Below are 72089 nucleotides of genomic sequence, written 5' to 3'. Positions count from 1 at the left end.
GATAAGCTGGTTGAGTGGTGTCACAAGAACAATCTTACACTCACTGTCAGTAGGACCAAGGAATAGATTGAGGATTTCAGGAAGGGGAAGTCAAGGGAACATGCACCAGTCCTTATCGAGGGATCAGCTGAGGAAAGATACAAAGTATATTTATTATCAAAGTACATATACAAAATACAACTCTGAGATTTGTCCTCCCACAGGCAACCACAAAACAAAAAGCACCGTGGAACCCGTTCAAGAAAACATCAAACACCCAACACCCAAAAAAAGGAACAAATTGCGCAAATGGCAAAGACTGGGTGAACAGCATGCAGAATGTCAATCATCAAACTAGGAATCCAGTGGCATGCAGTTTAGCTCAGTTCAGTGCTGCACCGCTACTCAATGCAGGCTATGGGCCCATTCTTCACCAGAGAGCCCCAGTCTGCATCGAACCATTCAAAAGCAGCGTTTTTTAAAAAAAAGAGTAACCAGCATCGGGGAACACATGCAATATGGACCTCAAAGTCCAGCAAGGGCCACTGGATCTTTTAAGCCCACTTAAGAGAAGAGAATGGGCTTCAAATGAATATCTCATTCTAAAGAAGATGTTTCTAATGGTACAGCTTTCCCTCAGCATTGTACTAAACTGGCAGAGTATTTGTGTTCAAGTGGCTGGACTTGGACCCGCATTGATGGGGAAGTCAGTTCAGCCATAGATGTTACTGACTCCCTGTAATTTTGTTTAAAAATAATCATCCCTGCAGGTTTTGTGTAGATTTCATTTTTATTGTTTTTAATGTTTTAATCGGTTAACATTGATTTAATTTGAGCTTGCTTGTTTTTGCTATGCACTTAACCTACTTGCTCAGTATTGTGTTTTTAATGATGTTTCACATCTACTACTAAAAGAGTGTTGAAAATCAATGTTTTTACTTTTTTTTTTCTTCAGTTCATCGTCTTGGTGTTTCTAGATTTTTATACTTTCTCTTCATTTGGTATTTATCTTCCACATGCTCCATGGCTTCCATTATTCATCTTTTTTTTTGGGTCATTTACAAATTACAGATCAAAAGGAGCTCATACAGCTATGCTTCTTTGATGTAGATTATAACCTAGTCCAAAATTGTTAATTATACTAACAAATTCTGTTAAATTAATTTAAAAAGTTTTTCTTGCAAATCAGTTAACCTTGCTATTTCTTCATTGGGCCAGCTATCCATCTTGAAACGCTGAACTGATGCTTTGTATTCTAATTAGTAAGTGTTCAAACCGCCTCTGGAGTTAAATTTAACATGACAATTAAATTATTCCGTTCAGTGGAACCGTGGTTACTGGCATATTGCTTGACCGAATATATCTAATTAAGAGTTCGTGCCAGAAAAGTAACAGAGATCTTGGAAGTTATTTTAAAATTGTGGCAGGCTTAATCCCATGACTCTGCTAGTATAGTGGTATCAGAAAGCCAATCAAGCTAATAAATGGGCTGGGAACAGCAGAAGTACAGTTTAATTATCGCATTAATAAGTTTAAACACAGTCCAAGCCCCACCAATCCTAAACTGACCCAAACCTGAAGTCTTACAAAATTGGCAAAATCTAAACCAGGCACATGCAGTTGGGTCCTGTCAGCTGAGGTCAAATAGCCAGGATCTATCATGCAAGTTGTTTCTAATTAGACATTTCCTGTTAATATTAATCTGGTTGAATTTGATTATGAATGATATTTTTCATCTCGACTCTGTCCTTTAACAGCAATAATTTATTTTTTATTCAGAATTGCAGCAAGGTAACAGGGCCTTCTGGTCCGATGAGCTGCGCTGCCCAATTACACTTGATTGGGATGTGCGAGGAAACAGGACGACCTGGGGGGATACATGCAAGCTTCCAGCAGACAGCTGTGGAATTGAACCCGGGTCACTGGTGCTGTTGTAGTGCGATGCTATTTGCTTTGCTACCTTGCTGAGCCATTCTTTTTCCTATTTGTAGTAAATTTTAGGTTTGGCTTTCTCTTTGGACCTTGAGACCAAACAGTAAGTAGCAGGAACAGGAGCAGGCATTCAGCTCCCTGAACCATACAGTAGGATCATGGCTGATACAACATTCTTCCAATGACTGAACCCTGAGAGAGAAAATTCTTCCTCATCACCATCTTAATTGGATATCTCAGACTCTGCCCTTTCTTTCTGGATTATTCCTAAAAGGAAATATCATCTCAGTGTTTATTGTGCTCAGTTCCCTAAGAATCTTAAAACTTTAAATAAAATTGTCTCTCATTCTTCCAAGCACCAATGTGTAGGGTACAACCTTTCCAAGCTTCATCTTTCCAAAGTTCAAAGTTCAGAAAGCTCAAAGTATATTTATTGTCAAAGTTTGTATACCGTGTATGATCTTGAGATTCATCTGCTTGCAGGCAGTCACAAAACAGAAACACAATAGAATACATGAAAGACCCCACATAACAAAGACCGTCAAACATTCAATGTGCAAAGAAAGAACAATTCATGAAAACAGTGAGAAAAGTAGACAAGTGATACACAGAACATGAACCTCAGAGTCCACAGCCATGGAGTCAGCTCAGCCCTGAGGAGCCTGGTGGCTGCAGGCCACAGCTGCAAACTCAGTTCAGCACTGAGGCAAGTAAAGCCTCAAGGAGTCCTTTCTCTTCAGCCTCGACACCTTAATTTTTTAACTCTAGCTCAGTGCTTAAATCAGCTAAGCATCAGTTTGTTTTTCAATCCACCACTTCAATCCAACCCGAAGTCTGCTGCAGCAATGGCCGCCACTGCCATACCCCCATTCTCAAGAGCCCGGTTCACTGTACCCTTCAGGATACTGCAAAAATGTCAGATTGCCCTGACGTTTCAAAAGTACAACTCCCAAAGGGAAACTACAGTCTGCAGAATGTAGTGATTGTAGACTAGAGAAAGTATATTTAGTGAAAGGGCTTTTAGTTCTGCTAGCTGCCTGCAGAACGCCACCATATATCACCAGCACCATCTGCCTGCTATCATCCTGGTGAACCTCATCTGGACTACCTACAATGAAATAAGGGACAACAGAGATTCTGCAGATCCTGGAAATCACGAGCAACACACTCATAATGCTGAAGTCCTGATGAATGATCTTGGTCTGAAACATTGACTGTTTATTTCCCTGAATAGAGGCTGCCTGACTTGCTGAGTTCCTCCAGCGTTTTGTGTGTGTTATCTAAAATAAAATATCTTTTCTGAAATCATTGATCTTGTGCAGTTGCCGTAAGATTTCTCTGCCTTTATACTCCAACCCGCTTATAAAAAGGAACATTTTCCTGTAGCAATTGTACGCCAGTTTTCTGAGTTTCATGCACGAGAACTTCTAAATCTTTTTATTCTGCATATTTCTGCATTTTTTATCCAATCAAATGGCAATAAAACTCCAATAATTTGGCATCCGTTATCTCACTTATTTCAGGATTTGAGGATGCAGGCCACCTGGGCAAGGAAACCTTTTGGCCTTTCAGCCTCCTTAGTTGGTTGAATTCCAATTTTCTTGTTATAATGATGGTACTTAGTTCCTGCCCAGCATTATTCAGTACTAATGACATGATCATGGTATCTTTTACTGATAAGGCTAATGTAAAATATCAGTGTAACTTCTGCTATTTCCTTGTTCCTAATAGTTATTTCCCGAAATTAATTCTCCAGCAGACCAATATTCAGTTGGACCTCTTTCTTCCTTTTTAAATGCCTGAAGAAACTTTTATGATCAGTTTTTATATTTCCCTCTTGGTTGCTCTTAAAAGTTTACTTTTTATCCCTTCAACTGATTTTTCTTAGGCTAGATTCTGAAATTATCCCACTCTTTGGAACTTCTGCTTATTTTTTTAAGATTAAAGATTGCTTAATGTCATTTTCTGTACACTGTAAAGGAGAAAAACATTATTGTTATTCCAGATCCAATGCAACGCAAAAGATAAAGAACACAATAAATATAAATATATATGATAGCTTATACGTTGATTGTATATCCATAAAATGACACTAGGCTGTACATAAGGTGACTTCTAGGAACTAATGATGTAGTGGTGGAGTTAGTGGGTGGAGGTGTTGATCATCCCTACTGCTTGGGGAAAGTACATGTTTTTGGGTCTAGTGGTCCTGGTGTGGATGCAGCATAGCCTCCTCCCTGATGGAAGTGGGACAAACAGTCTATGAGAGGGTGTGTGGGGTTGTTTATGATGTTTCTGACCCCTTGTGATATTGCCTTAGATTCACAGCTTTAGATTATCCCTTATTACTTGCTGTTGGTTTGTCCTTTCTATAGAACGAGGAGATGGATGAACAAACAATGGCTAATCAATTAGGGAGATTTCCTTCTAACTGACCTGTATTTTTGCTGAGTACCATGAATTTCTTCTTTAAATGTCTGCCACAGCTTATCTACTGATCTTTCAACCCAGTCCATTTAAGCCTAAGCTGTCTCATTCCAATGTAATTCCCTTTATTTAACATAAGCACGGATGATTTGTTAAACAAACTTTTTCCTCTCAAACTGGTTATGAAATTCTGGCATAATATGACTGCAACTTTCAAGTTCAAGTTCAGGTTTATTGACATCTGACTGAACATATACCCAACCAAACGAAACAATTTTTTTCTGTACCACGGTGCACCCACAACACATAGTGCACCCAACACCACAGTGCACCTAAGGGGAACTGTTAGTCTAAGGTCATTTAACAAACCTGCTTCGTTACCCTGAAAGATGTTTCATGCTTGGTGATTCTGGTTTTGACTATCTTAACCTTCCACATATTTTTGTACATTAAAGCAATCTTTTCTTCTGAAACCCTACCTTGTAAGTTATAAACTCACTTCATCATCCAAACTGTTGTTTATGATACATTTTAGGATTGCAATCACTAAATTCTGCTAGTTCACTGAAGTACATTTTACGCATGGATGGTAGAAATACTAAAAATACTGATTGTTTTCTCGTTGATCACATCTGCCCCAGCCTTCCCTTTATTGTCAAGGAGAGAGGGGCCGGGACCAGGACTAACTCAGAGCCAGTCTCCCTGTACAGTGGGTGGTATTCCTACCTGCCACCTTGTATATGGCCTATTACTCACCCATTAGCTCCAGATCTGGAGGTGAAGCCATGATGGATTTCAGAATCAGGCTGTAAGGCTGGAGTCATGACGAAGCCACAGAGAAGCCTGTTCATAAACTTCTCATTAAAGGGATTGACCATTAAATGCTCCTGTGCAGACTTTAATATGCCAACAGATAAATCCCCACTCTAACACTGAACAGTGCTGTAATTTTTAAGAAGTAATGAAGAGTTCATGCAATGGTTCCCTCATGGAAGGAAGTTGCTAACCTATTTGGCCCATATTGGATATATGTTAGATCTGACCAGTTGGGAACATTCACCCTCTGCCCTACAAGTTCTTTCCTTTCAAAAACCTGTCCCGTTCCCAACTGAATGCGAGAATTGAATCTTCCTCGACTACTGCCCTTGCAGCTCATTCTGGACCTAACCACTCTTTGTTTTTTTTTAAAAAAAGCATCCTATTAATTTTGGTTCTTTTTGTCAATTACCTTCATCCTCTGACCCCTGCTTTTTGGCATTTTTGCTGAAGAGAAGAGTTTCTCTCTATTTATTCTGTTTGTATTATAATTTTAATACTTCTATCTGACCCAGTATAATTCTACATACACCTGAGAAATTTTATTTGATACCCTGAGCTTGTCATATATAGTTGGGTTGTTTTGGGCTCATGTCAGATATCCAGTCTGTAATTTGTACCAAATAAATTGTACTGATTTTAATATACCATTTTACGATGATATTGAATACTATGATGTTAATATAATATTGTAAGACAGACGTCAGTATAATTGCTTGTGTGCATATGCATAAGAAATTCTCATTTAGAGGATTTGTATTGAACATTCGATTCTATTTTATTTATTCTGGTGCTACACTGAATATCAATGACTGAAATATGTTTTGCCATCTATATAGGAGATGAATTAATCTATCTGGACCCCCATACAACTCAACCTGCAGTAGACACAGAGGATGATGGAAGTCTGGATGACTATAGCTATCATTGCCACCGAACGCCACGTCGTATGAAAATTACACATCTTGACCCTTCAGTAGCTTTAGTGAGTGATGCAATCTCATCCTTTCTTTGCTCTTTCAACCACAAATATCCATATATGAGGAGATTCATGAGAATGATTCCAGGATTGAATGGCTTGTCATATGAAGAGTGTCTGATAGGTCTGAACCTTCTGAATTCATTGGAATTCAGAAGAATGAGGGGTGACTTCATTGAAACCTATTGAATGCTGAAAGCCCTTGATAGAGTGGATGTGGAAGGGATGTTTCCTGTGGTGGGAGAGTCCAAGACCAGATGACACAGCCTCAGAATTGAGGGGAGTCCTTTCAGAATGGAGAGGAGGAGAGGTTTCTTTAGCCAGAGAGTGGTTAATCTGTGGAGTTCTTTGCCACAGGCAGCTTTATCTATATTTAAGTCAAAGGTTAATATGTTCTTGATTGGTCAGGGCATGAAGAGATATGGGGAGAATGCAGAAGATTGGGGCTAAGAGGAAAATTGGGTCAGCCATAATGAAATGGCAGAGAAGACTCGATGAGCCAAGTTCTGCTCCTATATCTTATGGTCTTGGAGTGACCAGACTCACAATGTGTGCTTGTTTAGTTTGTGTGTTACACATTTAATGCAAACAGTTGGTGTCAATGAGTTGGGACATAGGTTTCTCTCCCACTCACATAAGAAGTACTTGGATGGCTCAAATGAAGCAAGACCTTTAGCTCAACCATTGTAATGTTTCTGCAACAAAATGAAAATCTGAGCTGTGTTAAAATTTCTTCTGACAAAGGCAGTGAACCTCTGGGATTCTCTGCCCCGAAGTGGTGGAAGCAAGATGATCAGATCTAAGGTGAAGATATCTAAATATTTGAAAGATTAAGAAATTAAGGGTTTTTTTGGGAACTGGCACAAAAGAGAATCAGAGGAAGGCATATATCGTCCATTATCATATTGAATAGCAGGGCAGGCCTGAGAGACCTATTGGCCTACTCCTGCTCCTATTTTCTTTCTCAACCTGAAACATCAACTGATCATTTTCCTCCAATGATGCTGTCTGAACCTACTAACTTCCTCCAGCAGTTTGTTTGTTGTACCAGACTCCAGCAATTGCAGTCTCTTGTGTCTCCTTTTCCTTGTATTCTCCAGCTTCAGATCCTTTGTAGCTCTGAAAGTAAAGCAGAAACACAGTGTTAAAGAGGAAGAGACAAATGATTACAATTCCTTGTGAGGTACTGGACAGTGCTCCAATCTTTGAATAAATTTGAAATAAAATTTCTGAATTTATTTCAGAAAGTACAATAGCACCATCTACTGACAAAATTATAACCTATTACAGTATTAAATGGCAAATTGATGTCAATGAAATGGAGTCATAGAAAACTTCAGCGCAGAAGCAGGTCCTTCAGCCCATCTAGTCAATGCTGAACTATTTAAGCTGCCTGTCCCATTGACTTGCACCTGGTCCATATCCCTCCAAACCCCTTCCATCCATGTACCTATCCAAACTTCTCAACTTAAATGTGGAAATCAAAACCACCTCCACTAGCAGTGCACTCCCCACTCTCACCAACCTCTGAGTGAAGAAGCTGCCCCAAATGTTCCCCTTAAACATTTCACTTTTCAGCCTTAACCCATGACTTCTAGTCGTAGTTTCACTCAGCCTCGGTGGAAACAGCCTGCTTGCCTGGGCCCCTCATAATTTTATATACCTCTGTCAAATCTCCCCCCAATCTTCTATGTTCTGAAGGGATAAAAGTTCTAACCTATTCAATCTTTCCTTATATTCTAGAATCATTGAATTTTTATAGTACATCTTAAAGATTGCCAGTAGCATAGAGCCTACATAGATGCACCATGCATGAAGACAGATTTTTCACAATGTGTCACTCAGAGTTTCAGAGAGTATTGTTGGGCAAAAATTTTACAAGCTACGGTTGAAGAGGGGTTTCATTTCTGGGCAGAGTTTTATTTTCCCTGTAAACCTTTGAATTTTTATTTATCTTATTTAGAGCTGCAGCATGGTATCAACAAGCCACTCACTTACCTACTAACCCACACATCTTTGGAATGTGGGAGGGAACTGGAGCACCCAGAGGAAACCCACATGGTCAGACAGCAGCAGAATTGAACCCGTGTCACTAGCACTGTAATAGTATCACGCTAACCACTAGGCCACTGTACCAGCCACGGATCGTTGTAACAGATTGACCAGAATCCTGACCTACACGGGTAATTGATATTGAATTACAGGAATTGTATTGCAGGGCATCATAGAATATGGTACAGAGGGTTGTTATTTGATATCATGTGACTGGACACGCTCACTAGATACGTAGTCCAGTTCTCTTCCATTTCCTTATAAACTCTGGAGAAAAATAATTTATTTCCTTATTATTCCCGAGATGGGATAAAGCATTCTAACAGTTTTCCATGTCAAAATATTTTTAATCTCAGTATATTTCTCTTACAATCATCTTAAATATAAGCACCCTAGTTATCAATATGCTTACCAGTGGAAATGATTTATCCCGAATCACCTTATCAAGATCCTCATTGTGTTTCTTGTTACTGTGGAGTTTGTAAAATTTGATTTAGTATCTCATTTTCATCAGATTGATATATTTTATAAATTAACATAGAGTTTGCCACTGTTTTACATCCTACTAAATTCATGGCACACCATCTGCTAAGAAGTGTAAATCAGCACTCACCCACTGATTTTTATCTTGCATTAAAATATCTTGCACCAAATTTTGTTTCCTCCTTTCTTTCTCTGCACATTTGCCAAATAACCCAACACAGAATAATAATATCTGTCTAGACAAAACTTTTGAATATTTGCTTCATGTTGTTCTGATTTTTAGATATAAATTTTATCTTTTTTTCACTAGGTCATACATCAATGTCATCTGACTGAATAGTTTTTGCAGCTACGTACAGTACTGTGCAAAAGCCTTAAGATTTTTGCACTGTACTATAGTAATTTTCATGTATTACGCTGTACTGTTGCCGCAAAAAAAGTCTTGATGTTCGTGAGTGATAACAAACCTGATTCTGTTATGGGTCTCTATTGTGGACTGAGAGTGGGAAGGGGGCAGGGAGAGAGGAATCATGTTTGGGAAAAGTGGAAAGGAGAGGCGAGGGAGTGGGAAGCACCAGAGAGACATCCTGTAATGATCAATAAACCAACTGTTTGGAATCAAATGATCTTGCCTGGTGTTTCAGGGCTGGATGTGTCTGCACCCGTGCCAGCCCCTACCCCTGGCACTCCTTCTCTGCCACCTGTCCCACAGCACTTCCACAATACTCCTCCCTCACCATTTCTAACATATTCTGCTCCCGCTTTGTTTACAAACTCACTCTCTGCTCCACATACAGTGCAAAAGTCTTGGGCTTTTGTGTCTAAGAGTTTTGCACAGAGCAAGTGAGAAAGCAATTAAAGTAAATTCTATTTATTGAAAATGGGTGATCTCTTCCCAAACAGACACTCCCCATTAACCATGTCTAGGGGCAGAACAGTAGTGTGGTGGTTGGCACAACACTTTACAGTACCAGGGACACGGGTTCAATTCCCACTATAGCCTGTAAGGAGTTTGTATGTTCTCCCCATGACCTTGTGGGTTTCCTCCCACAGTCCAAAGACGAACCAGTTGGTAGGTTAATCGGTCATTTAAAGTTAGCCCACGATTAGGCTAGCATTAAATCCAGGGAATCGCTTGGTGGCATGACTGGAAGGGTCTATTCTACGCTGTATCAATAAATAAGCAACATAAGTGCAAATTTTGTGATAATCAAGGGTCATTATCCCCAGATGTAGACTAATGTATTACTTCACTTTGTCCAGTGAAATTGTAGAATTTATTCAGAAGGATTGCTTAACCTCTCATTATGTATCTGACAAGTACCTGGACTGTCTGTTTGTGTGAATGGGTGGGTGGGTGTGTGAGTGGGGGTGGTGGGGGTGAAGGAAAAAGGCTTGTCTTGCTATTGTTTTGTTGCTGCTTGTATTGTTCTGTTGAGCATTGCGGGACGCTGTATTGGCGCCAGAATATGTGGCAACTTGTGGGCTGCCCCCAGCATGTCTTTAGATTTAGAAAGCCTAGCATGGCTTTGTGAAGGGAAGATCGTGCCTCACAAGCCTGATTGAATTTTTTGAAGAGGTAACAAAAGAAATTGATGAGGGTAGGGCAGTGGATGTGATCTACATTGACTTCAGCAAGATATTTGACAAGATCCCTAACGAGAGACTCATCCAGAAAGTCACGAGGCATGGGATAAGTGGAACCTTGGCTGTTTGGATAAAAAATTGGCTTAAAGGTTGAAAGCAGAGGGTAGTTGTGGAAGGAAAGTATTCTGCCTGGAGGACGGTGACTAGTGGAGTGGCGCAGGGATCTGTCCTGGGACCCCTGCTATTTGTGATTTTTATAAATGACCTGGATGTAGAGGTGGAAGGATGGGTGAGTAAGTTTGCGGATGACACGAAGATTGGAAGAGTTGTGTATGGCGCTGCAGGTTGTCGAAGGTTACAAGAGGATATAGACAGGCTGCAGAGTTGGGCAGAAAAATGGCAGATGGGGTTCAATCCAGATAAGTGTGAGGTGATGCATTTTGGAAGGACAAACCAGAAGACTGAGTACAGGATTAATGGTCAGTTACTTAAGAGTGTGGATGAACAAAGGGACCTTGAGGTTCAAATCCATACATCCCTCAAGGTCGCTGCTCAGGTTGATAGGGTAGTTAAGAAGGCCTATGGGATGCTAGGCTTCATTAACAGGGGGATTGATTTCAAGAGTAGAGAGGTCATGTTGCAACTCTACAAATCTCTGGTGAGACCGCACTTAGAGTATTGTATTCAATTCTGGTCGCCTCACCTCATTATAGGAAGGATGTGGAAGCTATGGAGAGGGTGCAGAGACGATTTACCAGGATGTTGCCTGGTTTGGAGAACAAGTCATATGAAGCAAGGTTAGCAGAGCTGGGACTTTTCTCTTTGGAGTGTGGAAGAATGAGAGGGGACTTGATAGAGGTCTACAAGGTTGTGAGAGGCATAGATAGGGTGGATAGTCAGTACCTGTTTCTCAGGGCACCAATAGCAAACGCCAGAGGGCATATGTACAAAATTAAGGGAGGGAAGTTTAGGGGAGACATCAGGGGTAAGTTTTTTACACAGAGGGTTGTGAGTGCCTGGAATGACTTGCTAGGGATGGTGGTGGAGGCTAAAACATTAGGGATATTTAGGAGCCTCTTGGACAGGCACATGGATGAAAGAAAAATATAGGGTTATGGGGTAGTGTGGGTTTAGTACTTTTTTTTAAGGATTATATGGGTTGGCACAACATGGAGGGCTGAAGGGCCTGTACTGTGCTGTAATGTTCTATCGTTCTTTGGTTCTTTTGTGTTGGTTGTTAACGTAAACAACACAGTGACCTGTATGTTTTGATGTATGTGGGATAAATGGATCTGATTTTAAATCTAAAATCAAATGGGAGGAGTTTCAGTTTTATGACGGCTATTATTGGCGTAGCACAAACAGGAGAAAATCTGCAGATACTGGAAATCCAAAGCAACTCTTAGAAAATGCTGGAAGAACTCAGCAGGCCAGGGAGCATCTATGGAAAAGAGTAAACAGTCAACATTTTGGGCGAAGACTTTCTTCAGGACTGATGAAGGATCTGAAATGTCAACTGTTTACTTTTTTCCATAGATGCTGCTTGACCTGCTGAGTTCCTCCATCATTTTGTGTGTGTATTATTGGTACAGGTTCTGGCCAAAGACAGAGTAGTTATTTCATCTTCTTTCAAGCAGTGCAAATTTGACTACTTACAGTATCTTCCACAGAGTGCAGTAAACATTCTCATTTATATCTCTAGGGATGTCTTCTCAGAAATTTATTACTTCATGACTCTCCTTATCCCATTTCTACTAAGGGTGAGAGTCAGGCATTGTAATCAGGCATACAGATGTGGAGTTTTGTATTATTTTCAGACTAACAGAGGTACAAGGGCTTCTTCACAAGCAGTGTGACTCATCTTTAAGGCTTAGTATACCATCACCTATAGGGTTGAAGGAAGTTGTGCGTTAGGGGTTCTGAGCTTTGAGGGGATTAGGATGGTGATGTGATGCCACAGATTTCATCTGTTTGGGGAAAGCAGGGAGCAGAAATTGCCTCAATTGCCTCTTCAAAATAAAAGACTCTCCTCACACCTCCTGAGGCAAATACTAGGAGCATCAGCTTAGGGTTTCTTCGTCATTTTATTTGCTTTTCTTTCCCAACTTGCAGTAGAGGATGAGTTTGTTAACAACACCAAGTGAGCTTAAGGAAAACTGCTTTAAGTGTAAAATGTGTCAGGAGGGGACATTGGCAATAATACTGAAAATGAAGATTAAACTGTCAGCTTCTTGTATCTGTCAGTATGATAGGCTGCACTTCCATACACGCCATTCAGTCTGCTAACTTTTAATTGCATATTTTAAATCTACAGCTGTTGAAGTACACTATTTAAAATATATAATTTAGGTGTTTAGACCATGATGTCTTGTACAGTATATGATTGTGTATACACGTATGTATGTGTATATACAGTATGATGCTATTTTCCTTGACATATGCTTCTTATTACAGGGATTTTTTTGCAACACTGAAAGGGATTTTGAAAACTGGTGTAATTCCGTACAGAAGGTATGAAATTATTGTTTTTCAGTTAGACATATTTTAAATTATTTATTCTCTTTTTAGAACGAGGCTAGTATTTATTTTTCATCTCTAAGACTATAGAAAGTGGTGGTAAGCAGCCACCTTTAACTCCTGCTGTCCATTTTCAGTTATTGGTATTGTTTGAGATCGGTTTCTTTTCGACTTCTCATTTTCTAAGCTCATTTTGCTTTCTTGAAAAATATATGCCTGACATTAAAGGTAGCACAATCTTTTTGGTGATTGAAAACCATTGCTCTTCTTCCACAAATATGACATGCACTTGTAGGTATTTATTTTGTTCTTTGCTCAGACCAAAACAAATTATCTTTTGCAGAAGGAGGTCTGGCACTTAAGAAAGGATTCTTAGGAAAGAGTCACAAATAGTACTTGTTGGTGTCATCAACAGTGGCATTTCAGAGACTGGCCTCACAGCCGGATAAATTGTGTGTACACTGTGGACTCTTCGTCCCTAGAACCCTGAACAGACAAGAGAAGGATTTTACTGTTACCAGTTTTCCCTGGTTTGGATTCAGAACCAAGAGACAAAATCTGCATGCAGAGCTGCAGTTGTGGATTATCTATCTAGTCTATATTATAAAATGAAGACTTTGTTTAATTTGTGCCTAATGATGTGAATGTCAAATTGATAGGAAATCCTGAAGACACAAAGTTCCCGGATGTTTGAACTGGTCGAGAAGCATCCAGCTCATTGGCCCCCATTCATTCCTGCAACCAAACCTGAAGTACAGACCACAGGCGCAGGTGAGGCCTCTGTTAGGACATTTATTATTTAATTTACCCCATTCATGAGCAAATTGTGGAGCAAACTCGATGGGCTGAGTGGCCTAATTCTGTTTCTATGTCTTATGATCTAATAAGCCAGTAGTCATATAAAAACATCATATCTGTTATATATTTTCTACTGAACTCCCTAGCAACATTCTGTGCCAAAGCTGTGTCCTGTCCTACATTCTGCCCAATATGACTTTCTTTCTTTCTAAATCTTTTTATTAATATTAGTAATATGGACAGAATACAAATGATATATTGATAAAGAAATTACCAACATACAAATTCCATTACATATGAAAAAAACATACATAATAGTTACAATATAAATGAGTTTACCAAGACATAAGCCATAAAATATATGTATGAACATAGTAAATCTAAATATTTCATAATGTATGATATAAAGAGAACAGAAAAAAGAAAGAAAAAAAACAAAAAAAATTATATAATGCAAAACTAGCTAATCTAATCTAATAACTATAACTAATAAGTGATATAGAAGAAAAAAGAAGCAAAAAAAAAGAGAGAAAAAAAAAGGGGGCTGTTTATAATATCTCACAAAAATAAGTATTCATCAATGCCGTCACTTCCGGTCCTCTCAAAATACATAAGCTAAAAGCTGGGAAATCAAATGAACTTGGCACAGGGTCATATTACATCATATGAAAATGTTGAATAAATGGTCTCCATAACTTTTCAAATTTAATAGAAGTCTCAAAAGTACCACTTCTAATTTTTTCTAAATTTAAACATAAAGTTTGAGAGAACCAATTAAATACAGCGGGAGGATTAATTTCTTTCCAATTCAACAATATAGATCTTCTAGCCATCAGAGTTAGAAATGCAATCATTCGACGAGCAGAAGAAGATAAATGCAGTGAGTCTAACATTGGTAAACCAAAAATTGCGGTAATAGGATGAGGTTGTAAATCGATATTCAAAACCGCAGAAATAATATCAAAAATATCTTTCCAATATTTCTCCAAAAATGAACACGACCAAAACATATGAGTTAAAGATGCAATTTCAGAATGACATCTATCACAAATAGGACTAATATGAGAGTAAAAATTAGCTAATTTATCCTTGGACATGTGGGCCCTATGTACAACCTTAAATTGTATTAATGAATGTTTGGCACATAACGATGATGTATTAACTAATTGAAGAATTCTATCTCAATTCTCACTAGAAATACTAAGACTAAGCTCTCTTTCCCAATCCTTTTTAGTCTTATAAAGAGGCTCTGAACGTATCTTCATAATTATGTTATAAAGTTTTGAAATAAGCCCTTTTTGAAAAGGGTCTAATTCAAATAAACGCTCCAAAATATCTGAAGGCACAAAATTTGGAAACGTAGAGAGTACAGAACTTAAAAAATGCCTAATCTGTAAATATCTAAAAAAATGAAATCTAGGCAAGTTATATTTGTTGGATAATTGCTCAAAAGACATGAAACTATTGTCTAAAAATAAATCAGAAAATCTTAATAATCCCTTAGTTTTCCAAGCCGAATAAGCTTGATCTATAATGGAAGGGTGAAAAAAACAATTAGATACAATAGGACTATTTAAAACGAATTGAGTCAACCCAAAAAATCTCCGAAATTGAAACCATATACGCAAAGTATGTTTAACTATCGGGTTGTCAATTCGTTTCGGCAATTTCGAAAGAGCAAAAGGGAGAGAAGTCCCTAAAATAGACCACAGAGCATAAGCTGATACCGATTTAGTTTCTAAACTCACCCAACAAGGGCCAAAAGATCCACCCCCATCTTTCAACCAACATAACAGATATCTAATATTAACTGCCCAATAGTAAAATCTGAAATTAGGTAATGCTAACCCGCCTTCCTTTTTTGTCTTCTGTAAATATGTTTTACCTAACCTGGGATTTTTATTCTGCCATATATATGGAGAAATTTTAGAGTCAACATTAGTAAAAAAAGATTTCGGGATAAAAATTGGTATCGCTTGAAAAATATATAAAAACTTAGGTAAAATAACCATCTTAATAGCATTAATCCTACCTATTAGGGATAAAGATAAAGGTGACCACTTAGTAAACAAACCTTTAATCTGATCAATTAAGGGTAAAAAATTAAATCTAAATAAATCTTTATAGTTTTTTGTGATTTTGATCCCTAAGTAAGTAAAAGAGTCATTAACTAATTTAAGAGGTAAATTTCCATAAATTGGGACCTGTTTATTCAACGGAAACAATTCACTTTTATTAAGATTTAACTTATACCCAGAAAACTCACTAAATTGAGCCAATAATGATAAAACTACTGGAATGGATTTCTCCGGGTTAGAAATGAATAGTAATAAATCATCTGCATACAAAGATAACTTATGAATATCTGTCCCACGATTAATACCCAAAATATCCGGTGATTGTCTGATGGCAATTGCCAAAGGTTCTAAGGCAATGTTAAATAGTAATGGACTAAGAGGACATCCTTGTCTAGTGCCCCGAAATAGGTGAAAAAAGGGAGATCTTTGATTATTGGTAAACACTGAGGCTACTGGAGTATGATAAATCAATTTGATCCATGATATAAATATCGGACTAAAATTAAACTTCTCCAACACATTAAATAAGTAAGGCCATTCAACTCTATCAAATGCTTTCTCCGCATCTAATGAAATCACGCATTCTGAAGTGTCATGTGAGGGAGTATAAACAATATTCAACAATCTCCTAATGTTAAAAAAAGAATAACGATTTTTAATAAAACCAGTTTGATCATCTGAAATAATTTTGGGTAATACTTTCTCCAATCTAGATGCCAGTAACTTGGAAAAAATCTTGGAGTCTACATTCAATAAAGATATAGGTCTATAAGAAGCACAGTTAGTAGGGTCTTTATTTGTCTTCAATATTAGAGAAATGGAAGCTCTATAAAAAGATTGTGGCAAATTCCCCAATCTAATGGCTTCCTCAAAAACCTTACCTAACCAAGGGGAAAGAGTAGTGGAAAAAAAATTTAAAAATTCAACTGTATAACCATCTGGACCCGGTGCTTGAGGAAATGGCCCCCTTAATTTCTACATCCAATATCAAAAGATCATCAGATGATAATCTTGGAAAATTTAATTTCCCAAGAAAATCAGACATGGTATTATGATCTTGAGGAAATTCAGATTGATACAGGGAGGTATAGAAATCTTGAAATGCCTTATTTATCTCATCATGATTAACTGTCAGATTCCCATTCTGCTGACCAATCTTAGTGATTTGATGTTTAACCAAAGCATTCTTCAATTGACTAGCTAACAGTTTACCAGATTTATCACTATGTATATAAAAATCAGATTTAGTTTTCATTAATTGATTTTCAATCGAGGATGTAAGTAATAAACTATGTTTCATTTGAAGTTCAACCCTTTGTTTGTAAAGCTCCTTACTAGGAGCAATCGAATATTTCTTATCAATCTCTTTAATTTTATCAACCAATAAAAGAGTTTCCATCTTAGTACGTTTCCTCAAACCAACAGAATAAGAAATAATCTGTCCACGTATATACGCTTTAAAAGTGTCCCAAAGTGTTCCGCAGGAAATATCATCTGTAGAATTAGTTGAAAAGAAGAAGTCGATCTGCTCCTCCATAAATTTTATAAAGTCAGAGTCTTGCAACAAGGTAGAGTCAAATCGCCATTGTCTGGCATTAGAAGCTGTATCCGTAAATTTCATAGAAAGTAATAATGGAGCATGATCAGAGATAGCTATAATATCATAGTTACAACCGATTACCAATGGAATAAAACAAGAGTCTACAAAAAAATAATCAATTCTCGAATAAGAGTGATAAACATGTGAGAAAAAATAAAACTCTTTGTCATTAGGATGCCGGAATCTCCAAATATCAAAAACTCCATTGTCAGTCAAAAAAGAGTTAATACAAGTGGCCGACTTATTAGGTAAAGTCTGAATAGATAAAGATTTATCCATCAGAGGATTTAAACAACAATTAAAGTCACCACCCATTATTAACTTATATTCGTTTAGATTGGGTAAAGAAGTAAATAAAGACTTAAAAAAGTCAGGACAATCCACATTTGGAGCATAAACATTAACCAAAGCAACCTTTTTATTACAAAGTAAACCCGTAATTAACAAAAATCTGCCATTCGGATCCGAAAAAATATCACGTTGAACAAATGAAATAGAGGAGTCAATAAAAATTGAAACTCCTTTTACTTTAGCATTCGAATTTGCGTGATACTGTTGACCCCGCCAAATTCTAAAAAAATGAAATTTGTCCTCCTTCCCCACATGAGTTTCTTGTACAAAAATGATATGAGCATTAAGTCTTTGGAATACTTTGAAAATCTTCTTTCGTTTAATTGGATGATTTAAACCATTAGTATTCCAAGACACAAAATTAATGGTCTGAGCCATAATTCTATAATCAACCCTTTGGTATAGAAAGGGTTAACCAACTTATAAACTCATGCACCTGGAAGAGGAACAAAAGTAATGAGAAGACCCGGAAGTGACGACAACAGACATATTTGAAGTTCAAAAACAGCCCAACTAAAAAAACTGACACAAACTGGTACAAAAAAAATAGAATTAGAAAACAGACCATCCCCCCACCCCCCAAGAAAAAGAGAAAAAGCCAAAATATGACTTAAAAAGGGAAAAAGTAAGACTAATCCTACCCCCATGTCAGCTGAAGAACACTCCATATATAAAGGATATATATATAAAAGAATCACCCCAACTTTAAAAATTAAAATTGCTATAATAAAAACCATATTTCTAAGTATAGTTAGTTGTAAAAAGAATAAAAATATAATCACTAAAAAAATTATAAATCGGGCTCTAACCCAGACAAAACAAAAAATATTTAAGCTATGATAAGCAATGCATTGTACGGAAGAGATGAAAAAAATAAAAACATAACGCCATCTTAAGCAAAACCAAAAATCTTTTTCAAAAAACCACCATCTTAATCAAAGAAAAATTCACCTTTAAAGAATTAAAAATATACCTTCGAAGGAACAAAGTTAATGGACAAGTATGTAGTTAAATGATTAAAGTGTATAAGGCAAAACAATTAATATGACGCAAACACACTTTAACTTAAGTATAAAGTATAGGATGAACCTGCACCAATAACCAGATTTTAATTCTGGTTTAAGAGATCGAGAACCATCTTACACGATCAGAATCGTTCATTTATTAGAGACTGGTGTCTGTAGCAGTAGGGAAGTTCTCCTCCAGATATTTTCTCACTTCTGAAGTTGAAATGAAAACCTGTCGTGGAGCATTCGATGGAGAAATTCGGAGCTTCGCAGGGTATAGAAGCGCAGGTTTCAGATTTTTCTCATAACATTCAGCCATCAACGGTTTAAAAAGAAGCCTTTTTAAAAGGTCAGGACTAAAGTCTTTGACCAGGCGGAAGCAAAATTCTTTGAATTTAATCATTCCTGCTCGACGAGCTGCTCTTATAAGTTGTTCTTTATCATGTACATAATGGAACCGGACAATTACCACCGAAGGTTTGTCTGTAACACTCGGTGATCGACGCCGAATTCTATGTGCCTGATCCAATAAAGGGGGGTTATTTGGGAAAATCGTCGGAAACGCTTCTTTTAAAAGTTGAGCAAAATATTTCGAAGGGTTATCTTTTTCTATGCCATCTGGAAGACCAAGTATACGTAAGTTCTGTCTTCTGGACCGATTCTCAAAATCGTCACTCTTGACTTTAAGGGCTTCCATCAGCTTAATGGTCGAAATTAAATCCTGTTGCAGTTTTTCAATAGTCAAATCTCGCTTCCGAGCATCTTCTTGCAGAGACGCAATAAGATCTTGTTGCTGTTTAATTACTAAATCCGTCTTAACCATGTACTCTTGAAAAGCCTTTATATCTTCTTTAAAAAATTGTTGTAGTTCAGCAAATTTTTTATCCAAAACCTCCATAAACAATTCAAAAGTTAATTGAGTTTGTTGTGGCGGAGCCTGCTTTTTTCCGTTACCGTTCGGATTGCGTCCGGGATCCCGTCCCTTAGACCTGAGAGATATTTTCTGTTTGCATATCTTCAAAAGTTCACAACAAACTCTTGGCAGTAAATCAAAAAAAAATTAACAAAGAAACTTTCGGTATAGGTAAAAATAAGCTGAATAAGGGTGATCAAAGGTTAAAAAAAGTAAAGGTTACGGAGCGAATCCAAAACAGTACTCACTCCATGAGCGTCTCCAGCTGACTCACCAATATGACTTTCACCCAGTTCCTGTTCAGTCATTCGCTCTTGTCAACAGCAACCTCCCTTCTCACAATGGACTAATTCCACACCAGCTCAGGCTTCTTCCCAGGATTTCTCTCAAAGCAAACGCACTGCACTCTTTCCTTCCTGTCTGTTATTATTTCTAGTGCATAAAATCATGATGCAGTGAATACATACAATATTTTTGCCAGGGATTGAGAATCAAGAACTAGAGGGAATCATTTTAAGATGAAAATTAAATAGGTACCAGAGGGGCAACTTTTTCAAACAGAGAGTGGTCCGTATATGGAATGAGCTACCAGATGAAGTGATCGAGGCAGGTACATTAATGACATTGAAAAGCACTTAGTCAGCTGCAAGGATAGGAAAGCTTGAGACAGATACAGGCCAAACATGGGAAAGTGGGACTAGCTTAGATGGATAGTTAAAGGTTATGGGGAAAAGGGCAGAAGAATGAGGTTGAGAAGGAAAATAAATCAGCTATGATCGAGTGGCAGAGTGGACTTGATGGACCAGTGGACCGAAAGCAACTTGAAAGAGAAAATGGCCTAACTCTGCTCCTATGTTTAACAGTCTTATACCTTGCTTGGCACAGTCCAGTTGGATCAAGGTGCCTGTTTCATGCTATATGACTCTATTCCATCATGGATTGGAAGAGAAGTTCCTCAACACTGCACTCCTTCAGAATCTTCTTCACGTTTTGCTTCTTTATCCATGTCTCTTCTCTCTCGACTTTCCTCTTACAAATTGTTTTACCCATGCTGCATCCTTCAAACACCTTGAACCATTTTACGTTCGGGTTTTTGTGGTCCTTTCAACAGATAATAGCAAATTGTTTCTTATTTTGTTGTATCAAAAACTTGCTTAAAAAAGTAGGTACTGATAAAGTACATTGGGTTAATTCAAGTTCCTTTCTCCAGTGCACTTAAGAAGACCAAAATGCTGGAGGAGCTAGACAGATCAGGCTGTAGAGAAGAATAGACAGTCGATGTTTCAGGCTGAGGCCCTTTGTCATCCTTGTTTACTGTCCCTTACCATTTTTAACTGCTATTGAGTAATCCCATGTTTTTGCATTGCCTGGTACTATGAATCAAATAGTTTTTGATTATTAGCCTGAGTTTTCAGGGCCTTCTCTTCATTCTTTATATATTGTGAAGTAAAACACATGTTCACTTTATAACATTAATCACTTCTATTTTGCTTTTGTATTTTATGTCATTCCCAGAGTTTGTGGAGCCAGCTGATAAAATGTTTGAATCAGAGGAAGAATTTGAAATCCTGAATGTCTGAAGCAGATGGTCAGACTCCCTCCATGCATCAAACTTTGTTGCCGAGTGGCAGTCAGCAGCAGAGACTCTCCACTGTTTCTACCAATCGAGCAGCCTTTTTAACAAGTGCCTGATTTCATATGGATAGAAAAAACTTTGCAACATGAACGAAGATAATGAAATAACTTTCGTTTAATGAGCAGGTTCCCTGCTTAGTAGTTTACTTCCAAACTATTGTCTTTAACTTTCCTTTGAGCAAAACAAGGAAAGTCCAACTTTTCCAAAGAATGGATCCACTTCATTTTCAGGGATCTAATAGAAACACGCGTTAATTAAACAAAGTTCTTGAGAGGATTTGATGTTATGGGGCAGGACGATATTGAGAAAAAGATCAATGCATCTCAGTTGCAGAGGACTTCTGATACAGAAAGATTATAATACAATGCAGTTCTTGCTGCATATTTATGATATCAGCATCATGTAGATATCCGGAGGCCATCGCACTCTTCAACAGATGAGATTTTTCCCCTTCTTTACGCAACTGTATGCTGGACTGCATGCTTCATATTGTAACAAGGACTCTCTTTAATACTGTATCCTCATTGAAGTCTTCTGAATTTTTAAATCTAAGTTGAAGAACCTAAGAAGAGTAATTCTGTTAATTAATTTTCAGTATTACTGTATGTAACTCTGTATATAATATAATCCACTTTTGGTCAGATATGTACTTATTCTGCATTTACAATGTATTTATAGCACCCCATCCAATATTTTACACACTCCATTATTGTTCATTTGTTTGATAGTCCCAAAATACTCAATACAATTTTTAATGTAATACACAGTCATGCAATGTTCTTATGTACTGTATCAGTGTTAATTTTGAACTCCCCAAAAAAAGTTTGTTTGGTTATTGTTAACTTTGAAATATAAAAAGGACAGTAAAGCACTGTACAGTACGAAAATGTATTTAAGATAAAATTAATGCATGTATAAAATATGACATCCAAGAGCTGTATGCCAGCTTGAAAATTGTGATTTTCTTTTAAAAAGATACTCCTCATTTAGCTGTTGAGAATTTTAGATAACAATATCAACTTCTTCTCACGTTAGCATAGCGTGTCCTGCCCCACAAGACTAGCTCTTTTGTTGCGGCTAGTGCACAGCTGGACTAGTGAGAAAACACTGAGCTTGTATGGATAATGCTGGACTTAAAACACTACCCTTTAGGACCTCAACCTCTGTGCTTAGTAGCTTCTTAAGTTCTCAATCAACCTTACTAGAAAAATTCTGAGTGTAATATAAATTATACTAATTTTTAATAAAATAGAGCTTGAAATCTTGCTGATTTTATCTCCTTGAGAGTATAGTAAAGTCACAGAGATAATAAAGTCATATCCATCCTGCTCCCTACCAGAAACTCATTTCACCCTTTTCTTTATTTGCCCTATCTTTTGCTATTTAGTTCATTTTATCTATGAGATATAATTCTCGGCAAATTTGATTGACTCTGAAAATCCCCAGGGCTGCAACACACATATTCATTCCTAGTTTGATCCAGTAGCCTTAAATTTCAAATAAGCAGTGAACCATATTTGTAGCGGCAAAAAACATAACCAAAATCAAAAGGAGTGCTGCTAGCTGCAACGTCAGATGGAGTTGTTATTCTTGCGTGACACACCCTGAACTCCATTGAAATGATTGTTCCAAACATTCAATCTTGAAGTGGAAAGCAAAGTTATGATCTCCACAGTTCCAAGCTGCAAACTGCTGCAAAATAAACATAGATATGAAACTTATTCCCTTTGCTTTTACCACATCCCCACGAATGTGACTAGTTACCATGTAAACAGAACATGTGGCTCCTACAATATTTTAAAGCAATATCCAACGTGTTGACACCATGTGATTGATTTTTCCCTTCCCACTCAGCATTCTGAAGGTATCATTTATTTTCTTATGTTTTGCTTATTCTTCCTTTTCCTCCAATACCATAAGACAAAGGAGCAGAATTAGGCCATTCTCCCCTTCAATTCTCCTCTGCAATTTGATTAACATCATTATGTACTGCGTCATATGACATGGGGATCGTGGTTTTTAATCTAAGAAGTTCTAATAAGCTCAACAACTTTTGCTCCCCATCCCTTGATATAACTCATGAATGTTGCGCTGCTGACAGCAACATTTTCCTCTATCAATTTTTCCTGTCACTGCAAGATGTTCCAGCTTCTCTTTCCTCAGTACATGTCCCAGTAATTCCAGCCGCCATTTCCTGATGATATCAGCTCTCTTCTTACTCTGGCTTGTTGCAACACTTCTTCATTTGTTACTCTGTCCTTCCATGATATTTTCATCATTCTTCCTTTTTTTCCAATATCATAATTTAATTTATTTTCCCTTGCTACCCCATTTATCTGTCTTCTCATAACCTTTGACTCCTTTATTAAGTAAATAGCTATCAACCTCTGCTTTAAAAGTACTCAATGTCTTGGCCTCCACAGCCATCAGTGGCAATGAATTCCATGCATTCACCATCCACTGGCTAAAGAAATTCTCCTCATCTCTTCTAAATGGATGCCTTTCTATTCTGAGGCTGTGCCCTCTGGTCCTAGATTCTCCGGCTACTGGAAACATTTTCTGCATGTCCACTCTGGGTCCTTACATATTAGGTAAGTTTCAGTAGGTTTCACAGTTGTTCTTATAAACTCCCATATGTCCAAGCCCAGAGCCTTCAAACCCTTTCCTTCTCATACTCTTTAACATCCTGTTTGCCATCATCCAGCAGCCCAAAATATTCATTGCAGGTGAAGCAAAGATTTCATTTTAGAGCATTTCATTCATGGGTATGGAACAGGATAGAATGCTTTGTGGTTTCTATATTAAAAACCTGGTGCGGATTGGGTGACAGCTCTGCAAAATAATCTCCATTCATTCCACAAAGTTGACTGAAGATGAACTGTCTATCACTATAATTCTCACTCTGAACTGTCTCTCATTGAGCTCCAGCATTTTGCCAGAGAAAAAAGATGATCAATTATCAAAGGTAATTGTTCCAAATAATTTAAATCTGTACTAAAGTGACAGCTTTTTACTTAAGCCATTTACTCATGATTTGAATAGTTGAAAAGGAGGACAATGAGTTAATGCAAAACTTGGCTGAGATATTCCTGGGCAGCGGAGATTGAGAACTTCCAATTTCCCTTATCTTTGGCATTGAACTTGAGAAGTAAGCAACTGGCCATATGAGTGACGGGAAGATGAAGATTACCGCAGAAAGACACTCACAGATGGTTTCATTTCCTCAGTCAGAAAATATTTAGAAATGAAATGTACTTGGTAGCTGTCTCTTATTCAACACTACTATTATTGACTATTAACATCACAGACTTATCAGCTACCAATTAATAATTGTCATTTATGTGACTATCCTATTCAATAGCTATATGACTGAGAGATTGTTAATACTCGGGTGGATTTTAACTTTTGAGTAGAGTGCAGAATATGTGAGGTGCTCATACTAACAGCAACTGAACAACCTCATTTTAAGGTCCAGGCTGCACTTCAGTGTGAAATTGGACAACACCCCAAATTCCAACTCATGTAAAATCTGATGTCCTTGGTTGTAATAAATTAGTTCCTGGGCTGAGGAGGCAGATCCACAAAGATGATGATGATAAGAGGCACGGGAGAACTGTGATGGACAGCGGCCCTTCACAGCTTTAGTATTCTACTGTTACTGTAACCTGTGAAACTTACTGGAAATCCAAGGAAGAGACAAAAATAAAGTTTGAAACAGTAGAATAGTCTCTGGGTGATGAAGGTGCCTCTTAATTCTCTAAATCTTTTTCCCTCTGCTCTAAGTCTACGTTTTCTAGTTTTATCTACCTCCAATATGGGGTATGTGTTCTGCAACTTACTCTATGTATACCCCATAGAATTTTATATACTTCAAACATTCTCATTCTCTCTCTCTCTCTCTCTCTCTCTCTCCCTCCCTCTCCCCCTCCCTCCAGGGAGAACAGATTCCTCTGTATCTCCTTATAAGAAAACTGCTCCATCCCAGGCATCCCAGGGAACATCCTAGTGAATCTTCTCAGCACCCTCTCCAAATGCTATCAAATCTTTCCATAGCACAGCATTAGGTCTGACCAAGGTTTTATAACCATCCTACCTTCGTATTTGATGACCTGATTAATGAGAGCAACTCTACCTTATACCATCCTAACCACATTACCACATTCAATGATCTATGTTTTGTATTACAAGGTTCCTCAGTACTCACAAAGACCCTACCACTAGCGAGGGGATTTCATTGGACTTTACAAGTTCTCAAATGTCTCAACAGTGAGATACATGGAGGAAGTTCTCCTGTTTGAGGAGTCTAGGACTTGGGCAAGTTTTCAGAATAAATGTTCAGCCACTTGGGACCAAAACAGAGAGAAATTTCTTGACTTAGTGAGGAGCAAATTTTTGAAATTCTCTAGGGCAGGGATGAACTGACCATAATCTTTTACAAAGTTATATCACGCTCCATGGCAATTTTGAATTAGTAACAATAATTATGGATTTTTAAAGGAAAATGTCTGTCCTAAGCTTATTCACGTGTATTTACTGCTTTATTGTTTTACTACCAATAAAAGTACAGTAATGTGCAAAAGTCTTGAGCACATTATATATATTACAAGAATGCCTAAGGCTTTTGCACATTACTATACTTTTATTGGTAGTAAAACAATAAAACAGTAAATACACGTAAATAAGCTTAGGACTCAGACATTTTCCTTTAAAACCCCATAATTATTGTTACTAATTCAAAATTGCCATGGAACATGATATAACTACTGTATATTGGTTAAAGTAGGAAGGTGGTTATGAAACAGGACTTAACTTTGTATTAGCTCAGTAGTATTCAGTGTTATTTGGAAACTAGAAAGACATAAGGTACAGTACTATGTAAAAATCTGAGGCTCCCTAGCTCTATGTATGTGTAAAACAGACACACATTGAAATAAATAAATAATTTTAGAAAACCAGTTCAAAAATTATTGATACTAATCTTTCAAAAAGGCCAATTGGAAAATAATGTAATTTCTGAATAGTATTGCCATTGTGCCTCATATATAACAAAAGAAATGTGTGTGAAATTGTAAGCTTTATAAAAATATCAAAGAAAGAAAAACAGAGACTTTAATCTCAGTGAGACTTTTGTTGCTGCACCAACAATGACAAATATTTTATATCCTGCTTACATTTGGTTCATTTTGTAGCTGTAATAAGTAGCCAGAGTTTCATAAGTCTACTCCAAATACTAGTTTGTACACCAGATCTGTAAAGATTTTAAAATGTATCATCCAACATTATGTATTCTCATAACCATCTAGCTGATGCCAAGCCAACGTAAGCCACTTCCTGTGAAAATATCTCACTGCTCTTATTGCTCTCTGGTTGTAAAACATCAATGAACTTTGAATGTTGTGTATCTTTTTAAAGAATTGAGGGGCGGCTCTGAATAATATGCACCAACAAATGTTTTGCATGCCACCTCGTGCACACACATCATAGGTTCTCAGTTATGGTCAATAGCTGTGTTCACTGAGAATGGAGATCAAAGAAGTTTTGAATGGTGGTGTAGTACAGGAAAGTTGTGCTGAAGTAGAGGATCAAGTAATTGTATTGTTGAGTGACAAAACAGGTTCAAAGTATCATGTTTCTGATGCACCATCAATAACTCACTCTGAGACGTAAAGGCGAGATATCGGCTTTTATTGACTGGAAGAAGGAACCAGCAGTGAGTGACCACCATACTACATCCTGGAGACTGAGAGGCCGGGCTCAGGCCTCGATCGCCTTTATACAGGGGTCTGTGGGAGGAGCCACAGGAGCAGTCAGCAGGAGGCATGTCCAGACAGGCACATGTAGTTCACCACAGTTTCCTACTCCTGATTCATATATACTGTACTTTATATGTTTGTGCAGAGTACAGCAAATTTAAGGAAGGCAGATGCGATGTTGGAATTCATTACAAAGGAAACAAGGGAAATGCTGAGGCTTCATAAGGCATTGGTCAGACTGTATTTGGAGTATTGTGAGCAGTTTTGGGGCACCTATCTAAGAAACAAAGTGTTAGTTTTGGAAAGAGTTCAGAGGAGATTCATGAGAATGATCCCAGGAAAGAAAGGGTTAATGTTTGAGGAGTGTTTGGTGGCTTTAAGCCTATAATTGTTGGAGTTGATAAGAATTAGGGAGAGCTTATAGAAACCTATCTATTGAAAAGCCTAGATAGAGTGCAGACGGAAAGGATGTTTCCTGTGAGGGAGTGGGGGAATGTCTAGGATGAGAGGGCACAGATTCAGAATAGAAGGAATTCCTTTTAAAATAGGGATGAAGGGGAATTTGTTTGGTCGGCCAGAGGATGGTGAATCTTTGGAATTCATTGCCATGGGCGGCTGTGGAGGTCAAGTGTTTGGGTATATTATATTCAAAGTGGAGGTTGAAAGGATCTTGACTAGTAAGGGCATTAAAAGAAGGCAGGAGAAAGGGGTTGAGAGGAATAATAAATCAGCCATGCTGGAATAAGTGAAGTAGACTCAATGAGCTGAACAGCCTAATTCTATACCCTCATGAGTTTAGAAAACATGAAGGGTGATCTTGTTGAAATGTGTAAGATTCTTACAGGGTTTAACAAGGTAGATAACATACTTATTTTATTTTAGAGATACAGAATGGAACAGGCCCTTCTGACCCAGCAACCCCGCCAAACCCCTGGTTTAATGCTAATCTAATCATGGGACAATTTACAATAACCTATTTACCTACTAACCTGTACATCTTTGGACTGTGGGAGGAACCCAAAACACCCAGAGGGAACCCAAGCATTCTACAGGGAAAATATACAGACTCCTTGCAGAGGATGCTGGGATTGAACTCTGAAGTCCGATGCTCCAAGCTACAATAGTGCTATGCCAACAGATATGCTACCATGGCAACCAGGACAGGGATATCTCTCCAGTTTGAGGCATATGGGTCAAGGTAATGAGACAAAATGAAGAGGAAAGTGAAATCATTGGGTATTTGTGGAGCTCCTGAGTATATTCAAGACAGATCGAATTGACTTTGAAGTATTAGGTGATCAAACATGTTCTGTTCATGGAAGAAAGCTGCCCCGAGATTCAGGAATGAGCCATAATCCTATGGACAGCTGAGCTGACAGGAGTTGTTGAAAGTCCTATTCCTCCTCCTCATTCCCATGTTTTGAATTGGCAAACAACATTCAGGGTTGTGCTAAGCTCGAAGTTCTAAGTTTAAAGTCAATTTATTATCAAAGTACATATATATCACCGTACACAACCCTGAGATTCATTGTCTTGAAGCCACACCCAATAAATCCATAGACTAAAAATATAACAGAATCAGTGAAAGACCACACCAACTTGGGCATTCAACCAGTGTGCAAAAGACAACAAACTGTGCCAATACAAAAAGAAATTAATAATAATAAATGAACAATTAAACAATAATTATTGAGAAGATGAGAAGAAGAGTCCTTGAATGTGAGTCCATTGGTTGCGGGAACATTTCAATGATTGGGCAAATGAAGTTGAGTGAGGTTATCCCCTTTGGTTCAAGACCCTGATGCTGATGGATAATAAGTGTTCCTGAACCTGGTGGTGTGAGTTGTGAGGCTCCTGTACCTTCTTCCTGATGGCAGCAGTGAGAAGAGAGCATGTCCAGGGTGGAGGGGGTTCCTGATGATGAACACAGTGTTTCGTGTCGATGTGCTCCATGGTGGGGAGGGCTTTACCCCTGATAGATTGGACCATATCCACTACGTTTTGTAGGATTTTCCATTCAAAAGCATTGGTGTTTCCATACCAGGCTGTAATAATCCCCACTACACATCTATAGAAGTTTGTTAAAGTTTTTGATGTCATGTTGAATCTTTGCAAACTCCTAAGGAAGTAGAGGTGCTGCTGTACTTTTTTCATAATTGCACTTTCGTGCTGGGCCCAGGACAGGTCCTCTGAAATAATAACACTGAGGAATTTAAAGTTGCTGATCCTCTCCACTTATGATCCTCTCATGGACCTTCAGTTTCCACCTCCTGAAGTCAATAATCAACTCCTTGGTCTTGCTGACACTGTAGCTGGTTGTTGTTATGACACCACTCAGCCTGATTTTCAAGTAACAAACAGAAAGAGAAAAACATTGAAAAATAGGAGCAGAATGAGCCAATTAGCCTTTTGCACCTGCTCTGTATTCAAAGAAATGAGCAATCTGCTGGATGAATGCAGCAGGTTGTGCAGCACTCTGTGGGTGAAAGACATTGTCCATGTTTGGAGCTGAAACCGTGAGGTAGTCTTTTCCTCCACTGCTCTGCCTCTTAGTACCTCCAGCAATATGTTTGTTGATCCATATTCTATAGATACACAGTGGTTGCATCATGGCCTGGTATGGAAACAGCAGTACCCATGAGTGGTTGCATCATGGCCTGGTATGGAAACAGCAGTACCCATGAATGGAAAAGCCTACAAAAGGTAGTGGATATAGCCCAGTGCATCACAGACAATGCCCTCCTCACCACTGAGCACATCCACACAAAGCTCTGCCAAAAGAAAGCAGCACCAGGGAATCCCACCTTCCAAGCTGTGCTCTCTTCTCACTGCTGTCATTGAGAGGAAGGTACAGGAGCCCTAGGTCCCAAATCACCAGGTCCAGGAACAGTTATTACCCTTCACCCATCAAGCTGTTGAACCAACATGGATAACTTCATTCACAGCTACGCTCTGATTCCACAACCTATGGACCTACGTTGATGGACTCTGCAGTTCATGTTCTCAATATTATTTGTTAGTTACCTATTTAGTGGTTTTTGTATTTGCGCAGTTCGTCTTTTGCACATTGGTTGTTTGAAATCATTTTTTGTGCGTAGCTTTTCATTGATTCTATTGCATTTCTCTGTACTACTGTGAATGTCTGCAAGAAAATGAATCTTAGGGTAGTGTATGATGATATACACACAGTGGCCATTTTAATAGATACAGGAAAGGAACCTGGTGTGGTCTTCTGCAGCTGTAGCACATCCACTTCAAGGATCGATGCTTTTTTTGCACACCACTGTTGTAGTGCCTGGCTATTTGAGTTACTGTTGCCTTCCTGTTGGCTTGAACCAGTCTGGCCATTCTCCTCTGTTCTCTCTCATTAACAAGGCATGTTTGACCACAGAACCGCCACTCACTGGATTTTTTTTCTGTTTTTCACAGCATTCTCTGGAAACTCTAGAGTAGCGGTCACCAACCTTTTTAAGCCCAAGATCCCCTACCTGCACCTTAGTGAAAGGCAAGATCGACCTACTAAATCGTTTAGGGAAAAAACAGCTCAGATTGTACTTCCAGCTTGAGGCCCTTTATTTGGGCTAATTGTATTTTAATTACATAAAATGCTTTTGTCAAACTTTCAAATTAATTTAACCAAGAAAACATTGTAACTAGCAAATCGAACAGGCCACGGTGGCATTGAGCTCATCCAATAACGCCTTGAATAAGCGGTGCTGAAGCGCTTTTGCTCGTATCAAGCTTATCAGTTTGACCACCAGTGTCATTACATGAGAAAAGTCCACGACCTTCCCAGCCAAGGCCTGCTGATGATAATCAGCACAGTGATAATCCAGGAAGTCGGGGAAATCTGGGTCATTATGGCACAGTGCTATAAAAACCAATGCACACACTGCGCATTGCTGGGGCCCCATCTGTAGTAATTGTCACCAGTTTATGAATGGGGATGTCATTTTCACGGACATTTTTAAAAAATTCATTGTAAATATCCTCACCTCTCGTTCTCTCCTTTAAGTGCAAACGAGTGAGCGAGTCCGCCTTTGTTGTAAAATCCGGGAAAGCCATTCTGACAAATACAACAAGCTGAGCTGTCTGCATTACATCCAGGGATTCATCAAATTGTCGTGAAAGATATTCACAGAGTGACAAGTGCTTTAACACTTGTAGATCCACGTCCTCTGAGCAGCATGTTTGCTTGGCCTTCAACCCTGAATTGAGCTCCTCAACTTTCCTGGTGTTGGTAAACTTACAGAGACACTGGTATAAGTTTCAGGGGTATGCAAGCTAATGACACCACAGTTTTTCTTTCCCATTTCTTGTACATTTGGGGAATGTTGGAATTTAAAGGGGGAGAAGGGTTGTAATGTGAGCATTATAAAGATAAGTTAATACCAATTAGGATCATGGTAATATAGCAATAATCCCTCTACAGAAACTGTTTGTAAAGAGAGATTGTTTCTGGGGTTGCAGGGTTTTCCTTCCAGTCTTTTCTGCCCAGTGAGCATTAGTGATAACCCCTGTGTGCGAATATTGCTTTACAGTCCTCGATAAAGTTGTTCCATTTGGGCATGAAGTTGTCAAGTAGTCTTTTTTCAAAGTAGAAGTTACTACATATTTGCATCAGAAGGTTTATCAGGCATAATGTATTTGTGTATTTATTTTTCATTTCTTTTTCGGGATCTACTGGGAAAGTCTCAAAGATTGACCGATCGATCGCGATCGACTGGTTGGGGACCACTACTCTAGAGACTGTTATATATGAAAATACCAGGAGATCAGCAGTTTCTCAGATTTTCAAACCATCCCATCTGACACCAACATGCATTCTATGATCAAAGTCACTTAGATCACATTTCTTCCCCATTCTGATGTTTAGTCTGAACAACAACTGAACCTCTTGACCATGTCTGCATGCTTTTATGCAGTGAGTCACTGCCACACAATTGGCTGATTAGATATTTGCATTATCGAACAACTGTACCTTATGAGGTAGCCAGTGAGTATACATGTACTTTGATAATAAATTTACTTTGAACTTTGAATACGATGAGGAATGAAACCAGAACTCCAATCCTAACCCTAACCTCACAGTCACGGTGAGAGCATGCAGACTCCACATAGATTGTGCAAGAGGTCCGGCTTGAACTGAGCAGCTACTCCACAGGCTGTAACACCATGCTGTCCCTTAAGTATGAGTCCTAGGACTTTCTACGCTGTATGATGGCTTGATCATAATGCCTAAATCTTCCTTCTCCCACCTTTCCAAAGAATAAGAATACATATTCTGCCCTCTTCCTCTTTCATATGATTGAAACCAACCTGGAAGATAAACTTTCTTCTGTGTGAAACAGCTTCTCTCCTAATATGGATACATAGCTGCCCCAGAATACAGAGTCAGCAACATCGTGGCTGCAGTATAAACATTCCAGAGACTCGTTACTCTCTGGGTTAAGAAGAACAGTGTAATCTAAACAGTTACTTCACAAGAGTTTACATCCATGCCCTGTGGTCCTTCTCAATCTCTGTTACATTGATGGTATCGAGTGACAGAATTTGTAATAATTCAAGACTTCTAGTAGTCGCCAATAAGTCTCTGCTGTCCCAAAGCCCTCAGAAACTGAGTATTGTTTAAATTGGAATTACTTTTGTCATTCTCAGAGTTTTTTCCAAGGCTGCCTAACTCTGGGAGCTGCAAGGATTTAGTGATTCAAGAAGAGCATTCCCAATCAGATTCAGAGGGACACATACAGCTGGCAAACAGCAGCCTTCCCAGAAACATCTAACTTTCAAGAATAAATATTTCAAAATGTTGGGCACTACTTCTCAAAGCTTGGTATAACTTTCCAAAAGTTGTGGCTCAATCTATCAACCAGTTTATGAACAAACATAAGTCATTATGTTAATGACCATGAAGATAAAACTTATGGGCTTTTTAATGCATACAGCTACATAGAAAGCAAATGTAGGAACCATACATTACATTTAGTGCATTTAATCATGAATATGTACTTTTGAGCAAATTCATATCTGTTTCATTTTGCAGTTTCAGAATAACAGATAAGGCCCTTTTAAACAATTCAATTATGCAAATATTCCCGTGAAATACAATTTCCTGTTCTCATTGCAAAATAACGCCTTCTATCATACGAACTTCCTCTGTTGAGTGAAAGAATTGTATCAGAGTGACTGGGATACTAAGTAAGAAAAACTATTTAAGAAACGATGCAACCCAAATACTGGAATAATTTACCGGAATCAAGGACCAGATCTATAATGAGAGGGTTTGTTTTAACTGTTGTTATCCTCTTCCTGGCCGTGTTATGTTGTTTAACCCTGCTGGTAATACTGATGCAGCAAATAAGTGATCTACGAAATGAACTGGCAAATGTCCATAAACAGCTTCATGTTTTTAACAAGAGGACCAGAGTTAATGTTGAGGATAGCTCAATGCTTCATGAAAAGAAAATGGTAAGAAAATATTTCCACAAAATCTCTTGGATTTTTTTTCCATTTACTGGAGTAAATTCTATATGTGATCCTCTGTCATAGTGAATTGAAGTATAATAATATCGAGCAAGTGACAGCTGACAATAAGACAACAATTTTATGATGATAAATGCAACAGGATTATCACATTAGTACGGCTTCAGGGCAGATAGAGAATACTTAAAGCATCAGTTTTTTCCTGGCATCTCTCCCCTTCCTCCTCTGTCCTGAAGAATGATCTCGGCCTGAAACATCGACTACTGTATTTATTCATTTCCATAGATTCTGCCTGACGTGCTGAGTTCCTCTAGCTCTTTGTGTGTGTAACTTCTTCCTACTACCCTATATATGTATTTATTCTATTTGCTTTAACTATAGAGTATGACACAAATCCCAACTGTATGTTTCTGTACAATTTTCCAAATATTTGCTTCCTGTACTTTGTAACCCATTAACAGTGCTTCTCTAACTGACTAGATAGTGTTATAGAACATTAGAAAGTGTTTCTCAATGACCACGGATTTCTCCCTTGTTAATTCTCCAGGCTCCTCCATAAATATAAACTGCAAATACAGACAGATCACTTTTCCCCTCAACCTTTCAGCAGACAGCTGAAGAAGAGCATTGTAAAGTCTGCACGAGTAAGGATCATAAGCAATCATAGGAAATAGAAATCTACAGCACATTACAGGCCGTTCAGCCCACAATGATGAGCAGACCATGTAACCTACTCTAGAAACTGCCCAGAGTTTCCCTACTGCTTAGCCCTCTATTTTCCTAAGCTCCACGTACCTATCTAAGAGTCTCTTAAAAGACCCTATTGTATCCGCCTCTACCATTGTTGCTGGCAGTGGATTCCACACACCCATCACTCTGCGTGAAAAACTTACCACTGACATTCCTCTGTACCTACTTCCAAGCACCTTAAAACTATGCCCCCTTGTGTTAGCCATTTCAGCCCTGGGAAGAAGCCTCTGGCTATCCCTTTCTGAACAAATCAGATTCTTTCTGACAGATAGTTGAGTGGAACTGAGGTGATGTGAGCCAGACAGTGTGGATGTCAGGCTAATCTTGCCAGGGGAAGCCACAAGCTGACTAGCTGCAGTACTCAAGTCAGCATATTCTATTCTTTGTCATGTTCACTGCAGGACGTAATGATGGAATGCGACAAAGTTAGGATCAGGGCACAACTAACTTTGCACTCAGCCTCAGATTTCATATTTGTTCCATAACTCACCCAGATGGATACCCTTTGTATCCCATCCCTCAGCTTCATGCTAGTCAAAACTGGTGCATCTAGCATGGCCTCAACCATCTGAATGGGATAACTGACACTCATTTAAAAGACAAGTAAAGGTAAATGTTTTTGGTATTTTAGAGTCATAGTGTCATCGTATTTTAATATTAATACTTTAATTGCTTCACATCAGCAAAGCATGTTTTAAAGTGAATTTTGACTTTAATTTGTATTGATAATTTCTAATGTTTAAGATATTAATATTCTGACTGTTTCTAAATATCTCTGATCTTCAGAGGCAAGTGGAAACAGAGACCAGGTCCTCCTGATTATCTGAGATTTCCGGCGGCCTTTAGATTGGTTGTGGGCAGAAACTTACTTTCTTTCTATTGCTTGTCACCAAACCACTGCTCACACCCCTGAGGGAACTGCCAAGGAAGAGATGCCAGCAGCACTGAGGAGCCTTGTAGCCTTAAAGAGTTTGGGTGTATCTGGGATTAATGTATTGATGGGAGGGGAGGAAGAGTGATGCTTAACAGTGAGCTCATGGACACACCATAACTTACTGAGTCAAAGGACTCAATAAACTTCACACTTGACCCTTCAACCTAATGGAAGCTGATAGAAAAATTGGGTAACAGTTGGTAAGCACCAATTTATATCAGCTATTGTAAATATAGAGATGGTAGAGTTCTTGCCCAACTTTCCTGGCAATGACTGGAGTGGACTTTCAGTCCAGAAGTGTTGATCAGACTTTCATGTCTCCCACAGTAAAATCTCATGTCAATAATCAATGTATATTTTCATGGATGAAGAATGACGATGGGTGACTGTTTTCCAATCTATGTTCTCAGGAGAGAGGAAAAGCAACCACTGAAATTTTTCTATTTATGTTTTGTTCACAATTCTCCTCAGGAAGATCTGCCTGAGAATCTAAAAAATGACAATAATGCCCAATTCCAAATAAGAGAACAGTTAACCACACTGAATGACGACAACCATGAAATCACAAGTCTTAGAAGAAAAAGAAGAGAAACCAGAGCTTGTGAAAGTAAGCAAATGACTTTACAATTATAATCAAGGTAAAGACTAGATATTTTGTAGCTTGCTTTCCATGTAGTGTTTCCTCGCAACCTCCTACAATGCATTCAACTTCAATTTCCCATGGTGGAAACGTCAAAATATAGAGGATAGAGGTTTAAGGTGAATGAGGGAAACTTCAAAGGAGATTTATGTGGTAAGTTTTTTGTTAGAGTTAGAGGTGTCAGGAATACACTGTCAAGGTAGATGGTGGAAGCATTGTACATGATAGCAAAGTTTAAAGGATATTTAGATAGGCACGCGCAAAGGCAGGGAGTAGAAGGATATAGACCTCAATGCAGGCAGATATGCAGATTGAACTGACACCATGGTCAGAACAAACATTGTGGGCTGAAAGGCCTGGTCCTATTCTACATTCTATAATCTTCTCTCACATAGAATGTGCTTCCTCCAGGCACCGTTCTTCATTAGTCTCCCCAGATCCTATGATCTCCAGGAGCTTCCATTGTACCTGAAAGAATACATCTTATATTACTGCATGCCCATTAAAGACCTGGCTGCAGAGATCATACCAGCTCTAATAATTCCTAAGAACCTGCAATTAATCAACGGGTATTGTCACATTAAAACCGACATGCTGATATCAGCATGTCATAATGCCCAAAAATCTGACAATGTTGTTCTGTGAATTTGCATGTGAATACCTTTATCATAGTGTAAATCATGCAAACTGCATTAGAGTGATGTTGCTTTAAGAGCATTAAAATATATTTCTAAACCAAAAAGTCTATTAAAAAGTTATTCACTTCATGTGACAGGAGGGGAGGTGGCAGATGGAGTACATTGAGGGAAAAATGTGAGCTTGTGTGTCTGGGTGCAAAAATAGAAAGGAATTTTTTTACTGTATATGCATTGCGAGGAACTAGCAAATATTAATGTACAGAGAATCAAGTGTGTTAGTTCTGGCAAAAAGTGAAAATGCGGGTATATAAATTAATTAAAGCAACTAATTGAAGAGTTATTCTTTGTTACAAGAGATTGGAGTATAGAATTAAGAATGTTCTGTTGTGCCTACGCAAGTTAAGAAATTACTGTGGGCATTCTGAGTCTATGGACTCAAGGTCAGAGTTGGAAACAATGCAAGGCAAATTTATGGGACTGATTCTTGGAAAAGGGGATATTTTTCCTTGGAAAGGAAATTAGGAAATTTGACCTATTTTCACTGCAGTATAGTGTAATGAGTTCTTCGGGCCTGTGTGGGGTGCCAGAGAGCGTTGCTCCAAGGTTTTTAGAGCAGCTGAACTGATTAATTGTTGTTTAATGAGAGTCATTAATCATTTAGAGTTCCCTGGGTTTTTCTCAAGTGACTCACTCTTTGTAATGCAGTCTTCTGGTGCCTTCAGTCTAAGCTTGCTAAGCTTATTTTGATAGGCTCAGCGATTCCATGTTACTTGCATTAATTAAGCGGACGCCTGATTAGTGCTAATCATGGGGTCCTAGTTTTAAGAATGGTACTTCTGGTGGTGTCACTCAGCCAAGCCACCAACATTCTTTTGGAATTATGACGAATAAGCTCTTGTTGCTGTCTTTACATCACAGTCTAACTTTCCTTTGCACTTGGATTCCAATATTGGTAGCGCACATCATAACATATAGACCAATCAAGAGTGATTTCAGCAAGGCTGAGCAGTTTCTGATAAGACTAGATAACTAAACTTAGAGATATAGTCTTGAGATAGTTGAAATAATAATTGATAATAATATTGACAACATAGTCTTGAGATAATAATTGTAAGTTTACAACTGAGATGGGGAGAACTTTTCTTTAGACAAGAGTTGTAAATTTTTGAAATGTTCTGCTTTAAATGTCTATAAATGCTCAGTTTTGGATACAGTATATTTGAGGCATAGATCAAGGTTGTTAATCATAAGGGTGGCACATAAGTTAGCACAATACCTTACAGTTCCAGTGACCAAGGTTCAATTCCTGCTGCTGCCTGTAAGGTGTTTGTACGTTCTCCTCATGATCGTGCGGGTTTCTTCTGGGTGCTCCAGTTTCCTCCCACAGTCCAAAGATGTGCCACCTTTGGTTAATTGGTCTTCGTAAAATTGTCCTGTGACTCGGCGAGGGTTAAATTGGGGGATTGCTGGGTGGCACAGCTCGAAGGGCCAGAAGGGCCTGTTCGCATTGTATCTCAATAAGTAAAGTATGTCGATCAGGCAAAAAAACTGATTTCAAATTCAGGATCATATATTATCTTATTCAACGGTGGTTATATATTCAAATTCATTAATGATTTATGGATATTGATGTTCAGTCAAGCACATAACGTTTGCCCCTAATGATTCTTGGAGAGATGGTGGTAATTTGATGTCTTGAACTACAGTGGTCCTTCTGGTACTCCCTGAAGGTTGTTGGCTAGTGTGTTCCTGGAACTGGACCCTGTAGCAAATAAGGACCAGTGATATACTGGATTTCCCAGTGGGAGTATCTGTTGGAGTGAGTGTTCCCTGAACCCACTATCCTTGTCTGTGTAATTGGTCAAATCTCTACGTCTGGGATGGGATGTAAGAGTGGTCAAGGCAGGTAAATGTTGTGCATTTTGCAGAAGACATGCACGGTAGCCATTGTGCCACGGTAGAGGTGAGAGGGAGAGGTCAGGGTGATTAAACCATTACCTGATCCTGGATTGTGCTGAGCTTTGTGTTATTGGAGCTGTATTCATCTCGGTAAATGAAGAGCATTCCGTTTACCTAGATGAAGACAAATGTGCCTTGTAGATGATGGAAATCCTTTGCGGGTATTGGGAGTGAGCTATAGGCCACAGAATACCCACTTGCTGACCTACTTCACATGATTGGTCAAGTTGTGCCCAGGATACTAATAATGAATGTCAAGGGTATATGGTTAGACCCTCTCTCAGCAGAGATGGTCATGGCCCCACATTTCTTAAAAATGCCCATTTGGGATGAGCTGGGTAAGTGTCACTGGTCAGTAGTATCTTTCATCACATTGGGAGAAACTGATTGAGCTGCAATTTCCTGAACTGTGGAGTTTTTTTTGGTGGGGGGCATTTTTTCACGTTTTTGGGTAGACATCAGGGTTGCGCCTGCACTGAAATGACATGGTTGGAGGTGTGGGCCGGCTCTGTATCAGGCCTACAGCAGATCCCACTGGGGCTCGCAGCACTTTCTTTATATGGAGGGAATTGAACTGATTGAAGTCCGCCTTCTGCAATGGTGGGCGTTAGGCAGGGAAGCGATGTGGATCATTCATAAACCTGAAGATCACTACAAATGTTACAGGTTGTCCTCATACTCACATGCAAATTCCTTTCAATGTTGACTATGGGCATGTTCTTGGAGCCGTTTCCTTCTATAACCTGTTTAAATAGCCATCACTATTCCTGAGTAGATAGCGCTTTTTAAATGTATTGCTGCCGCAAAACAACAAACTTCATGACATAGACCTGATTCTGAGACTGATGGAAGAGAGGTGGTCCTTGTTACATCACGGCCTGTTTTATTTTCCATTGGTTTAGCTGCACCATGAAATCAGGTGCACTGTAAATCAGGCAGTCAAGTTGCTACTAGCCTTGTTTGTGTTTGTGCAGGTGCTTGAGTTTTTCCGGAATCTGGATTTTGTTCCAAATTACAGCATTTTCAGCTTCTTTTGTCTTCAGTGGCAGCTGTTTGAAGGGGAGGAAGTATATCCCACTGCAGGAAAAAGGGCAGAAGGACAACTTCTTCTGCCAGATTCACCAGAACAGCTTGTCTCCAAAGAATTTTAAGAATTTAAATTCCGATGAAAATGTCCTGCCTATTTCCGATGAACACATGGGACCAACCCAATGCAGCACATCATCATGACAATATGGTTAGCTGTTAATGACTGAGGAAAGGAAATTATGTATGGAGCCTGGATTTAGGGAGCCAGAATGGTACCTCTTGAATGGAGCGGCAATGCCTTGGTGCTAAAATGTAATCAATGTGTTTAGGTGGCACCCAAACAGGAACAGTCCTAGGCATTTGAATCTCTGTGAATCACTGGGGAAGTCAGGGCCCAGTATCTGCAAATCAGTGAGCCTTCCTGGAGGCCAAAGATGGCTTATCCTGGTGGTTAGAGGACTATGTCTGTGCATGGGTTGGTGGGTGTTGGTGAGAAGGAGGAGCAGGTCTTGTTTCGCTGCTGTTACTTTGTTGCTTCTGTGTTCTGTCGGGCATTGTTGTCGTGCAATGTTGGTGCCAGAAGGTGTGGCTGCCGCCAGCACGTGACACATTTCACTGTATATTTCGGTGTACACGCATGTGATAAATCAATCCAAATAGGAATCTGAATCAACGCTACACGTAGTAAAATAGGCTCAAGTCAAAATTTGGTTATATTTGTTTTGCAGGGTGAAGGAAATGAAAATCTGCTGGGTTTAGGAAGGGATTACAGAGGTAGGGAGTTATAATAAATCGTGCTCCTAGATGATCAAGTGCACTTGTGGTGAAAGGTGCTGGCAAAGAACAGGATGCTGGAAGAACTCGTTGCGTTAAGCAGGTGCTTTGAGTTTTTCCAGATTCTGGTTTTTGTTCCAGGTTACAGTTTAAGGGCATCAAAGGATCAAAGGTTAGAGAGAAAAGACAGGAGAATGAACTTGACAAAGAAAATAAATCAACAATTGAATGGAGAGTAGACGTGACGCGTCGAATTCTGCTCTTTTGACACGTGGTCTTATTACAGTGTTTGCACTTGCTTTTGTCTTCAGAGACAAAGCTGTTTGAAGGGAAGGGAATACGTCCCAGTAAGACTAAAGGGGAAGAGGGACAGCTTCTTTTTGCTTTTCAAAACAGACAAACATTGTATTGAAATGGAGTTATGGCCTGCCTCGAGGATTTATTTCATGGTAAGTACCTGATGGTGTCGAAGTAACTGTCATTGCTGACAATAAAATAAACTAACTAAAATAAGTGGGCCCAGAACAGACGTACTCTTATGACTTAAGCATTCTTTTTGTTTTACTTGTGCACTAGGCGAAAGCAAGGCCTCTGTCATGCACGCTGTTCTGAACTCTAACAGAAAACTGCTATTTTTATACAGAACTGGCCCCATCATTTACAGATATTGATCATTGGAAATTGCCTCTCTGAATTCCTTACTCACAAGATCAATCGCCATTTACAATAGAGGTGTTAAAGTCAATGGAAACTTCAAACGGACAGCCGATGATATTTTGAAGTTAAGGAAGACAATAGAGCCTGAGTTGTTGGGCATGTTCCACATCCATCTCATCTGTCTCTGGCACCCCGTATTGAGTAAAGGGCAACTATGTTTAGGAAAAGTCTCACTACAGAGGTCTCACTCATTTGGCTTGAATACACACTGCTGCAGTCTATGTGGTTCATAGTAAGCGGAGGTTTCTCCAGCATTCTCACTTCAAAGGTCTGGCGTGACTGCAACTGCCCCAGACTATCAATGCAACTTCCACAAGGGTCTTGATTTCTTTTAAAACCTTTAATTCGTAGTAGACTTTATTGAGGAAGTTCATTCAAGCTATGTTTTGGATTCCAAGTATCAGACATAGAAAAAACGATTACCTCATTGTGAGAAACCGAAAAGGAAGCTATAACTTAAGAAGTGTGATTGTAATCGCAATTAATATAAAACTAACCAATACATTTTGTTTCTTTGCAGAACAGCTATCTTTCTTGCAACTAATCCCTAACAGTGAAGGAAGCACAATTCAGCAAGGTAATTCAGGAAGGCTAGATGCTGTGCTGTAAATATGTAGAATGTTGAAAATTAATGTACAAAGCTTCTGTTATCTCTTACACCATTTCCTTTGGGGTTTTGGAATATGACCAACTATCTACACACACCATTTGGTGTTTCTTTCATTTGAAAAACTTTAACTCCATTTCCCTCCTATGCCCCTCCTCCCCTTCTTATCCCATCCCTGACATATTTAGTTGTTTACCTGTTCTCCATCTCCCTCTTTCTCCTTTCTTTCTCCTGAGGCCTCCCGTCCCATGATCCTTTCCCTTCTCCAGCTCTGTATCACTTTTGCCAATCACCTTTCCAGCTCTTAGCTTCATCCCACCCCCTCCGGTCTTCTATCATTTCGTATTTCCCCCTCCCCCCACTACTTTCAAATCTCTTACTATCTTTACTTTCGGTTAGTCCTGATGAAGGGTCTCGGCCCGAAATGTCGACAGCACTTCTCCCTATAGATGCTGCCTGGCCTGCTGTGTTCCACCAGCATTTTGTGTGTGTTGTTTGAATTTTCAGCATCTGCAGATTTCCTTGTATCTGCTACAAATGTAGTTTCCCACCAGAAATCCCACAAAATGTTTTTAACTGGCAGGGGGGTTAAACAAAACTGATTTGAAACAGGGTACATTTGATTGAAGGGCTGAATCTTGTGATTATCTTTTGTCCTCATGCCAATGTGTTCATGAGGCTCAATGTTATTTAGTTAGCGATATAGCATGGTGACAGGCCTTTCCAGCCCAACAAACCCACACCACCCAATCACAAGCATGTGACCGAGTAATCATCTGTACGGTACGGTACAGTGATATACCATACCATACTGTAGGATTTGGTGAATGAAACATGTGAGAGTCGGTTTACGTGCTTAACAAAAGCTGCAGCCCTTTACCTCCATTATGAACAAACCAAAAGTGGTCATCTTACACTGGCAGACGCTGTCTCATAAAGTGAACAACTCAGCGATGGTGTTTGTGAACTATGTAGAACAGTTTCTATTGCGAACAATATGAGTCATCTGCCACCCATGACATTCCCCTGCATGCTAACTGCTACTCTATCTACCAAGCTGCGTTTCTAAATAAATGATAAATAAAATACTTTAAAATGCTCAAGATATTTGTCAATGCTGCAAGTAAGAAAATGAACATCAAAGTTAATTACATTTGTTTTGCAGGTGAATGAAAATGAAAAAAAAAACTGCTTGGTTTAGGGATGGAATACAGAGGCAGAGAGTTATAATAAACGGTGCTTCTAGGTGGTCAAGTGAATTTTGCTAAAAGATACCAGCTGAGTTCTTCTCTTAGCTGAAGGTCCCAAGTGAATACAATCTCAAAATAAGCCTTCTTAGTCACAATCAAATCATATTGGTGGAGTCTGAAACCAAGTAGACACAGACTCAGAATAGAGGGGTGTCCTTTTAGAAGGGAAATTAGGAGGTGAATCTGTGGAATTCATTGCCACGGGTAACTGTGGAGGCCAAGCCATTGGGTATATTTAAGGCAGAGGTTGATAGATTCTTGATTTGTCAAGGCATGAAGGAATATAGGGAACAGGCAGGAGATTCAGGCTTAAAGGGAAAACGGATCAGCCATAACGAAATGTTGGAGTAGACCTGATGGGCCAGATGGCTTAATTCTGCTCCTATATCTTACAGTCTTATGGTATCTAAGTATTTCATCTTGCTTCTCCTACAACCATTCAACCTTGGTTTTCATTTTAAAAGGAATCAGTCAAGGGTTTAATAAAAATATTGATATCACATGATGGAAAGGACAAGAGAATTAAACCTATCTCTGCCCTTTGGAAGTCTAACACTTGAAACAGGGTAGATTTTTCAAACTTTAAACACGTGTCCCCATGGCCAATGCAAGAGAAAACTTTCCTTAGTGTCTAAACTTTGCCGCTAAGTGACACTTACAATAAGGGCTCTACTTGCCAACTTAATCTTCAAAATATTCTGTGAAACAGATCCCAATGACAATGAAACAAAGTTCTTCTTGAATAATGATGTTCCTTTTTATAGATTAGCTTTATTTGTCACACATACGTCAGACTATCAAAGCACACAATGAAATGTATGCAACACACACAAGATGCTGGCAGCAGGCCAGGCAGCATCTACAGGGAGAAGTACAGTCAATGTTTTGGGCCGAGACCCTTCATCAGGACTAACTGAAAGAATAGATAGTAAGAGATTTGAAAGTGGGAGGGGAAGGGGGAGATCCGAAATGATAGGAGAAGACGGGAGGGGGAGGGATAAAGCTGAGAGCTGGAAAGTTGATTGGCAAAAGGGATACAGAGCTGGAGAAGAAAAAGGATCATGGGACGGGAGGCCTAGGGAGAAAGAAAGGAGGAGGGGAGCACCAGAGGGAGATGGAGAACAGCAAGGAGTGATTGTGAGAGTGACAGAGAGAGTAAAAAGAGAGAGAAAGAGAAAAAAGGGAATAATAAATAAATAGATAGATAGATAAGGGATGGGGTAAGAAGGGGAAGAGGGGCATTAATGAAAGTTAGAGAAATAAATGTTCATGCCATCAGGTTGGAAGCTACTCAGACAGAATATAAGGTGTTGTTCTCCAACCTGAGTGTGGCTTCATGTTGACAGTAGAGGAGGCCATGAATTGACATATCAGAATGAGAATAGGACGTGGAATTAAAATGTATGGCCACTGAGAGATCCTGCTGTCTCTGGTGGACAGAGTGTAGGTGTTCAGCGAAACGGTCTCCCAGTCTGTGTCGGGTCTCACCAATATATAAAAGGCCACACCGGGAGCACCGGACACAGTATACCACACCAGCTGATTCACAGGTGAAGTGTCGCCTCACCTGGAAGGACTGTCTGGGGCCCTGAGTGATGGTGAGGGAGGAAGTGTAAGGGCAGGTGTAGCACTTGTTCCGCTTACAAGGATAAGTGCCAGGAGGGAGATCGATGGAAAGGGATAGGGGGGGACGAGTGGACAAGGGAGTCACATAGGGAGCAATCTCTGCAGAAAGCAGAAAGAGGGGGGAGGGAAAGATGAGCTTGGTAGTGGGATCCTGTTGGAGGTGGCGGAAGTTACGGAGAATTATACGTTGGATCTGGAGGCTGGTGGGGTGGTAGGTAAGGGCAAGGGGAACCCTATCCCAAGTGCGGTGGCGGGTGGATGGAGTGAGAGCAGATGTGCATGAAATGGGAGAGATGCATTTGAGAGCAGAGTTGATGGTGGAAGAAGGGAAGCCCCTTTGTTTAAAAAAGGAAGACATCTCCTTCATCCTGGAATGAAAAGCCTCATCCTGAGAGCAGATGCAGTGGAGGTGGAGGAATTGTGAGAAGGGGATAGCATTTTTGCAAGAGACAGGATGGGAAGAGGAACAGTCCAGGTAGCTGTGAGAGTCTGTAGGCTTATAGTAGATATCAGTAGATAAGATGTCTCCGGAGATAGAGATAGAAAGATCAAGAAAGGGTAGGGAGGTGTCGGAAATGGACCGGGTAAATTTGAGGGCAGGGTGAAAGTTGGAGGCAAAGTTAATGAAGTCAACAAGCTCAGTATGCGTGCAGGAGGCAGCGCCAATGCAGTCATCGATGTAGCAAAGGAAAAGGGGGACGGATACCCATATAGGCTTGGAACATGGACAGTTCCACAAAGCCAACAAAAAGGCAGGGATAGCTGGGACCCATACAGGTGCCTATGGCTACACCTTTAGTTTGGAGGAAGTGGGAAGAGCCAAAGGAGAAATTATTAAGAGTAAGAACTAGTTCCACTAGATGGAGAAGCGTGTTGGTAAAGGGGAACTGGTTAGGACTAGAATCCAAAAAGAAGCGGAGAGCTTTGAGACCTTCCTGGTGGGGGATGGAGGTATATAGGAACTGGACGTCCATGGTAAAAATAAGGTGGTGGAGGCCAGGGAACTTAAAATCATTGAAAAAATTCAGAGCGTGTGAAGCGTCACGAACATAGGTGGGAAGGGATTGAACAAGCAGGGGGTAAAACAGTGTTGAGGTATGCAGAAATAAGTTTGGTGGGGCAGGAGCAAGCTGAGACAATGGGTGCAGAAATGAGTTGTCATTTGCCTCAAATGAAATCAGCAAGGATTGTTCTGGGTAGTCTGCAGGTGTTGCCATGGTTCCGGCACGAATATAACATGCCCACAACTCACTAACCCTGACACGTATGTCTTTAGAATGTAAGAGGAAATGCTGACCACCAGGAAGAAACATACATGGCCATGGGGAAAACATCCAAGCTCCTTACAGACAGCGGTGGAATTTAACTGGGGTCACTGGCACTGTAATAAAATACGTTTATAGCACAGCATGTTATAAATATATCTTATTTTCAATTAGCTTAAGTTTTTAATGACAGATCTGTTTGTTAATTAAATACCCACAGGAATAAGTTACAAAATTGTACAGTCTGAAAACTATGTATTTATTCTAAAATGTGCTAACCAAACACAGACAGAGAACAGCAGGTAATTTGTAAAGGTTGTTGCTTTTCTACACTTCTGTCTCACATGTCTTCCTCTAATTAGTCAGGTAGGGGTTACTGGCAGAAATCGTGTTTGTGTTTTAAGAACACAAAACGTAGGACAGTGCATTCCAGGAACAGCCTCTTTGCCCAACATTGTTTTGCTGAACCAACTAAATTAGTAATCAAATGTCTAACTAAACTAATCTCTTCAGTCTACATGATATCCAATCCTCCCATTTCCCTCACATTCATGCGCCTATCTAAACACCTCTAATGTTTCTGTCTCTGCCACCATCCCAGGAATTCTAGCACCCTTGGTGTAAAAAAACTTGCCCATGTCTTCTTAGAAATTACCCCCTCTCATCTTAAATGCATGCCCTCTGATCTTAGACAATTCAACCCTGGGAAAGGACATTGCCTGTCTACTCTATCTAAGCCTCTCAAAATCTTATTAACCTCTATCAGATCTCCTCTCAGCCTCTGTTGCTCCAGAGAAAGCCACCCAAGTTTGTCCATCCTCTCGTTATAGCACAAGGTCTATAATTTTGAATTTTGAATTCATAAACTACACCTGAAATCTTTACACAAAAATTAAGTGAAGAATGATAAAATGGAGGACATTAATACATGTTTTGAAAGGCTAATTACTGTAGTCAAGTAAACTAAAATATTTAAATGAACACCAATACAAAAGTAATTTAAAGCGGGCGTTGATAGGTTCTTGATTAGTTAGGGGATCAAAAGTTACGGGAAGAAGAAAAGAGAATGGGATTGAGAGGGAAAATAAATCAGCCATTATTGAATGGCAGAGCAGACTTGATTGGCCAAATAACATAGTTCTTCAAAGTCTTATGTTCTGTGAATAAAAGTAATTTTTTGAAAATGTATGTGTACTCAATTTTTTCCACTTTGCTGCTTAATTAACCCAACCTATATATATATATATATATATACATACATACACACACACACAGACACACACACACACACACACACACACACACACATGATAACCTGTATCATCCTTACAACTGCTGTAATGAAATTGTTTAATTGGATTCCTTCCTCAATGCCTTTTAATATTTTGTCAACAGGTGATTCAACTTTTATTCCTTGGACCGTGGCTTCTCAGAGGGGACAAGCTTTGGCAGAAAATGCCAATAAAATACTTGTGAAAGAAGAAGGCTTTTATACGGTGTACAGTCAGGTAAACCTAATGTAACAATGACAAGAGTGGGGTTGCTGATGGGGATAGATTGGAAAGGTGAGATTTCTAGCTTTATGCAGAGCATTAAAATGATGCATTCTACAGGCTCTCTTAGCCTGCCACTTACAAGTCAGAAGAACATGCATGGTTTGGGCATTTACACACACCTCTCTGGCATACTCCCATGAGCAGATTTTCTCCAAGGTGACCATAGAAAAACAATAGGAATTAGACAACAGTGCAATCAATGCCCAATATACCATGAATAACTGAGAAGGACATATATATGAATAATGGATGTATTTTTTCATTATTTCTGTATGCTGGTTATGAAAATGTGGGATAAACATATGATTGACTTTTGGGTGAATGAGGCTGGGGACAGAAGGAGAGAGTTATAAACACGAGTGATTCTGTAGATGCTGGAAATCCAGAGTAACACATACAAAATGCTGGAGGAACTCAGCAGGTCAGGCAGCATCTGAGGAGCAGAATGAAGAGTTGACGTTTTGGGCTGAGATCCTTCTTCAGGACTAGAAATAAAGGAGGAAGAAGCCATGATCTTTCTTATTCAAGCTTCTTCACCCTTTCTTTCTAGTCCTGAAGAAGGGCCTCAGCCCAAAATGTTGGCACTTCATTCAATTCCATAGATGCTGTCTGACCTGTTGAGTTCCTCCAGCATTTTGTGGGAGAGGGAGTTTTTGTTGTGTCGTCTGGGACTGAGGAGCTCAGGTGAACAGCAAAAAGAGGTAAAAAGAGCAAAAATAGCAAAATGAGCAATGAGAATTTTGAGGTACGCTGAGAATCAGGCCTGGGTCAGTAAGATGAGCAAGGTTGGTGTTGACGGATGGACCAACACAAAAGATTGGGATTAAAAGCAAAGTGGTTCTGCCAGCAAGATAGGGAGCTAGAGTCTGTAGGCGAGATCAAAGTTACAGTGTCGAGAAAAGAACAGTGACCAAATCCAAACCTCAGAGTTCATCTTTCATTTTTAAATGGCATAAAGTGCCATGCCTCAGAACAAGGTATTATGGCAAAAATGAGCGTACTCAGGGAAAAGATACAGAACACAAAAGCAGCAGCTCATGGGAGCACTTGTATGAAAATATTTTCATTTGAGCATGGCTTGATTTTAAGTTAACCTGGATGCACTATACTCTGCCAATTACCAGAAACTTTAAATGACAATTTTTATCTTTAGCAAGAAAAATACACAGCAACTCCAAAACAGAAAAGCAAGCCCAGCCCCACTAACTCGAATAAGTAACTCGTAAGCTATTACTCTAAGCAAGACTGCTTTCCAGCTATTTTAGAACTTGCAAGTTCCTAACAAGAACTACTTACCTGTTAGGAACTTCTAGCTTCAAACATATAATAACTGACAAGCCCTAACCTCAGTATAATTACTCAGATTAACACTGACCTGCTTACATTTTATTGGCTAGTCCAATTCTAATGAACAACACATAGCTGCATTGCCAATTCTTAACTATCTACTGCTCTAATCCCATTTGTTATAATTAGTAACAATCCAAAGAGCTCTAATTAGCAAACCTGGCCTTGAAATACAGGGCATCCGCAGTGCCACAAGCCGGCAAAAAAGAAACATCAATCCTAATTTTGTTACCTGTCAATTCCATTGGAAATGTTATCCAACAGTTTAATCCTCAATATAGCACACCATTGCTTAGTTAATCTTAACAGTTATGGATAGTTCCTGTATCTAAACAGCATAATGACATTATAAATACAAGAGATTCTGCAGAGGCTACAAATCCAAAGCAATGCACACAAATAAGCAGTTGACGTTTCACGCTGAGAACCTTCATTGTGGCTGGACTGAAAGGTTGACAGTTTATTCCCATGTGCTGCATCATCTGCTGAGTTCCTCCAGCATTTTTGTACATGTTGCTCTATATATTTTAATTGTTCTAATCCACTACTGTATGTATTTGAAAACCCTTAGGTTTGTTATTTCAATTAAATAATGCACAAATAAAAACAGAAACAAATAGAGAGGACAGCAGGTCAGGTAGCAGCTGTATAAAGAGAAACAGAGTGATAATTTCAGGTCAATGTCCTTTCATTAGAACTGAGAAAGAAGGAAAACAAGATAGTTCTAAGTTGCAGGAAATTGAAAACTGACACAATTCCTCTCTTTCACAGTGCTGATGAGGGTCTTTGACCTGAAATGTTAACTCTCTTTCTGTTTCTACAGATACTGCCTGACTTGGTGAGTGATTGCAGAATTTTCTGTTTTTTTCCCTAGATTTCGAGCATTAGCAGCTTTTAAAAAAAATTCATAATAAGTAATTTAATTGCTTCCAGATCATGCTTGTTTATTGATTGTTCATTTTGCAGGTTCTGTACTATGATAACTGCATGGTTATGGGTCATGTTGTACGGAGAAGGAAGGTTAATGTGTTTGGGAATGAAAAGCATCTGATGACGTTATTTCGGTGCATACAAAACATGCCAAACAACACATCCAGTAATAGCTGTTTCACTGCTGGTAAGTTCTTGGCTATACAAAATGTCTATTGTACATCTATATCATTCTTTGGAATTGGAATGTCAAATAAAAAACTTCTCAGTGAGCTCATATACTAATCTGAATTAAAAAACTGAAATCAGATTAAACCCCCCCCCCCCCCCCTTTATAGTTGCACCTTTGGATGCAGCTCCATAATCTCCTGTGCAGAGAGAAGCAAAGTTAACATTAGAAATCGGAAGGATTTCATCACACAGAAAAGTGAGAAAAGAAAGGCATGTTTTTAAATGCTTTAAAGCAGTAGCCTATTCTGCATTTGGTAGATTCCCAAATATTAGAGAAAAATTATGCGATTCAAAAAGTACACTGAAGTGTATGTTTAAATGAATCACTGCTTCACCTGGAAGGACTGTTTGAGTGTACAGATGTTAGGAAGGCGATGTGTAGAAGGACTGGTGATGTATCTCCTGTGAATGGAAGGGAAGGTGCCCGGAGAAGGGGGTGGGGTGTGGTAGAGATGGAAGAGAAGATCATAAAACTGTAAGACATGGAAGGAGAATTAGGCTATTCAGCTCATTAAGTCTTTCCCGTCATGTTATGATTGGAATCTGGACCTGAATATGAAGGTAATGAAGTCTGCCAGTATAAATTGAATGGGTCTGCAGCAGCCTGCAAAGCCAAGGTGAACTAAGTGAGAATAATATGCATTGGTTTGAATGTGAGAAGGAAAATATGTCTTATCTGAGTTGATGGAAGAGCCAGGTCATAGCTTGGGAAAGTGGAGAAGCTACACATATTTCTACAAAATTGGACGAGTTGAACAAGATCTTATATCTCACAAGGAAATCTGCAGATGCTGGAAATTCAAACAACACACACAAAATACTGGTGGTGCAGAAGGGCCTGACAAAGGGTCTCGGCCCGAAACGTCAACAGTGCTTCTCCTTATAGATTCTGCCTGGCCTGCTGTGTTCCACCAGCATTTTGTGTGTGTTGTAAGATCTTATATCTCTTTGATCTGGGTTTGAATAGAGTAGGGTTGTTCATTGAATAGTATGTTGGATCTGGTGGATGGGGTGTCTGTCCCATAGGGCATTGATTCATAAAATTATTTTAATTTTCTTATCTTTAAGGTGAATAACAGTTGCAATGTGTAGTCCCTTAAAATAAACAAACTGCACAAATTGTTTTTGTATCTTAATAGTTGAAATTCTCTATTAGATTCCAGTAAGCAAATTATTCTGACATCTATATATATAACATTTTAACCTCTTGTTCAAATACAGACCATAATTCATACAGTATACCTACAAAATTAAACTTAGCAAAATCTGCTTCAGTTGATCTTTGCAACCATGTATGATCAGTATACTCTATTCATGCATTTTGGTTGGAAAAGGAACAGAAAACAGAGGCAGTAAATGGGTCTATTTTAATGGCTGCCTGTTACCAGTAAAGCCATAGGAATCAACTCAGGGGCTCAACTGATCAAAATCTACATGATGAAATTAGATAAAAAGACAGCGGTAAAAAATTCTAGTACTACAATCATGATACCATCACTTCTTATCTGGATGGTGTGAAATAAGATTATAGCTGGGAGCTTAACGTCCAAGGATACACATTGTATTGAAAGGAGAGGCAAGTAGGTAGAGGGGGTGGGGAGGCTCTATTGGTAAAAAAAGAAATCAAATCCCTAGAAAGAAATGACATGGGATTAGAAGATTTAGAATCCATGTGGGTAGAATTAAGAAACTGCAAGGGTAAAATGATCCTTATGGAAGGGATTTCCAAACAGTAGCCTGCATGTGGGATACAAATTACAGCAGGAGATAGAAAGTGCATGTAAGAAGGGTAACATACGATAGTCATAGGGGATTTCAATATGAAGATAAATTGGAAAAATCAGGTTGGTGTTGGATGCTAAGAGAGGATATTTATAGAATGCCTATGTGATGGCTTTTTAGAGAAGCTTCTGGTTGACCCCACTTGGGGAAAGTCAATTCTGGATTGGGTGTTGTATAATAAACCAGATTTGATTAGGGAGCTTATGGTAAAGGAACCCTTAAAAGACAGTGATCACAATTTGAGAGAATTCACCCTGAATTTTGAGAGGGAGAAGATATCAGCAGATGCATCAGTATTACAGTGGATAAAGAGAATTACAACAGCATGGGAGAGGAGCTGGACAAAGTTAATTGAAAGGGGACAATAGCAGTGAACAGCAATGTCTGGAGTCTCTGGGGGCAACTTAGAAGACACAGGATAGATGCATATCAAAGATGAAGAAGTATTCTAAAGGGAGGATGTGGCAACCATGGCTATCAAGATAAGTCAAAGGTAGATTAAAAGGAAAAGCGAAGCTGTGTAACATTAGCAAAAATTTGTGTGAAGTTAGAGGATTGGGAAGCTTTTAAAAACCAATAAGAGGAAACTAGAAAACCATAAGGACAGAAAAAACATGAAATAAGAAGGTGAGCTAGCCAATAATATAAAAGAGGATTCAAAAATTCTTGTTCAGATATATAAATTGTAAAAGAGAAGTGAGAGTAAATATTGGACCACTGGAAAATGATGCTGGAGAGATGGTAATGGTGGCCAAATTTCATAAACATTTTGTGTCAGTCTTCACTATGGAAGATCCTTGCCAGAAATTCAAGAGTGTCAGGGGGCAGAAGTGAGTGTAGTTACAATTACCAAGGAGAAGGTACTGGTGGTATGAAAGGTCAGTAGGGAGATAGGTCACATGGACCAGATGGACTACACCCAAAGTTCTGAAAGAGGTTGTGGGGGCATTGGGAATGATCTATCAAGAATCACTAGATTCTGGAACGATTCTGAAAGACTGGAAAATGGCAAATGTCACTTCACTCTTCAAGAAGGGTGAGAGGCAGAAGAAAGAAAATCACAGGTCTGTTATTTTGACTTCAGTGGTTGAGAAGATGTTGGAGTCCTTTATTAAGGATGAGGTTTCAGAGTACTTTGAGGCACATAATAAAATAGGCCAAAGTCAGCATGGTTTCCTAAAGGGGAAATCTTGCCTGAGAAATCTGTTGGAATTCTTTGAGGAAATAACAGGCAGGACAGATGAAGGAGAGTCAGTGGATGTTGTTTACTTGGATTTTCAGAAGGTCTATGACTTTACAAGATAAGAGCCCATAATATTACAGGTCATACAGTACGCTAGCATGGATAGAAGACTGGCTGACTGGTAGGAGGCAAAGAGTGGGAATAAAGGGAGCATTTTTTGGCTGGCTGTCAGTGTCTAGTGGTGTTCCACGGGGTTGGTGTTGAGATCGCATCTTTTCATATTGTACGTCAATAATTTGGTTGATGGAATTAATGGCTTTGTGGTCATTTGTGGATGATATAAAGACAGGTGGAAGAGCAAGTAGTGTTGAGGAAGCAAGGATTCTGCGGATGACGTAGACAGATAAGGAGAATGGGTGAAGAAGTTGAAGATGGAATATAGTGGAGGAAAGGGCATGGTCATGTACTCTGGTAGAAAGAATAAAGGCATAAACTATTTTCTAAATGGGTAGAAAATTAAAAAAATCAGAGGTGCAAAGGGACTTGTAAGCCCATGTGCAGGATTTTCTAAAGGTTAACTTTCAGGTTGAGTCAGTGATAAGGAAGGCAAATAGAAATGTTATTTATTTCGAGAGAACTATAATATAACAGCAAATGCTGATGCTTTATAAGATATTGGTCAGACCACACTGAGAGTGTTGCATGCAGTTTCAGGGCCCTTATCTAAAAAAGAGATCTACTGGCATTGGACGAGGCCCAGAGGAGGTTCTTGAGAAGAATTCTGAGAATGGAAGGGTAAACACCGGAGGAGCTTTTGAAGGCTCTGGGTCTATGCTTGCTGGAGTTTAGAAGAATGAAAGGGGATTTCACTAAAACCAATCAAAGATTGAAGGGCCTCGATAAAGCAGATATGGAGGAAGTGGTTTCTATAGTGGGAGGAGTCTAGGACCGGTGGGGGGGGGGGGGCAGCCTCAGAATAGAGATACATCCATTTAGTAGAGAGATGAGGAGGAATATCCTTATCTGTGGAATTCATTGCCGCAGATGACTGTGGAGGCCAAGCTATCGAATATATTTAAATCAGAGATTGATAAGTTCTTTCTTTTTTCTTTCTTTTTCAATCTTTTTATTGAGTTTCATATATATATATATATATATATATATATAAAACATAACATAATAATGAACAGGTTATGAATACAATAGACTTGAAATTGCATTAGTAATAAGATAATAATATCCTATTAAACATCAACAAAAAAAGTACATTAATCAATCAAGTCTATATAATTATATATGAAAAAAAACAAAAATAATCGTCAAAAGAAAAAAAAATTGAAAATATGTAAAAAAATATATATAGAGAAAAAAAACACTAAGCTAAACTAACATGGGCAATAATAACAGTTTATAAGTATATGATAGTGTCAAAGAAACTCCGGAACTCCATACCTGAACAAGAATAAGCAGAAAGAAGGTCTGGAAAAGGCCAAATTAATTCATATGAAAATGTCGAATGAACGGTCCCCAAGTTTCTTCAAATTTAATTGATGAGTCAAAAATAGTGCTAATTTTTTCCAAGCTTAGATAAGAAATAGTTTGAGAAAACCACTGAAACGTGGTAGGAGGATTTACTTCTTTCCAGTTTTGTAATATAGACCTTCTGGCCATTAATGTTACAAAAGCAATCATTCGTCTGATTGAAGGGGAAAATTGATTACCATCCTCATTTGGTATACCAAAAATTGCAGTAATAAAATGAGGTTGTAAGTCGATATTCCAAATTGAGGAAATGGTAGCAAATATGTCCTTCCAATAGTTATGTAAAGTGGGACATGACCAAAACATGTGGGTCAATGAAGCCACTTCTGAATGACATCTGTCACATTGAGGGTTAATATGAGAATAGAATCGAGCAAGCTTATCTTTAGACATATAAGCTCTATGTACAATTTTAAATTGTATTAAAGCATGTTTAGCACATATAGAAGAGGAATTAACCATTTGTAAAATTTTTTCCCATTTATCTGTTGATATATTATATCGAAGTTCTTTTTCCCATTCTTGTTTAATTCTATCTGATACTTCTGGTTGTATCTTCATAATCATATTATAAATAAAAGCTACTAATCCCTTCTGACAAGGATTTAAGGTAAAAATCAAATCTGAGAAATCCATTGAAGTTGAATTGGGAAAAGATGGTAGAACTTTATGTAAAAAATTTCTGATTTGTAGATATCTGAAAAAATTAGATTTAGGTAATTTAAATTTGTTGGAAAGTTGGTCAAAAGACATCAAAGTACCTTCAAAAAAAAGATCACGAAAACATTTTATACCTTTCCTTTTCCATATGCTAAAAGCTTGATCTGTCAAGGAAGGTTTGAAAAAAAAATTAAGTAAAATAGGGCTATCAAGAACAAAGTTTTTCAGAGTAAAAAACTTACGAAATTGAAACCAAATTCGTAATGTATGTTTGATAACAGGATTAGATATCTGTTTATTGAATTTAACTAAATCAGCAGGAAGAAAAGAACCAAGAACGGAGAATAGAGAATATCCCTTCACCTCATTACATTCCAAATTTACCCACTGTGGGCACAATGGTGAATCCAAATCTAATTTCCAATACATTAGGTTACGAATATTATTCTCCCAATAGTAAAATCTAAAGTTAGGTAAAGCTAAACCACCATCTTTTTTAGATTTTTGTAATTGCCTTTTACTTAACCTGGGGTTTTTATTTTGCCACACAAATGAGGAAATTTTTAATCAATGTTGTCAAAAAAAGATTTAGGAATAAAAATTGGTAAGGCTTGAAATAAATATAAAAATTTCGGTAAAATCATCATTTTAATAGCATTAATCCGACCAACTAATGATAAGGATAAGGGAGACCATCTTGTAGTAAGTTGTTGAATTTGATGAAGCATAGGTAAAAAATTCAGTCTAAATAAATCTTTATATTTCTTGGTAATTTTTATACCTAAGTTCTTGAATAGTCAGGTATTAAGTTTATGGAGAGAAGGCAGGAGAATGGGGTTAAGAGGGATAATAAATCAGCCGTGTTGGAATGGCAGAGCAGACTTGATGGGCTGAATGGCCTATTTCTGCTCCTATGTCTTATGGTCTTATAGTTTCATTATCACTTGTGTTGTTCAGTTTCTATAGATCTCCAACCACCCCACCCCTCCATCACTGACATTCCATTTTATTCTCCACAGCCCTCCTCTTCTCTGTAACTTAAAATATAATTTTGAACTTTCCCTAGTTCCAAGGAAAAGATATCAACCAGGAATGCTATTTGTTTTTCTCTCCACCAGTGCTGCTTGACCTGCTGGGTGTTTGAGTATTTTCTGTTTTTATTTCATTCATTTGTTAACTCAGTCACTTTGGTTTAGGAATTGTGAAGCTCGATCAAGGAGATGAGCTGGAGCTTCTGTTACCATCCCGTCCAAATGCTCAGATATCCATGGAGAAGGATTCAACGTTCTTTGGTGTCATACAGCTTTTATGAATCAACTGATCGAGAGCACGGTGAGTGTCAAAATTGCGGTAGCGTTACTCGAGGTTTTGTCTCTCTGAGTCTCTATATTTTGATTAAAGGATGCAAACAACTTAAACAAGGGGTAAATTTCTCCAGTGTCACACAGGTTGTGAGTTATCTGTGGTGCCAAGATCTTCAATTGCCACTCACTGACTGAACTACTCTTCAGCAATTTTAGTTTTGGAGGTAATATTGTGCACCACCTTGTTCACTTGAAGAATTTGCAACAAATATTTTCAGTTTTGTACTCCTTCGCCTCTCCCCCAACTTCTTTTTCTTGCTTTTCTCTCTTCCTTTCCAAACCTGTTACAGGTCTCGGCCTGAAATGTCAACTGTTTATTCTCCTCCATAAAAAGATGCTGTCTGACTCATTGAGTTCCTCTGGTATTTTCCAGGTATTACTCAAGATTTCCAGCATCTGCAGAATCTCTTGTTTCCATTTTCATTTTTTACTTAATTTTGTAAATATAGCCTTCTAGTTCCAGCATTTTTTTTCTAAATATTTTTGTATTGTCAGGACTGCACCGTAGTAATGAATTGCCCGATAGATTTCTGGTGAATGCTCCTGGGAGTTATCCATTGTGCTGTAACCAGTTATCCTGATTTTTAAGGAGCGACTGATGGACCTTGGCTGAGAGTCGCAGTGGCTCTTTTTTGACGTGCAAATTCATTGCTCTCAGTAAAGTTATAGAGCACCTGGATCACAATGCTGAAAAATATGTATGACATAACTGCATTTTGATTCACTTTATTGAGTATTTTAGTATTGATGAACACAGATGTTCTCTGTTGTTTTCTGCTTCCACTAGAAACGGTCACCAAGCCACTGTCTATCCCTGAGAACAGTTTGAGGTGGTTGAAAGGCTTGGTTATTTAATCCTGTTTCATTACTGTAGGTGTCTTCTTGCACATCCACTGTACTGGTTGGTTCCAAACTTGCATTATTTGTCTGAAGCACTCACTTATGTGCTTCTTGCTTCTAATTTTTCGACAATTTATTTTCCCATTTTAACCTCCATCAAAAGTTCTGGTGGCCCTGTCATGAATCGCAGGCCGTTCAGATGGGAAGTCATTCCTTAACCATTTCTCTCACTTTCTCTCCCTCCCTCACTTCTGATGAGGAGGAATTTCTTCAGCCAGAGTGGGGAATCTGTGGAATTCATTGCCTCAGAAGGCTCTGGAGGCCCAGTGCTTGGGTATACGTAGAACTAAGGGTTCTAGCCTGGAGTGGGTCCATCAACCTCTTGCTTAATGGTATTGGTCCATGACATAAAGAAGGTTGGGAACCCCTGCTTAAGGTGAAGCTTGATACGTTCTTAATTAGAAAGGGTGTCAAAGGTTAAGGGGAGATGGCAGGATTATTGGATTGAGAGGATTAATAGATCAGCCATGATGGAATGCAGAGCTGACTTGTGCTGAATGGTCTAATTCTGCTCCAATATCTCGTGGTCTTATAATCCCATTTAGTTGTATGTTGCCTTAGTAATATATTGATATGCTATGATACCACTGGTATTTCCACCTGTCATTCCACGTCAATAACCACATCTTGAGTTCCTGGTACCACGGATAGCATTCTAACTGTTTGCATTACTGTTTGGTATGGAGGGGCCACTGCACAGGATCATAAAAAGCTGCAGAGGGCTGTAAACTCAGCCAGCTCCATCACGGGCACTAGGATCCCCACCATCAAGACATCTTCAAGAGGCAATGCCTCAAAAGGATAGGTATCCCCACCACCTAAGCCATGCTCTCCTCTCATTGCTACCATCAAAGATGGCGTCCAGGACCCTGAAAAGATACACTCAATGTTTTAGAAACAGCTTCTTCCGCTCTGTCGTCAGATTTCTGAATGATTCATGAATGCTATCTCACTAATTTTGTTCTCTTTTTGCACTACTTATTTAATTTTTTAATGCTTATATTTCTTATTGTACTTTATTGCTGGTTCCTTAAAGTTGTCATAGCCAGGGGAGGTAGAGAGGATAATCTCCCACTGCCTATTAAATGCTCCCAATATTGTGCAACTCAAATTGTTTCTAAAGCCATATCCAGCTCCCGGCCTTCACGTGTGCCTTAGCTACTAAGCCCAGTGAAACCATTTCTACTGACAGGAGAAGGGGCACCTTAAAACCAGTCGTTTTTGGCAGATGGGGCTTGTCAGCTGCGGTTGGCAACTCAAAGAGAAGGAAAACTCTGATCTCAAACCACTGTTGCCTTGTGGCTACACCCACTCATGAGGAAGGCTTCAGGAGTAAACCCTGAGGGAAAATTCTGGAGCTGGAGTCTGTAAGGTAATCCTACATTGAGTTCAATGTCGGCTAGCAATTCCTGCGATGATGCTGGTGCCAAAATGCATTATTTCCTCTGCCGTTCCTCAGCTGCATGGAGTCAAGGAGCCTGCTGTGTGGGCAACAGCTTGCTCTCCATGTTGTAGTGCCCTGGTTTGTGTATCACAATAGCCATGTTTGACCCCGACCGATGGAGGGCCTCAGTAGTTTGTATTGCACCCTAAGGCTGCCGCAAAGCAACACATTTCACAACATGTCAGTGAGAATAAACCTGATTCTGATTCTTAGTGTCAGTAACTGAACACATCTACAGAAGGGGAACTGAAGCAAAATCCTTGCATGTAATATCCTGAGCATTAACGGTCCATTGGCAAATACTAGGAAGCAGAATGAACAGATCAAATGAAGTAACCTGAGTAACTTCTGGATGCTTACAACATTTGTATAACTGTGCCATTTGTGCCATTGAAAGTTCGTTTTCGTTTATAATTAGAAAATCATAATTGATCCTTACCTTAAGCAACACACACACAATGCTGGAGGAACTCAGCAGGGCAGGCAGTGTCTATGGAACTGAAGAAACAGTTGACATTTTGGGCTGAAACCCTTCTTCAAGATCTTTACTTTTCTGTCTATCTGAGAAAGTTTCACTTCGATATGATTAGCATAGAATTTTGAACTCACATTTCCAAATGAGCCACAACTGTTACTGTCTTTATCCCTAATGAATAATAATGGCGTTGAAGCTGTTAAAATAGGAAATGAGGATCCTGTGATTTTTCAGTATCTGAAACTGTTTCGAGAGCGATCCATTATCAAAACAAATTATGGCAAAGGGTTAGTAACTGCATCTTACGATAACACACACAAAATGCTGGAGGAAATCAGCAGGTCAGGTAATATCTATGGAGAGGAATAAAGATTCAGTGTTTCAACCAAGATCCTTCATCAGGACTGCAAAGGAAGGGGAAGAATCCAGAATAAATTTTCTCCTTGATTAAAGGTGATGCCTTGATGCCTGAAACATCAGCCCTTTCTTCCTCTCTATAGATGCTGCCTGACCTGCCGAGTTCCTCCAGCACTTTGTGTGTGTTCCTCAGGATTTCCAGCATCTGCAGAATCTCTTGGGCTTATCTTAAAATAATATTCATTTTGTATTAGAGCGACCAGTAAGGCAGTCCTGTGCTGTATCATGACTCACACAGTGTTGCACTCGCATACTGGCACAGTCCTCACATGATTTACTGTCAAGAAACTAAATAGAAAGATCTATTTTTATCTGTGGGTTTACATAGAAAATCATTACATTCTAACAGATTTTGTTATGCTTTGTTGGAGCAGAACAAGTTAACCTTCATCTGATTTGATCAGAACCTTGTAACTCCCCTTTTGTCATCAGTCCACTGGATCTAAAGGTAGTACATATTATAAATTTAACAGGGCAGGAACTTCTTTTCCTATCTGCCTCTTCAGAGAAGCTAAATGATTTTATGACTAGAATTTTGATGTCCATCAAAATGTACCTCACCCTTGAACAACCTACTACACTAACTCAATACTGTTCACAATACTTCATAAATCAAAATATTGCGTACAGGAGTTGGGATGTTATGTTGAAGCTCCCCCTCGGTACAAGACATTGGTGAGGCCTAATTTGGAGTATTGTGTGTAATTCTGCTCACCTACCCACAGGAATGATAGCAATAAGGTTGAAAGAGTACAGAGAAAATTTTCAAGGATGTTGCCAGGACTTGAGGACCTAAGTTACAGAGGAAGTTGAATAGGTTAGGACTTTATTCCCTGGAGTGCAGGAGAATGAGAGGAGTTTTGATACAAAATTATGAGGGATATAGACAGGGTAAAATTCAACCTGGCTTTTTCCACTGAGGTTGTGTGAGTCTAGAACTAGAGGTCATAGGTTGTGGTGAACTACATACACCTGTCTGGAGACACCCCTCTGCTGACTGCTCCTGTGGCTCCTCCCACAGACCCCGGTATAAAGGCGATTGGAGGCACTGCTCCTTCCTCAGTCTCCAGGATGTTGTGTGGTGGTCTCTTGCTACTAGTCGTGGTGTCTTGCAGCTAATAAAAGCCTATCGTTCGCCTCCCGTCTCTGAGAGTTATTGATGGTGCATCATAGGTTCACTGTGAAAGATGAAGTATTTAAGGGAAACTTGAGGAACTGTTTTGCAGAGAGCGTGGTGAGAATGAACTGCCGGCAAAAGCGCTGGATGCAGGTTCAATTTCAACATATTAGAGAAATTTGGGCAAGTAAAATACATGGATGAGATAGGTATGGTGGGCTATGGTCCAGGTGCAGGTTGATTGAATTGAATTGACTTGATTTCTTACATCCTTCACGTACACGAGGAGTAAAAATCTTTACATTATGCCTCTGTCTAAATGTGCAATGTGCAATCATAGTAATTTATAATAAATAGAACAGTCAATGTAACATAGAAATACACTCAAAACAGCGTGGGTTAATCAGTCTGATGGCCTAGTGGAAGAAGCTGTCCCGGAGCCTGTTGGTCCTGGCTTTTATGCTGCGGTACCGTTTCCCGGATGGTAACAGCTGGAATAGATTGTAATTGGTGTGAGTCAGGTCCCCAGTGATCCTTTGGGCCCTTTTTACACACCTGTCTTTGTAAATGTTCCGAATCATCAGAAGTTCAGAACACAATGGGATCATGTGGAATAATGGATTCGCACAGAATAGTGCACTAACTATTAAATACATCTCTTCTCTCTCTTTCAATCATTTAACCGTACTCTGTGCAAATACTAATTTTCTTTACCCTCTTCAGTCCTTAAAATTTTCCAAAATATATCTCTTCAGACCAATAATCTTTTCCACCTATTCTGTCTTCCTTCAACAGCCATATCCTTCAATTCAATTCACCTAAGCACTCAGTATACCACCGTGATTTGTTCACTTATCCATCTGACTGGTTCACTTTCAAACTGTCTTCGTGTTAATCATGTTGCCCTCCATTATCTCGGTAGGGTTATGTATGAGAATTCAGTCTCTCACTCAGCTCTATGCTGCTATGGTCGGCTTTCACACTCACAGCCTGCATATTAAGTGCTACCATTTCAAGGATTTGTGTAGAGACAGGATCTATATGTGGGGAGTCTCTTGGCACCAGTGGCATATGGAAGTAACAAGGAGAAGGAACAACATGAGCAGCAGTTTTTGGAGTGCAAGTTTGTCAGCAGGGGATTTAAGTGAGGTTTGAAGGATTTATGTAGACCAGTCAAAAAGGTAGCTTTAGATAAATTTCCTGGCATATTGATCAGAATGTCCTGCAGCAAGAAGAAGCCCAGCACAATTGGCAATTGTAAGCCCAACCTTTCCTGAGTTCAAGAGCAGCAAGTAGTGTTGCAGCTTTACAAAATCCTGGTTAGACCACACTCAGAATATTCTGCTCGCTTCTATTCTCCTCATTATAGGAAGAATGTAGAACTTTTAGAGCGTACAGAGCAGATTGGCCAGGATACTGCTTGGATTAGACAGCATGTCTTATGAGGATAGGTTGAGTAAGCTGGGGTTTTTCACTTCAGAGGTGTATAAAATGACAAGAGTGGATAGTCAAAGACTTTTTCCCAGGGTGGAAATGGCTAATACCAGGGGGCATAATCTTAAGGTGGTTGGAGGAAGTATGGGGGGGGGGGGGATGTCAGAGATAAGCTCTTTACGTAGAGAGTGCTAAGTACTGGGAATACCATACCAAGAATGGTGGTAAAGGCAGATACGCTAGGCCCAGGGGCATTTAAGAAACTGTCAGAGGGTCTGCACAGTATGTAGGTTGAAGGGCTTGTGCAGTGTTCTAAGTTCCATGTTTTTTCCAAGTGCAAGTCCATTTTCAGTCCTGTGGACCCAACAATGTTGCTTTTTTATTTCTTCAGGTACAGTGCGGAATCAACCCTTCTAGACCTTCGAGCCGTGCCACCCAGTAATGCCCAATTTAACCCTAGCCTAACCATGAGACAATTTACAGTGACCAATTAACCTACCAATCAGACTGTGGGGGGAAACCAGAGCACCAGGAGGAAACCAATGCAATCACGGGGAGAACGTACAAACTCCTTACAGACAGCAGTGGGAACTGAACTCGGGTCGATGGTACGGTAACAACTATGATACCATGCCTGCCCTAGACTCTGATGGCTAACACTGCAGCTTCCAGTACGGTGCTCCATGCAGCCATTGTGTATTACCAGGACAAGAGCAGACTGCGGTTACGCAAGCACAGATTGCTGCCATCATGGCCAATGATGTAACATGCACCAAATCAACAAATACGGTGACAGACGATGGTGAACTGCTCCAGTTTTCAGCCTAGCCCTCCGGCCCCTAGGTCATGCTCCAAAGTTACCTGTGCCCATCCGCATTTGGGACATAGGACATAGGAGCAGAATTAAGCCCACTGGCCCATTGAGTCTACTCAGCCATTTGATGATGGGTGATTTATTTTCCTACTGAAACCCATTCTCCAGCCTTCTGCCCCCATAACCTTTAAAGATGGGAAAATGAGGTTAAGAGGGAATATAAACGACTAAAGAAAGAAAGTCATCAGTCTTATGGCAGCCATTGAGGCCTGTGTGGGTACACTGGAGACAAGATACACAGAGGAATGCACCAATGGAAGAAGTCAGTCACGTGGACCCAACTAAGTTACTTTTTTAGTTACTGAGATACAGTGCGGAATCAAACTGTCCGGCCCATCGATTCTGTCTTCCTTCAGCAACCATATCCTTCAATTCAATTCACCAAAACTCTGAAGCTTAGGTCTGAAGGTAGATAAGTCACCTGGAACAGATGAGTGTACACCACATGGTTCTGAAAAAGCTGGCTGAAGAGATTGTGGAGACATTAGCAATGATCTTTCAGGAATCACTAGATTCTTGAATGGTTCCAGAAGACTGGAAATTTGCAAGTGTCACTCCACTCCTCAAGAAGGGAGGCACAGAAAAGTGAACTTATAGGCCAGTTAGTCTGACCTCAGTGGTTGAGAAGATGTTGGAGTAGATTATTAAGTATGATGTCTCAGGATACTTGGAGACTCATGATAAAATAGGCTGTAGTCCTCTTGGTTTCCTCAAGAGAAAATCTTGCTGGACAAATCTATTAGAATTCTTTGAAGAAAGAACAATCAGGATAGACAAAAGAGAGTTGGTGGATGTTGTGTATTTGGATTTTCAGAAGGCCTTACACAAGGTGCCACACATGAGGCAGTTTAACCGGCTATGAACTCATGGTATTACACGAAAGATTCTAGCATGGATAAAGCAATGGCTGATTAATGGGGGGAAAGGGAGTCCTTTCTGGCTGGCTGCCAGAAAGAGAGAAACACAGCCAGAAACACTAGTTGTGTTCCACAGGGGTCTGTGTTGGGACTGATTCTTTTTACATTATATGTTAATGATTTGGATGATGGAATTGATGCCTTTTTCACAAAGTTTGCAGACGATACAAAGATAGGTGGAGGGCCATGTAGTTTTGAGAAAGCAGAGAGTCTACAGAAGGACAAAGAATCAATATCAATACCTAGGAGAATGGACAAAGAAGTGGCAGACAGAATACAGTGTCAGGCAGTGTATGGTCATGCACTTTGGCAGAAGAAATGAAAATGGTAACTGTTTTCTAAATGAAGAAAAAATTTAAAAATCTGAGTTGTAAAGGGACTTGGGAATCCTTTGAAGGAGTCCTTAAAGGTTAATTTGCAGGTGGAGTCTGTGGTGAGGAAGGCAAATGTGATGTTGGTATTCATTTCAAGAGGACTAGAATATAAAAGCAAGGATGTAATGTTCAGACTTTATAAAGCACTGGAGAGGCCTCACTTAGAGTATTGTGAGCAGGTTTGGGCCCTTTATCTTAGAAAGGAGATGCTGAAACTGGAGAAAATTCAAAGAAGGTTCACGAAAATGATTCCAGGATTGAACAGCCTGTCGTATAAAAAATCATTTGATGGCTCTGGGCCTGTATTCACTGGAATTCAGAAGAATGAGAGGTGACCTAATTGAAACCTATCGAATTGTGAAAGGCCTTGATAGAGTGGATGCAGAGAGGATGCTTCTTATGGTGGGAGTGTCTAAGACCAGAGGGCACAGCCTCAGAATAGAGGGGCATCCTTTTGGAAAGTTGAGGAGGAGCTTCTTTAGCCAGAAAGTGGTGAACTTGTGGAATTCGTTGCCACAGGTAGATGTGGAGGCCAAGTATTTATGTATATTTAAGGTAGACATTGATAGATTCTTGATTGACCAAGACATGAAGGGACACAGGGAGAAGGCAGGAGATTGAGGCTGAGACGAAAAATGGATCAGCCATGATGAAATGCAGAGATGCAAAGGGCCTTGGGAGTCCTTGTGCAAGATACCTGAAAGGGTAACCTCCAGGTTGAGTCGGTTGTGAAGAAGGCGAATGCAATGTTGGCATTCATTTCTAGAGGTATAGAATATAAGAGCAGGGATGTGATGTTGAGGCTCTATAAGGCACTCGTGAGACCACACTTGGAGTATTGTGTACAGTTTTGGGCTCCTTATTTTAGAAAGGATATACTAAAATTGGACAGGGTTTAGAGAATATTCACAAGACTGATTCCAGGAATGAAAGGGGATTCCTTCTATGAGGAATGTCTGGCAGCTCTTGGGCTGTATTCCCTGGAGTTCAGGAGAATGAGGGGAGATCTCATTGAAATGTTCCAAATGTTAAAAGGCCTGAAGAGATTAGATATGGCCAAGTTATTTCCAATGGCAGTGGAGTCTAGGACAAGAGGGCACGTCTTCAGGATTGAAGGACATCTTTTTAGAACTGGGATGCAAAGAAATTACTTTAGTCAAAGGGTGGTATCTCTGTGGAGTTTGTTGCCATGAGTGGCTGTGGAGGCCAAGTCACTGGGTGTATTTAAGGCAGAGATAGATCAGTTCTTGATTAGCCAGGGCATCAAAGGGTATGGGGAGAAGGCAGAGGAGTGGGGATGACTGGAAGAATTGGATCAGCCCATGATTGAATGGCGGAGCAGACTCGATGGGCTAAATGGCCTAATTCTGCTCCTATACTTTATGCTCCTATTTAATATACAGTTACAGGTGAGGGCTGTATAAACCCATCGAGCAGGCAGCGGACCACCAGGAATCTTGACACACGCTCTGCTATTCTGACACCTGCTCTGTGACAGCCCAAGGAGCAGACACAGTGGTTGTCATCATATTTCACACGGCAGTAGTATCTCTATCCTTGTGCGCCTGCTTATGTACCAAAGGCATCAGTGGCCAGTGCTTTTCACTGAAATTTGTTGAAATACTCATGGGAAGGTGGACCGTCACAGAATGACAGTATCACTGCTACAACAATTTACAGGCACTGACTGACAACACGGCCGCTAGGTGTTGAGGGGAATCCTCTTTGTTTATGGAATAAGACAGAGCTGACATGCAGGACAAGCAAAATGAGGTGTGTGCAGTGAACTATGTGTTAGAACCTTTGTCAGCCAGGGTGCATTCTCTGCCTGCCAGCAATAAATTATGGACAGCTGTTTCTGAATAGAGAGCTTGGGTAACCTCTCCCTTACAGCATGAGATGTTAACCTGTACAGTGTTGCAAATATCTGCAACTTCAGCTTAGAGGCAGCCAGGGAGATAGAAGTTCATTGCCACCATCACCTTGATAGCAGCTCTTAAAGGGATCTTTGGCTTCTCAGTTTCACATACAAGTTTAATTGTCATTCAACCACATGTAATTACCCATGAATACAGCCAAACAAAACTGTGTTATCCTGGGTCCAAGCTGCAAACCACAGTACCATCAGTCACATACAGCACAAGGCACTTGTAAGACAGCAGTAAAGTACAGTCACACAAAAAAATATCGTCCAAGTCCTCGAGTCCCGTGACTGTTGCAGCAGTCTGCAATTGAACACAATGCAGCTTGTCTTCTGCCAAGCAAACACTGAGGGAACAGCACTGACTCCAGCATGTGCGGTGCACTACACCGCCCCTGGCACTCTGGCTGAAGGCACCAACTCCAGTGACTGGGCATCCCTCTGGCGGCTGCAAACAGGAAGCCTGGTCCTTACTCTGACCGAGGCCAAGCAGCTCACCTGTTGTCTGCCCCCGGTGGGGATGCACCAAAAATTACAACAAATGGAAGTCAAAGTCAAATTTATTATCAAGGTGTGCTTATGTTACCATATAGCTACCTTGAGATTCATTTTCTTGGAGGCATTTACAGGAAAAATGATAAAATGCAATAGAATTTTTGAAAAACTATTTATAAACAAAGACTGACAAACAAGCAACATACAAAAGATGACAAAATGTGTAAATAAAGAAATACTGAGAAAACAAGTTTTAGAAGCCTTGAAAGTGAGCCCATAGGTTGTAGAATCGGTTCAGAGTGAGGTGAGTGAAGCTATCCAGACTGATTCAGGTACCTGCTGGTTGTAGGCTAATAACTTCCTGAACCTGGTGGTATGGGACATACCTCCAACCTGATGGTAGTAGTAAGAAGAGAGCATGGCCTGGCCAGTGGCGTCCTTGATGATGGATGCTGCTGTCTTGTGGTAGTGTTCCACGTAAATGTTCTCAGTACTTAGGAGAGCTTGGCCTGCTTTGGAAGTTTTAGTGAGATGAGGGTTTTGAAGCAGAATTGTCCCAGATATTGTTGCTTTTTGAGGATCCAGAAGCAGAATTCTTGTCCAAGGACTCGGGGGTCATTGCCTCAGGTTGAACCACTTCTCCTCCCTGATTCACCATTCTTTTCTTCTATGCCCCTGTGCTAATTCTCCCAAATGTGCCATCTTCCAAAGGAAATTTTAACAATGTGGGAGATCAAATGGTTTATGCCAAAGCCTGAAGTCATCAAAGATGTTCTAGCATCAGTCACACCATTCTCCGTCAGTTTCAGTTATGATGGAACGATAGAGCAAATTCAGTGGGATGAATAGCCTAATTAATCTTATGAGCTTAAATTCTTATTATTTTATTTATGATCTTAGTCTGAATAGTCTTATGGCCTTATAATCAAAATTAAAAAAAAACAGAACTCAAAAGGAAAACAGGAACAGTGGTTAACCTGTAGATCATGGATGGTCCATTAAATTAGACTAGTGGCATTGTGTGTTTTGTTAGTGACTGAACTGGATAAAGCATTCAAGTCCAAATGGTAGTGCTGACATCTGTCAGTGTTGCAAACTGATTTAGCATCACAACTTTGTCTCTTTTGCCCTGTATTCAACGCACACATGCCAGCACACTTAAAAGAATGGCAGATGTGTGATATGTGTCATAAATGTTTTGCTTACTCCATTTTTAACTGAACAGTGCTCAGCCCCTTCAATTAAACATAACAGCAGATTTGAATTTCTTGCTCAGCTTTTAACGATTTAATATTTAATTCCTGATGCTACCAACAGATGGCAGTAACACAACAGATTATTTATTTACATAACGTGCATTTATTCTGTAATGTAACAGGGTGGTATGCAAAGTCCACCCCTCAACCCTTCTGATTGCTGGGTACATTGAAATCTTTAAAACATGAGAAATTCTGCTGGCTATCCTCCTTCCACTCCCCCATGTATTTATTCTGACATCTTCCTACTTCCTTTCCAGTCCTGAAGAAGGGTCTCCGCCTGAAATGTCAACTGTTTATTCATTTCCATAGATGCTGCTTTGTTGATATCACATGTCACGGGTAATAACGTGATTGGATGGAGTTCTGAGCATGCGCAGAAATGAATGAATGATCGAGAAGCATGGTGCTGTGAGACACACGTGCAGTTGTTGCTGTTGTAAATAAAAGTTCTAGTTCTATTCTTCCAGAATTAGTTTTGTTATTAGAAACCCATGGTATGTATAAAGACCACAACATAGTGTCAGAAGTCTGTCTAGGAGAATAATTCATTTTGCTAACATGGGAGAAGCGAAGATAATCGACAAAAAACTCGAACTTTTTTGTTTGCTAACAGCTTTAAGAATGAAAGTTTTGCAACCTCCAAAAATACTTCAGCTGACTGGGAATGTAGCTGAAAACTGGAAAAAAACTTAAACAGCATTTTGAAATTTATTTATCAGTGATCGGAGCAGAAAAAAAAAATTGGAAAAAACGAGAGCTGCTCCACGTAGTAGGGATGGACACGATTGAGGTATTTAACCATTTTACTTTTGAATATGGAGATAATTTGAATTTAAAAGTGATAATGGACAAGTTTGACTCATTTTATATACCGAAGCTCAATGTGACGTATGAAAGATACAAATTCTTTATATGTAAGCGGAAAGCTGGTCAAATGATCAATCAATTTGTTACGGAATCGAGAAACTGCAGTAAAACATGTGAATGTGCAGAGCTGATGGACTCTCTCATTAAAGACAAAACTCTTTGCGGCATTCTGGATAACGCTCTGAGAGAAAGACTCTTAAGAGAACCAGACGTGGATTTGGAAAAAACTTTGATTCTCTGCAAAGCTTCAGAATCTATGACGTTGCACGCTAAAGAGCTTTTTATTGATAGCTACGTAGACGCTGTAAAGTGCAAACCTATTAGAAAAAATAATGAAGCAACAACGAAACTGACAGAGAGCAAGACGTCATCTGAAAGAAAAAAACTTTGTGATTGCTGTGGGCGGCAGCACCGGCCAAAAAAGTGTCCAGCATCACTGCGGTAAAAGTAATCATTTTTCACGCTGTTGCAGAAGTAGAAAGGAAATAAAACACGAAAATGCAGTGCTTGAAAATGAACGTGAGGAGTTTTATATTGATGTGCTTTGTGAAAATAAAAAAAAGAAAGAATGACTGGACTACGCCATTACAAGTGAATCAAAACAATATTCTGTTCAAATTGGATACTGGAGCATAAGTAAATGTTCTTGCAGAATCTGAGTTTAATGCATTAAAGCCAAGACCAAAGTTATATCAGACAAATATAAAAGTGACTGGGGGTATTCAGGTACAGACATTCCAGTTAAAGGCAAAAGTATCACACAAGAATATGGAGCACACACTTTCATTTGTGGTCGTGCCTAAGAATGTACAGTCAATAATGGGTTTATCTGCCTGTAAGAGACTGAATTTGGTGAAAATAGTCTTAGTCCTGGACAGTGACACAGAGTCAGAACACAGGGACTTGATGAAAGAGCGAGAGAGAGCAGAACTTGATTCCAACACGGCTAAAGTAAAAGAAATCATAAAGAAAAATCCCAGACTCATCCCTTTGTTACCAGCATCTGACAAAGCATTGCCACCAAAACCAAACTTGCCGGTACAGTACAATTCTGATCTGAAGCCAAAGAGTGACAAGAATCAGGATCCAATTGAAGAAGTGAAACCACAAGTGAAGGAATTGAAAATTTTTATTGAAATGATGAAGTCTCAGTATAAAAAAGAGAGTACACAGTTAATGAATGAATTGTGATTTCTTCACAAAGCCCTCAAGAAAGAGTCAGCTTCAGAATTTCAGTTAACTGATGTGGACCAGACAAAACATGAAAATAACAACAAAACACAAGAACTGTGTGAACCACTTAGAAGGTCTACTTGTGTTCATAAACCCCCAGAGAGACTGATGTTAAATTATGCATTTGTTATGATCTATGTTGCTAATTGTCTTCTTTTTAAGGAAAGGAAGATGTGGTGATATCACGTGTCACGTGTAAGAACGTGATTGGATGGAGTTCTGAGCATGCACAGCAATGAAAGAATGATCGAGAAGAATGGTGCTGTAAGACATGTGTAGTTGTTGCCATTGTAAATAAAAGTTCTAGTTCTATTCTTCCAGAATATGTTTTGTTATTAGAAACCCACGGTACGTATAAAGAACACAACAGCTGCATAACCTGCTGAGTTCCTCCAACATTTTGTGTGTGTTGCTTTGAAATGTTTAGATCTTTGGAGACACTACTCAGTTTTGATAAGGGTCCCAGAGCAGAGGTGTTAGCTGTTTTTCCACAATGCTGCCCAACCTGCGGAATGTTTTCAAAATTTTCTGCTTTTATTTCAGATTTCCAGCATCTACAATTCTTTGATCTTCTGCACTAGGATTACACTGACATCAAGTCGTAAGGTCTGCATAACAACATTCACTTCTGTACGTCTAAAGTAATGGATATGAGAAAGGAATAAGGTTCATACAGGGACTGGAAGATACACCCCAAAATATATGGCCTCGAGACTTTTGAAAAGGAATGAATTAATTCCAGTTCATGGAATCTCCTTGACCATCAAAACAGACACTTATGATGGCATGAAGGAAATGAAGAAGATGGAATGACAGCTTTAACAGAGGAGCAAAGAGTGTGGGTGAGGTGTATGGTTAGTGCAATTACTGAAGTAGGTTAAATGCAACATTTGAATTCAATAAAAATTGCTTTATCACCAGCCAAGCAATTTCTTGTAAATTTCTGTAACTTGAAACCACCCAACCATAACTCACAAAATTACAGAAACTCACAAACAAGAAATAACAACTACCCTGTAGGACATGGATGATTCCTTGAACAACACTTCCTACAGAGACTGATGGAATCATGGTGTTTAAGGGTTAGAAAAGAGAATATCCAAATGGCACCACCGGTTTCAAATCACTGTTGCGCTGTGGGGGGGTTTAAAATGAGAATGGGTATTTGAAATCTATCCAAAGAAATCACTATTAATCGGCCAAGACAAATGTGATGGGAGGTCATGATAGTTACTGTAAATTGTAAGTGGTGCTGTGCCAGGAGAGCCAGTAATACTTGTGTGTAAATAGGCTATATGCCATCCTTATGACAGAGTTAGATCAGTTGAATGGGGCACTCTAAGGAGCATGCTAATTATCTTGAACTGCATTAGTTTACAAACATGGCTCAATGTTGCCTCCTCAAGAGCAATTAGAATCGATGATAAATGTTAGAATGGCCAATGCACCTTCGTCCCAAAATAAAAATCATAACATGTCTGTCATTCCCTCCAATGATTTTTAGAAAATGAGTCTACGGGAAGCCAGCCCTTGCTCACTCCTCTTCTAGCTGGATGCAGATAACTTGCCTTGCATGTGTGAAGGAAGGGGTGCAATGATGGTTCAGCGGTACCTGAGGCCTACTGGAGTTCATACTTCAACATCCATAAAAAAAACTTTGTCACTCTGACACAGGACACAATGCAATGATCCCACTGAGCATTGCTTGATAAACTAATTTCTTGACCCATCTTCACAAGCTACTTCTGTTGTTTGATCTCAGAGACAAGACAGGCTTGAAGATTCCTCATGCCCGGTCATTTTGAGCTAACCAGTGCAAAGATTTCTCTCCATGATATCCAATATCTCCAACAATCTACCAAATTATCTAGGCCCACTCAAAGTTTTATGAACTATTACTATCAAGTAAAATTAAATATAAAGATTACTTTTGTTCATTGAAACACAGTAAAATACATCATTTGTATCAACGACCAACACAGAAAGAAGAGCTTGAAAGTGTCACCATGTTTCTGGCACCAACATAGCATGCCTAAGTCGTATATCTTTTTGGAATGTGGTAGGAAACAGGAGGAAATCCATGCAGTCACAGGCAGAACGTACAAAGTCCTTACAGACAGTGGTGGGGACTGAACCCCAATCTTGCAGCTGGCTCTGTAAAGAATGACACTAACCTGAGGGGCTTTG

At 39.4% G+C, this 72089-nt stretch overlaps 2 protein-coding genes across 2 annotated transcripts in view; both read left to right on the top strand.

The window, feature by feature from the left end:
- The window catches only part of atg4a (autophagy related 4A, cysteine peptidase), a 56660-nt gene extending 34240 nt beyond the window's left edge, over positions 1-22420 (top strand). Inside the window, exons 10-13 of the mRNA XM_059976835.1 lie at positions 5994-6139; positions 12710-12766; positions 13432-13543; positions 21035-22420. Of these exons, the coding sequence (XP_059832818.1) occupies positions 5994-6139; positions 12710-12766; positions 13432-13543; positions 21035-21099 (380 nt within the window). The 3' untranslated portion in view covers positions 21100-22420. The remainder of the gene's footprint in view (positions 1-5993; positions 6140-12709; positions 12767-13431; positions 13544-21034) is intronic.
- Positions 22421-32979: 10559 nt separating this feature from the next.
- On the top strand, positions 32980-70811 carry LOC132397708 (tumor necrosis factor ligand superfamily member 13B-like). The gene is made up of 7 exons (XM_059976479.1): positions 32980-33376; positions 35547-35682; positions 41353-41409; positions 46976-47088; positions 49450-49600; positions 56008-56143; positions 70446-70811. The coding sequence occupies exons 1-6, from the start codon at positions 33131-33133 to the stop codon at positions 56121-56123; spliced, it is 819 nt and encodes a 272-aa protein (XP_059832462.1). The 5' UTR covers positions 32980-33130; the 3' UTR covers positions 56124-56143; positions 70446-70811.
- The last annotated feature ends 1278 nt before the right edge of the window (positions 70812-72089 follow it).

Source organism: Hypanus sabinus, chromosome 8, assembly GCF_030144855.1.
Source record: "Hypanus sabinus isolate sHypSab1 chromosome 8, sHypSab1.hap1, whole genome shotgun sequence".
In the NCBI taxonomy this organism is placed as follows: Eukaryota; Metazoa; Chordata; class Chondrichthyes; order Myliobatiformes; family Dasyatidae; genus Hypanus; species Hypanus sabinus.
The sequence above is the reverse complement of the archived record's forward strand: the minus strand, read 5'-3'. Positions and strand labels throughout refer to the sequence as shown.

Excerpts from the sequence above, each read along its gene's own strand:
- LOC132397708 (XM_059976479.1), top strand. The coding sequence starts at position 33,131 with ATGCAACCCAAATACTGGAATAATTTACCGGAATCAAGGACCAGATCT. Across the intron at positions 41,410-46,975 it reads AGGAAGCACAATTCAGCAAG|GTGATTCAACTTTTATTCCT; the intron begins GTAATTCAGGAA and ends TTTTGTCAACAG. Across the intron at positions 47,089-49,449 it reads TTTATACGGTGTACAGTCAG|GTTCTGTACTATGATAACTG; the intron begins GTAAACCTAATG and ends TTCATTTTGCAG.